We start from the raw sequence: 72,089 nt of genomic DNA, 5'->3' as shown, positions 1-72,089 counted from the left end.
AGTGAAACTTCAGACTGTAAATGCTACTTCTTAAGAAAGGAGAATTTTGTGAGCTTCAGAGGATGCTACAAGCTTGCTTTCCCATCAGCTGAATTGTCTGTGCGACTTGGCTACTACAGGTGGTGTTTCTGTCAGTGTGGGGCATGGATATGGGTGGGATGTGCATCTGCCATATCAACACAATTTGGGGTTATGTTTGACTTGACTTTCTGCTTACATTACTAATGAAATGAACGCTGAGGAACAGTTGAGACATTAAACTATGATCCTGGATACTCTTTTTGTAGTAATAATGTATAGTGCTCTTATGGAGGGCATAGTGCTAGTATCAGTCCTGAGGGGCTTGGTAAAGAAAGGATGCGGCTCTCTGGACCTGAGTTATTTCAACGCTTTTTCCTTTGACTGTTTTTCACTGATAACAAGGCAGCTATTCTGAAATAACATTGAGGATTCAGCTACTCAATTTTTGCTCTAAGGAAAAGCAAAGGAATTTATCAAGTAGCTTAATTTTGATAGAGTACTCTCAACCTATGAACTCCGATACTGACATAATTTCAATGGCATCTCAAGTAATGATGACTGGTAAACACAAAGATCACCTGTAAGTGGGGGAAGTGGCGGAGAGCCGTCACTCTGTGTGTGTTGCTGAGGCTGGTACCATCTTCTGCACTACTACTGATGCTTTGGGAATCTCATTGACTAGTAGGCAAATATACATACAGAAGGTTACTGATTTTTTTTTTTTTTTTTTTTACTGCCTTTCCCCCTCACACTGCTTGCTGAGCTGTAAAATGCTTATCTGAATCTATAAGCAATTAAAATACCTTTGCCCGTGACAGATGAAGTTTTCAAAACCAAGCCACTGCCTAATAGTTCAAGCTGCTGCTATAGTTAATTTGGTTGAAATACGAATCCAAATGTAGGACTACTTGCAGTAGATATCCAGGATAAGGTAGCCCTTTAAGACTTTCATTGTTACTTAGGCATGTAACTAATTTTCATTCAGGTACATGACACTTGTTATCTAGGTCAGCTATGAAATTTACTATCTGTAGAAATTTTTCAACAACTTCTTTTTATCCTAATGTAGAAATAAAAGTCTATATAAACTTATGCAAAGGTGAGCTATGAGATTACTTTTGTGCATATTAATTAAATATTTTCATGGTTATGCCAAACTTGGAAGATTTTGCTTAAATCGGCTTAGTTATTAATCAGTCACTTCAATTTTGTCCTAAGAAATAAGAACAAGTTTTTTAAGGAAAAGCAAATGCCAGGTGTCCCATTAATAATTTTTTTAAAAGAAGGTACTTTTATAATTTGCATGATTAATATTGGTCAGTAATGTCACTGATGAAAAACTAGTTTATTCTGTAGAAATAATTCTGTAAGTGTGAGAGGCCTTAGGATAGAAAACATGAGAAGTATGTTCTTGATAACGGAAGTAGGTAAGGGAGTATGGATATTTTATACTGCTTAGAAGTGGGTCTCAACACTTGGATAAAGTGTATTGAGGAAGGCTAGGAATAGGTTGTTATTCGTAACTTCTTGCTATGGTTGATATGGTAAACAGGAACTGGTAAAGAATGCAAAAAGATAAGTGACACAGCAGTAAACTAAGAAAACTGTTTTGGCTGCTTTTAAAGTGCATGTGACCAGAATAAAATTGTATGTCAGAGCCAAAGGACGAATTACAGTAATAGTTGAGATAAAACAAATTAAAAACCTGAAGGGCAGTTCCTAATTGATAAGAATTAAAGGTTTTATCAAGGAAACAGTTGCAAGATTACTTGTGCGTATGAAAGCAGTATGAACTAAGACTTGAAGGTGGACTACAGGTCTGAGTAATAGGCAGCTTCGTGTGGCTGAGAAGTGTTGGACTCTTAAGTTTGAGTTTATACTGCAATCTGTACATCCAAAAAAGGTTAAGATTGTAGTTTGAAAAGGAGTTATCTCTTGAACAGATAGGAAGAACTGAGTCATCAGTTCAGTGGTGGTTATCTCATCTTCACATGTGTTTTTAAGTGATATACAGAGGGAGAAGACAAAGTGTAAAGGCTAGGGTCTTGTTGAACAGAATAATATTGAGAATTATGCTTGGATTTCTTTTGAGGTCTGTTCCGGTCTATCAAAAGACACGTAACATCTTCAGATGCCTCAGTAGTATCCGATGGAGTCACCTCTCTAAGCAACTTGTCAGCAATAATCTTCCCTACCAATTACATTGGTTTTTGACAGTTCCTCTGAACCAAACCTGAGCCTACAAACCAGATTTTCACGGAACGAGGCAGATCAGACTCTCCAAAACAAGTGGTTTGGCCATCATCTTCAGACTGCCTCCATGTATCTACAGCAGGGTTACTTATCACAAAGTGTTCCTCGGGCTTGTTTTCCTCACAGCTTGCTATTAAGCTGAGGTAGTGCACTGTGCTGTGAATGGATTATGCGGACATGAATGAGAAATGTTTTGAGACCACACGTGAACACTGTAAAAGGCATTACATCTTGTAGCTATATGTATTGGAGACAAAGCATCAGTTCACAAGGTGTTGGGTTCAGTTCAGGAGTAAGGGATGGAAATTAAGATGTTAAAACCCCACCGTTGTCAGTAGTCATCACTGGCTGTTGCCTAAATCTCCCAATTTAAGATAGAAACTTAGAATTATCAGCTGAATTTGTGTCTTTGCTTCAGTGACTGTAGTGGTTACCTCTCTCCTGACCATGCTTGCAGCTCATGTGATAGATGCATAAATTTGTGTCTTGACATGCAAGGTGAGTCCTGCTACAAATTTCAGTTGCTGTATATGAAGTGTTATGTGTTGCTAAACAGAAGTTGATCTAGTAGGCCTGGAACGAGCACCTCATTCTATTAAGGCTTCAGTGGTCTTGCATTCTCTTCTGGAGAATCTGGAGATCTAGTCTCGGTTTTGGAGGTAGTCAAGCATCAAGAGTCTCCTAGCATCTCTGTGGTTAATCAGCTGGTTAAGTATACCACTCATGCTCCTGATAACGTCCTGTGGAATCCTACAGGGTACAGACGCAACAGGATGAAAACAATTTGTAGTCACAAGCTGTTGTGTTGTGACTTATCAGCTCTTCACTGCTAAGAATCAGGTGGAGGAATTTAGAAGAGTGCAAAGTTGTAGGATTCAGATGAACAGTCACGTTTTGACTACAAGATTTCCTCCAGGATGTCCAGATACCACTTGTTTAGGAGAACACCTAACGAAGAGGTAGTTTCTTGTTAAAAGATAAAGATGGAGTTTACTATTTCATGCAAATATGTAAATGGAAAGTATTTTTTTCCAATTGATGTGGTTTCTTTGCATTATCTATTTGTAAATATCTCTTTGAATGCTGTCACTAGCATGTTTCCTCTATGAATATTTCTTCTGAGGTTCTCAAGGGTTTCACATAAGCCAAATTTGTAGCCAGTAGATTGTGTAAGATCCATCTTATACCATGCACTTTCAGGGTAAAAAGCGGATAATGGAGAGTGTTCTGACTTTAGGTCTTGAATCTTCTGTCAGTGGAGTTCTGGTACTTCTGCCTGAAAAAACTTACCTGTCATATCTGTAGAGCTTCTTGTGACCTTTATTGCTCTACTGTTAGTGTCTCTAGTAGTGCAGGAATTAAGAACTTGTTTACTGTCGTCATTGGCAAGTAGTGGGTGTGGGTGCCAGCAATGGCAGCAATTGCCACTGGCAGCTCAGTGCTGGAACGGAGTGAAGTGATGAGTGAGCATCATCTAGGAACTTTGCAGTACTTCATTAACCAACGTGACAAAAGGTTTGATTCTTTCATTGACCTTTTATAGGCAGAGCTGTCTGCAGTGGAGGTGGGGTTTGCTGAGCTTTTAAGTGCTCAGTTTCTCGAAGAAAGTTTACTGTTCACTTAAAGCAGTCTGGTAAGATTTATGGTGTCCTCTCTTCCAGTAAGTGTGTTTCATAGGCTTGTCTCTTGAGGAATCTGTAGTACAGAAATTATATTTAGTGTAGTGCAGGAGACTTATGGTTTCATGACCTAATACCTAGATAATAAAACATAGGAAGTAACAAAAACGTGTCATGGGCACTAGACAGAGTTGCTTATTGGCATGTTAGGGTACAGTTTCCTCAAGAAAGGTTGGCATTATATGTTACTTGGGCACAGAGGGATTTTTTTTTTTAATTGGCTAGTTTGTTTTCCTTGTAACACTAAATCAACCAAAGTGGATTTAGTGGAACTAGAAGTATATCTTCGTGGGTGGTTTTAAACAGACCACTCTACCAGGGTGGTACCACTCTACTCAGTCAGATGCTGTACAAGATAGTTTTGTTTCTCAACATATTTGCTTGTTCTTGCTTCCAGACCTGTTGTTTATGCCTGGATAACCAATAAAATGGGCACAGTAGGGACAGTTCAGTTAAATTCTAGTATCCTGAAATGTGCTGTGATCTCACGACAGGAGAAGTGCCCTATAAGGGCCAAATGGGGAAAAAAAAAAAGAGATGTCATGCAGTCAATCACTGAGACACTTTCTTAGAAAGCTTCTAGCTTGCTTAATTCTTCAAATTCAATAGTGTAATTTCAGCTACCTCTGAGGTAAAGGTAGACAATTTTCCTGACACCTCTTTGTGTTTATGCAGTGAGTGACACATTTGGCATCTCAAATTAGAATGCCTGTGTTAAGAATATATGATTCTGGAAGAAGTTCATTAAATGAATTACTCAGTTCCTGTAGACTTAGTGTTCTGTGGAGATTACTGCTGGCAAGGAAGCTGTTGCCACAGAGCTCCGCAGCGTACTGGCAGATTTGCAGATTGCAGCTCACCTTGGGCACTGGCTTTCATACATACATCCCCACCTTGTTGAAACTATTTTCCCTGCACTGTTTATTTGACTAACCTTAAAATCCTCACTCTAAGGCAGCCTTTTTTCTATGAAGTTTGCTGAGAAACAGTGTTAATGTGTTTTCCAGTTCACCAGTGTGTCTAGCTTAAAGCTGAAAGATCACATTAAGGCTTGCTAATCTAGGTTGTGTTTCAGTTTCTGTAAGATGGTTTCACACGCTGTTTTCCCCTTCAGAACTTTGTGTAATTCAGAATTCTCCTGCATTCGTCTAATTTCCCTTCAAAGTGATTGTGCTATTTTGACTTTATCCCCCTGTGTTAATTAGCCACTATGCAGCAGTATAGTTATATAGGAACCTATCTCTGCTCACCAAGCATATTTTGTATGCAGGGTTACTATGCCTGCAATTTGAGAAACACCGACCTAACAAAAGAAAATGTGGCTTTCTCCTCTTTGAAAAGCTAAGAAAGCTGTATTACATTATTTGAACTCTTAATTATGGAAAGATAACTCTTACGTCTAAGACAGTAAATGCGCTTCTAAGAAGTTTTTGCTTCAAGTGTTATCGATGATGGTTTTCCCAAAAGTTAGGCAGCACTTAGTGGAATTATTTACAAGAAAGGTTAAGTTAAAATATGAATTCCTAAAAGGCATTCTCTGAGTATTTACTAGCAAGGCCTAGTGCTTGTCTTGCTGTCTAGGCTGAAGCACAAGAATAATATTTGAATATGGGAATTTGCCATTACATTGTAAATGCACTCTTCTCCCCCTCAAGATGACAGGCAAGAGATTTATTTACCTGTAAGTGATTTGTGGAAAAGACAAGACATTGGTATTAATTTCTTGTATTAATATATTTCTGTGTTGGGGATAAAGAAAAGTAAGAGACGTTTTACAACGTTCTTGGTATGTTTTGTAACAGAAACAGTAATTTATTGACCTGAAAATAATCTTAGTTTCTATGTAGAAAATAAAGCTTCAAGATTTTTATACAGCAGATTACTTTATAGTTTGTAATGATGTTTTAGGAATCGATTTAACAATTACTTATTTTTTAAGCCCAGTCTTGCTGATTTGCTTTAAAGTCCTGCACATTGACCTCTGTCTTCCCTATCTTGTGTCTCAGCTTTCATCAGGGTCTCCCTGCATTCTCCTGTCACACACACAGTTTGTTTTTAAGCAGGTTTTCTGTCCCAGCAAAAAGGTTTTCTCCCTTTATTTCCTCTTTTCTCTTGTACTTTAAGTGCTTATGAGATCTCCTTTCTCCCTTCAGCCCCTGCATCCGTAATCTGCACAAAGATCTCCAGGTAGAAGTGTGTCGTCTCCTCACCATTCCTCATTCCCTTACCCCCAAACTTCCCAGTTCCACAAGTGCTTTGTTCTTGCTGATGAACTTTGTGTCTCATCAGACATGTAGTCCTACCCGTACCCAATGCTGGGATAGACATGGTTTGTGTTCTTCTAATTTCATGAGTGAAAAGATGAGGAGAGGAGACAGTCTCTGTGCCAGCCAGCTGTTTGCTGCTGCATACATAGAGTGCACTTCAGCCTGAGATATGGCCATTAGACATTTCTCTCCTATTTCATCTTCACATTGTTCATATTGCTCTAGGAGAGAGAACTTTTGGGGATAAGAGAGGGGCAAGCAAAAACAAGAGTGTGATATTCCTCAGGCTTCTTGCACTGCTCCACCCTCCACTGCTGCTCTCCAGTTCATAAGCTGCTATATTAAGAAACTGTATACTGGAAGATACAGCTTCAGCAACTCTACAGGCTCAGATTTGAAACCACAGAATTGCTTAGTCCTGCTTTGAGTGAACTGTAAGTTATTTCCTGCTCCTCTAACCATGTGACAACTCTCCCTGAGCACAGCTAAGATGTGGTCATTCTTTGTAAGTAGACATCTTTTTCCTTTACTCCCCCTCAGTCAGCCAAAGCAAATAGAAACATCACTTGGCTTATGACACTAAATATACACAAAGGCATCCAAATGGGCTCCTTTCTGTAAAACTGTGCTTGATTTTTGTGGTTAACTGAAAAGAGGAAGAAAACTATGAACATCCTGTAGTGGTATGTGTTCTGTGCAATACCACAGGCAAAAGCTTCCTCTTGCGTTTGCAAAGAAGGAAGCAGTAGACTCTAATAAATAAAATGCAGGGCATTTTTTCTTTATTTGCCTTTAGTTTGTAACTAAGAGTATCTCAGGTATGAAATTCATTTTATAACTGGGCACATAGAATTATTAGTGTTTATATTTTTAGTAACCTGGCAATTAAGTTTCAAAAAAATATGGATTCGGGGCTTAATTTTGTGTGATTTTTATATCAACCAGTATTTTTTTAGCCATACAATAGGTGGTGTAATTTCTTAAAGAATGTTAGCCTCTTCGGGCGTGCTGCACTGTTAGCACTGTTTCAATTTGTGTGGAACTTTAAAACTATGCAAGGTTTAAAAGTGTCATTGCAACAGAAAATGCTGATTAGACTTATCTCTAGAACTCAGTGTGATTCATCATACCACTTGCCTATTAAAAAAAAAAAAAAATTATTTTAGTCTTGTCTTTGAGAGATTTGTCCATATCGTTCTCAGGTGCCAGTATTTATATACCCAAGAGACTGTTACTACGTCTGTACCTGCACAGAGTATGCCCTTCCTTGCTCTAGTTCAACCATATACAAGATGCAACATACCTAGTTATGGTTTTATTTGATAGGATGAATGGAGACAGATTTGATGCTAAATGTTTCTTTAGGAGATGTGGATCTTACTTATTCCATGTCATGGTTTTCACTTCATCCTTTTTATGTCATTTAGGTTGTTTCTCAGTGCTTCAGTTTTTTATTGAGACTTTTCCTTAACGGTCTCTTTGAACATTTCTGGCCCTCACTGCCTGTAAGCAACAAATCCTGTCTGTTTCTCTGCCCTCTGTTGATATTGTTTAGGTGAGGGTTTCTTACTGAACCAGTGTTCCTGCTGCTGCTCCAAGCTTCACACTGTGTAACCAAAGGATCTATCCCTCACACTGGCCATACCTGTCTGGACCAATGTATTTCTGACCCTGACAACCAGAACTGACAGGCTCAAAATGTGAGACACCCACCTAGGGTACGTTGAAGCTCAGTGGCAGAAGGATGCATGTTGTCCTTTCTCTCACCTCTGGTCTGTCAGCCAGCTGTGCTAACATTTTGATGCTAACAACCGTAAGTAGGGCAGTAGCATGAACTCAGGCGCTGTTCTGTGACTGTGGATGGTGGTTAATTTGTTGGCATGCTTCCTGGCACAGGTTTGGGTAATTCTAGCCAGTACACGCCCAAATTAGTGATCATGGTTTTGGGAACAGAATGGTGTAAACGCAGTTCCTAATGGATGGTATGGGTGGGGCCATCCTTATCCAATTTGCATTGTGTTGGGAGGAGAGAGGGAGTTGCTGTGTGCAGATGTGCATTCTGCTGTACCACTTGCCATCAGATCTGGAAAGTGCCCCTGGTCCTAGTTACTAATATTTGCACAACCAGTGAAAGTTACAAAGAGACAAAAGCAACTGTTGTACTAGGGATGGGGAGATGGAAGTGAGGGGTCTGTTCCAGCATTGCCAGTAGCATGTACGTCACAGAATAAGGGTCAGCTCTACTGCTGTTCTCATAACTGTCCTCTTTGACATCAAGCCAGAGTCAAACCTGGTTTTCCTGCCAGCAACAAAATTCAATCTTGCCTCTCTGCTCCTAGAAATTGGTTTTGGAAACCTGAGAAAATGCAGCTGACTAGAAGTTTCCAGCAGATGAAAGTGTGCATGTGCGTGTAACAACCTACTGCTGTGGACAAGTTATCAAGTGCATCTGACATGCTGTGAACACAAGCTCGTATGGTTCCTGATCCTCTTCTCCAATTTCAGGAGAAAAATAAAAATTATTTTGCCTCCTGGTAAGGAGATCTGCCAAACTTGTAGCTGTGCTTCTATAGACTGCATTAGGTACAGCAGGGGTGACCTTAAGGGCTGGTTGTATTTCACTTACTCTACTTCTTGATTACAGAGCACTGGCCTGCCAAAAAAATCCATTCTTGTCTAGAGCTTTCTTTTCTGATGAGTAGTTTGTAAGTTTTGTATGTCTTTTCTTAAAAAAAGTTCTGTGCATCTTCAGAGACTCCAAGGATGTGCTGAGGTCTCTTGGAATCTTCCCTGCAGCTGCATTTTGGAGTGTTTTATCAGTTTTCTGTCAGTTCAGATGCAACAATTTGTTTCCCACTTGAGCTCCAGAGACAGTTCTAGGATGTGAAGTAGTGTAACTAATGGTAGTTTAATCATTGCATACTCTCTCTGTTTTGATCTCTCACCATACTCTTTGATTCTGTGTGGGATGTAAAGGTGTGAGTTCAGAAACCTTTTCAGTTCTATCTTCTGCATCCACTACATCTGTTAGTGTTTAGGTGCCTCAATTTGTTAGACACTTACCTGAAGTTTTTATTTTATCATATTGCACCCCCCCCACCTCCAGTATTCTGTGATCTCCTTTTCCCTCTCGAGCCATAGTTTTTTTCCAGTGTCTGCTTTTCTATGTCAGCACTGGCAGGAACTGGACCCCTGGTGATGCTTGGTGCTGTACAAGCGGTTTTCCCACAGCAGATAGCCTTTGTTTCAGAGCAGAAGGGACACAACAATCCATCATGGATTTAGGAGCTGAGTGCTTTTAGTCTTCATTTCAGGATGGCGACTTGCATGTCAACTCTGGCTGTGATAATTGCTCTAGCAATGAAATGACTCAGTACTGATATCCATATCACTGTAAATAACTTCTCCGAGGTTGTCACATATAAACAATATCACTGTATTAGCAAAGGACGTTACGTAGTTGGCTTATTCCAAATAAACAAACCAGCCATAAATATGGATGCCTGCTGTGCATCATCAAGGCTTTTTTTTTTTTCCACTTTGCATGCTTGGGTGCTTCGTTGAAGTCCAGGATGCTCTCCTGGCTTGTCAGAGTAACTTGGTCCTGAAATGAGGTTACTGACAAGTCACTTCTTTGATTCTGGGATTTTTTAGAGGACTGTAGTGTTTGTGTCAGAACTGAAGCTTTTACATGGGGATTGGCAGATTTAGAGACCTTAGTGCCACATCAGCTAATAGAAAACTCTGTAAAAGTTCTGTATCATGCTGCACATCATCTGGTGGATGGCAGAGGCTTTCTTCTGAAGGATACATTTTTGAGTAATAAATTTCCTACAGGACACTTTTATCGGTGAAGTTGGCTAGCCTTTCAATTTATTCAAATTTCAAATCTTATGTAAGTAGTCCTTGTGCCCAAGAGTGAATTCTGGACTATCAAGAAATGAAGATTTATTTTCTTTTCTGTCCAAGCTTGCTCAAGGTCTAGCTGTGGAACTGCACACCCCTATCACCGTCTTCCTGTAGTAAGATTATCAGTGTTTGTACCACAGTGTTAAAGTTTCTGGCAAACAATTTAATTCCTAGATCTTTTGAGGACTTGATTATAGAGACTTTATCCTGATGTTCATATAATTCCCCATGCTGGGCCTCTGGCATTGCTATTATGGAGGTCTCACTCCTGTGATTATTTCTTCCAGGAGACTGAAAGAGATACCATATTTCTATACTCATATAAGGTCTTTTGAGTAGGTTGTAATTTTTCTTGAACTCTTTCTTAACCTAGTAATCAGCTTGTTTTCTCTAAACTGTATACTCCTGGGACTGATACTATCTTTCATATATTCAACATTAAGAGCTTTCTGTGCTAAGACTGACGCTGTTCAGGTGCTCAGAGCAGTTGGTGCAGTTAGTTGATCACAAAGGAAGGGAATATCCATATACAAAAACTGGAAACCCAGTGTCTACTTTGACAAGGGATACCTTTTTTCAGTCATTGGGTTTTACCTTGCATCACTGCCTTTATGGAGGAATATCTCATTTCCAAAGGTGTTACACAGCTGAAAAAATTAATTAGTATGCCATTAATAACTGGGGTTTTTCCTGTTTAAAGGTTACAACCACTATTCATGAACATTTTTGTTCTGTTAGTGGGATGTGACAACATACCTGCTGTCTTTATACTGTCATAAAAGCACTGTAACTTATCATAGCATAAGTGGAGGCTTTCAGAAAGTGACAAACACTTGACCTGACAGTAAGGCTGTTGCCAGTTTTCCCAAGCAGCAAGAATCGGTGACGCTGAGCATGTTCAGCCTCTCTGTCTGCTCCGGAACAGACTCGGAGACCTGCAGAAAAGTACTTCAGAAACTGAAGCATGTAACGCTTCAAATCTGATACTTGATTAAGTTAATGATACTGACTGATTGGACTGCGAGTGCAATACAGATTGATTGTTTTCAGTATTTCATTTTCACAGGGATCAAAAGCAAAACTATTGTCAGATCTCTGTCATTAAAGTTATTATTTTGGCTAAACTTGCTGTATTTCTTTAGTTCTGACAAATGCACCAAAAAAGAGTAAAGGTCAGTTTCAGACCTCATGTTTTTTCTAAATGTTCTTTGAAACAAATATTCTCTGTCTTAAAATTTTTTTAAATATCTTAAACTGCTGTGTTCATGTTAATTTTATTGGCATGACTTCATGGATTTTAAATTCTTGTATTGATCTAATAAATATTGATTTTCTTTATTGTAACCTTGGTTTCTAACACAAGATTTAATGCCACTTCAGTGCTGTTGTAATAGAGTGAAGTAATTTTTATATTATCTGCAAATACAGGCTGGTACATACTTTCAACTTTTCATGTAGCATATTTTTTTATTGCTGCTGAGCAATGTTCACAGGTTATAAACAGGAATGCAGCAATACTAGAGAGTTAATTATCTTCCTTTTTTTTTTTTGTGGGGATGCTGTTGTTTTGATGCATCCGAACATATGAATACTTAATAAGAGATTGAGGACAATATCGCTACCTTTGTTCCTCAATTCTGTCTATGGTTGCTCATTAGAACTGCTGTGTGGAGTTGTGCTACCAGCTCTGCAATAAAGGAAAAAATAAGTATTGTGGGATTTTTTTTTTTTAAGCTGCATGCTGGTGTCTTGACATGGACACCAGAGCATTGAGTGCAGAGGAAAAAATATATCTTGGTGCTGCCACCCTCTTTCTAGAACGTTTTTGTTGTATAAATAAATACTTTATCATTAACTGTAAATGAATAGATTCTTTACAGTTTTTGCTGTTCTGGTTGTGCACAGCAGAGCAGGCACCCTTGTGATAAGTAACATTCTGGCACCTTAGGGAGTTACAGAGGAAGGATTTTGGCTTCAGGGAAGGAGCTTTTCCATTCAGCAGTCCTCTGTGCATTTATTTTGGGTAGTAGATGGTAAGTTCAGAAACAAAACTGTCAACTCTGCTGTTAATACCCGAGTTTCAAAATTGTTCTTCATTTGAACCTTTTTTTTGAAGTCATAGCTAGGTAGAGGTCAGTTGTAGCCCTTTCATTTTTCACCTTGAAAATTGAGTATTGCAAACTCAGCAATTCCCTTCCTTAAGCTTTTCTTTTTTTCATCTAAAACTACACTTTCGTATTACCTTTGTAGTAGATAATCCAAGGGGAAATCGTAACAGAAACACAAATTGTACAGGGGAGCTTGAGCAGGAATTGAGGGTTTGTAATATCTGGCCTGGGAATTCAAACACAAATCTTGAGCTACAGAGCCCGTGCTACAGGATATTGCTGAGGGCAAGCTCTTAATGCAGTTTCTAAGAGGCATAAGTAGGAATGCCAAAACCTAAACTAAACTCTCTCTAGCATTTCTTATTATGTCACCTTAATCCTTCGTAAAAGAACCTAGATGTATGGGGTGATGATTGCCCTTATTGAAGGCTGTGTTAGAGCCAGCATAGAGTCCCTAGTCTTCAAAACTGCTTTTGTCAGGTGATTATCTCATTCCTCTGCTATTGCCAACATCAGATTTATTTTTTTTGGTGTGTGGTCTCCTGATTTTCTCAGTCTTTATGTACTAAGACTTTGGGGGGTTTTGTTGCTCAGGGGTCAGGGTTATCATGGAAGAGACCCCTGAGAAATGCCAGGTAGGTGGGAAATTACTTTGGTTTCGTAAAAAGAATTTTACTCTTGCCATTAAGTTTGGAGGCATGTGCTATTTATTCTTCCATCTTAAGAATCAAGTGTTAAATATGCTGTATAAAAAGTGTGATGATGACTTACAAAAACATTAGTAAGTTTGTTACAAAGAATTTACAGCTGTATTTACCTAAAATGGAAATAGGTGACTTACCTTAAGCATAAGATTTGCATGGAATTGGCCACATAAGATCACTGTTCTGTGACACTGCTTCTAAGCTAATAGAGTTTGTTTGCACATGAGTGAATTTAAGTGGCTTTTGCCCTCTGCAGTGCATCGGTAAATGCAGTGCTTTGGACCTACAACGAAGGAGCCCGTACAGGCAGTGACAGTTGTAACTGTTAGCTGTAATAAATTACTCAAAGGGCATCCCTCATGGTGAAATAATATCTCCATTTCCTTTTCTAAAACAGTGACCAGGCTATCAAGTATTAATTAATCGGAGAATACCAGGTTGGAAGGGACCTCAAGGATCATCTGGTCCAACCTTTCATGGCAAAGGCATAGTCTAGACAAGAAGGCCCAGCACTCTGTTCAGCTGAGTCTTAAAAGTGTCCAATGTTGGGGAATCCACCACTTCCCTAGGGAGATTATCACAATGGCTGATTGTTCTCATTGTGAAAATTTTTCCTCTTATGTCCCCAGGAGTAACTTGTACTCATTACCCCTTGTATTTTCCATGAGACTGCTTGTAAAAAGAGTGTCTCCATCTTCTCTGTAGCCACCCTTTAAATACTGGAACATGGTGATACCACACCTGGTGGATACCTCCCCAGTCCGTTTGGGGAGAAAACTAACACCAGTGATGTGGAAAGTAAGCTGTCTTAACCTTTGCTATTAGCAGAGAAGATAATGTAGACACACACAACTCTCCAAAATAATGGATTTCTGTCTGTAGCAGCATAATACTTTTTTTTTCTTTCTTTATCGGTAGTTCTCAAGGCACTTTACAGAGGTAGAGGCCTGTATCTCTGTATTACAGATGAGGAAACTGAGGCACAGGCAAGAAATAAATGCAAACGTCATGCAACAGGCTATTGCCAGAACTAAATGAAAAATAGTAGTCTCCTACACATTCAGCTGATGCTTTCACTATTAGGTACACTTACACTGAAAGAACTTTTAGTGTTGTATCCCCGAAATGAGCTTCGAATACGCTCAGGGATCATATAAGTACTACATCTTCATGTTATTTTCTCCTGTAGTATATCCACTTTTTAAGACTTATAGCTGGGAATAACATTTTTCATAGCAGATTCAGTTGTTGGTATACCAAAAAAAAAAAAATCTTTATATCTGACAAATTATCTTCATTGTTCTGTTCAAAGCTGAACTGCTGGAGGAGGAATTAAAACGTGCTGTTGCACAGTAAAAGTGTGGGGGGGTTGCATCTCTAAGTAACTTTATGTAAGTGGATTGAGTCTGCTTTGTGCAACAGGACACAAGTTGTGTACACAATTGCAAGACCAGTTGCTGGCTATTATTCAAAGAGGTTTTACTTCTAATAGCCTTTTCTCAAATTTTTTAATATTTTGAAGGGAGTTCTTTGTTTTGTGTTGGCATGAAGTTAATATGTTCTTATAAAAGAGGTTTTTTTCTTCTAAAACAATGTAAGCTGTTTTATTTCAGTGTTCTCAAAGTACCTGAAGTCAAAATTCTGTATTATTTTGTGTTCTCAAGTGTAAAGATCATAAGAAAAGTTCACCTAAACCTTACCTCTGCAAAGCAAACACTCGTATTTTTTTATTTTTATTTTTTTAATTTGGACCTGGAAGTACCAGTAGATGCTAAATAGCATTTTCAGTTGCTCATTAATGGGTATTCTAGAGCTGGGATAATCAAGGAATTCCTGAGGCTTATGTTTCACAGACTTTCTTTAATCAATTTAACTGTTGTTCTGAAGACTTGTGAACATGATGATACATGTAGCATTAAGTAAGTCTGTAGAGAACTACAGTAGATGTATCTCTTTAAAAGAAACCCAAACAAGCCTGATTTGGTTTTTATGGATAGTGAGGGTCTGAATTCTAATACGTTTTCTCAAATCGCTTTCATATGTTCAAAGTGTGTATGAGGATCTGCTTATAAGAAGTAGTATGTAGCATCTGGAAAAATGCCATCTAGAAAATGGAATTGGTTGGTGAAGGCTGAAGAAAGAGGACCTTCGTGCATGAAGGCAATGGGTTGCTGCTAGAAAAGAAAAGAACGTTGAGTCAAAGCAGCTGGTTTCCCTTACAGCTGAATAGGCAGTGGAACAGGACAAAAGAGATTTGAGCTCCAGTTTTATCCCACGGGTTGCTTGAAACTCATAATTCTTGCCTTGAATCTGTATGGCTTGAAACATCAATCTGCAATTTCTGTGCATGACCATGAAACACAGTTTTCAGAACCAATTAATCTACTTATCTGTACAGTGTCCTGTTTGCGTAAGGATCATCCTAGTCTTGGGAGTCTTGGTTAATTTAAAATGTCTCAAAATGGAAAGGTAGACTTCAGCTTTTCATCTAAAAATTCCCTGAGCTTTGAAAAGGAAGACTCTTATATGACTTAATTTTGAGTGTCTTGGGAGCTTGGGGGTGGGAGTGGGAACTGCAAGACAAAATGCCTTTCTTCTGTAGTGAGAGTTTTTGCTCTGTTGCAGTAGGACAGTGGCAAATTTGTAGCCGGCCTGCGCGCAGCACGCTTTCATTTGTTCTGAAAAGTTTCTTCATGTATAACTTTACCAACAGAACCCAAAAAAACCTGTGTTCTGTCATGTGTCTGCTGCTTTCCGGCCAGCCAAGCTGTCAGCAGCTTTAAGCAGCGAGAGGGAGCTGAGTAAGCTACTAATGATGCTGTGCCGGGCAGCAGGAAGTGACAGCGTTCAGCCGGCTCGGCACTGAAAACCCCAGGTTGGGGATGTCATCTGGGAAATGATCTAAGCTGAGAGAGACCGGCTGGCAGTATTATCATCTGGAGCGTGCTTGTGGTTATGGTTATGTCATACCTCTGGAAGGCTGAAGTTTCGCCTGTGTTGTCTGAACTGGGGTTGTAGGATTTAAAAATATCTTTATTCCGTGTCTGATAAAAACATGCCTCTCTCAATTAATCACGTGCTGTTTGATTTGGTTTTATATGCTATGCTGTTTACCCACATCTTAATTGTTGCTCTTGTGTGATCCACGGTTGAGCAACAAGTGTTTGAAAAGGAGTGGGCCAGCTCTAGCTCAACTGGGGCATTCTGGGAGGTACTGGAAATGTTAATGAACTTGCATCTGAAGACACCCAGAAAAAATGTGAGCTGGCTGTAAGTGGCTGACCAAGGATTAGGAGTGAAGGATCACTGTGTTAGGCAACTGCAGACTTAAGTCTGGACGAGCACTTTTATAGTTTGGATTTGTTAAACAAGCAGTCCCTTCGTCCCTTTTTTCTTGTAACATCACTTCGTGATCACTGCTGCTGCCTTCACATCAGTAAAAGATCTTCAGTGGCGATATTGCAGCTGACTTGTGTGCTGATCAGAACAAGGCAGGGAATCTGTTCTTGGGCATTAACATCTTATAAAAGAAATAGTTTTGATCTCTTGATCTCTTAAATGTTTTCATCTATGTGTTGTGTAGGACTGTCTTTTAACTGAAATTAAGATCTTCTGTTTCAGAAATGATAGGAAATACACAAAGTGGCTTTTTGCTATTTCAGAAAAACTTCCTCTCTTCCTTCTCCCTTCAAATAAGAAAAAGGTAACACCTGCAATGGCGTTATTTTTAACATAGCTTAACTAGCTGGAATAAACACCAATTTCTTAGCATCTATGCATAGTGCATTATCAGTTGGCAGTCACAGGAAATTAAAAAAATGAAAAGCAATATTTGAGCTTAAAATTGAACACTGCTGGTGATTATAGCAAATAATTTCACAAGCAGTAGAATTAGTGAGGCCACAGTGTCTTCTGTTGAGTAATTTTTCAGCTTGCACCAAATAAAGCTTTTCTCATGTAACTGCGTATTTACAAAAGGCTCTCTAATGTCAGTTCTGTCAAATAATGTGAAATCTTGCTTTAGTTTTCCTGTCTGTGGAGCAATCAGTCTGTCTTTTGAAAATAATGTCCTGTAAACGGCATTAAAATCGGAAGATTGTTTCCAGCTGTTTAACTTGTTGAAATCTGCCAGCAAACTTCTGAAGTTTCTGTATTTATTCTTTCTATGGGAAACTAGTTTAAAATCCTGTCTGTAGCATCTGAAAGTAACTTTTTTTTTGAATACACAATTGTCTTTAAAAATAAGATTATTAGTAATTCAAATATATTTTTAACAGCTATAATAGCTTTAAAGTTAGAAGAAATACAGTTTACCCAGATTGCAAATAAAGAAGTATCCAAATCCCAAGTGAACGAACACTGTCACATATTGGACTCATTTGTGAAGATTCGGGAGGCAACCTGGTGCAAAGACATAAATTATAAGCCACTCTGAGACTTGCAAAATCTAGCTTATAAAAACTTTTTTTTAACTATAAAAGTGGTTTTATCTACAGAAATGTGCATGTGTGTGCTATCAAGACACACTTTTTTTTTTTTAATACAAGATGCAGTAAGCATAAATAGCCTGATCCACTGTACTTGAGAGGGAAAAAGCTAAAAAGACAGGTATCTATTGTACGTATGTTTCTGTTGTTTGGGGCCATGATCTTTGTGGTCCTTCAGATGAAGATGTCAGGAAGAAGCAAAAGCTGTCTGCCTTTAGTGTCACTAGTCTTTTTTCTGTCCTTGTGCTGTTTCTTCCTATCTGCATTCTTCAACATCAAAAACTGCAAATGCAATTACAAGTTGACACTTGTGAACACTTATTGAGACCTTTAGAATTTGGTGAAGGTGTTGATTTGTGTTCATATTTCTTGCTATTTGGCCTCAATTGCTCCTAAACCATTGTACTAGACACCCATGCTCCAGAGGGCTGGATTACTATCCAGGGATAATATATATTGTAGTATTCTGAACCTGATTAAACTCAAGTTCTCTAAGTTTCTGTGAAAGTGTTAGGAAATATTTTTTGTCTTCTGTAGCAAATGCCTCTGCTACTTATACTGTGGAAATTGTTAGGGACGCATACTTGCGTGTTGTTTATGTGGCCTAATTAGTGGGGGATCATCTGAATAGTGGCAGGCTTATTCAGTTCATTTAAAAACACGGTTGGAGGAGATTGCAGTGCGTGCCTTCTGTAGGATTGCATGGTGATGAGAACATTCACCCTGGAAATGGGTTATCTGTCTTTCCTAGCAGGAAGGGAACACACTGTTCCCACATGGCAGGAGACATCCTCAATGCCAAGAAAATAGCTATCTTTTCTCTTAAAATGGGACCATAGTGCAGAAGTAAATCAAACTGCCAGGAGTGAGCAGAGCTTGGATGTAGAGGCCACCAAAGGCCTACACATGAGAAGGTGAGGAGGTTCCATGGCCTGGTCCCTGCAGCAGGTTTTATGTTTCTGCATTAAGAGCAATGAGATAAAATGCATAGCTGTGTTGAGCGCTGCAGAAATGTTTTTGGAAGCTCCATGTATCTATGACATGAAAGATAAGGTAATTGAAGAAACCCATGAAGGTATTATCACTGTCTAACTCCAGTTTTGTTTGCTTTGAATAACATGAATTTATTAAAGTGTTGATATTTAAATGTGTAATTGCCTAAACATAAGCTTTTTTTTTGAGATAAACTAAGATTTCAAGCAATATTTTTGCTTGATCGGTCAATGCTACATTTTCGAGATTTTTTTATTTCTTTTTTTTCTACAGAATGCTTGCAATCTGGAGAAAGAAATGTCAGCCACTGAGTTCTGTCTAATTGCCTAATTTTCTCTGGGATTAGCCTTGATTTCTTATAGTTAGCCACCCGGCATTCTTGCTTCCGCTTCTTGTCTTTCTCATTCATGACTCTTGATGAGTTTCCATATCTTCTTCCATGACTCAGATAATGCTAGGCTGTTAGAGACTGCCTGCCTTGGTATGGAAGCTTCCTGTCCTTGCTGTGGTCAAGATTAGAGTTACAACTCCCTAAGCATTTTCCTGAACCCTGCTGTCTGAGGAAGACTATTCACACTGTTTCAATGTCAATGAAGAGCTTTATTCTTGAGCAGCCACTCAAACTGCAGGCTGTCTTCCTGGTCTTGTGTCAAAGAAGAAAGGAGCAACCAGCATCACCTGGGCAGACTTCAGCATGTTGGCGTAGCCATAGTAAGGATTGCCACCATAGATCGTCTTGAAAAAATGCCTGCTACAGGTACCTTATCATCAACTGTAGTATTGATGAGGACAACTTTTCCAGATATCTACTTTAAGAAAAAGATAATAGAAATACTGGTTTCTATTCTTACAGGGTTTGGATTGCACACAACTATTCACAACATCTCAGCCCCCTCCCCCCCCCAGAAATCTTAAAGTAGCTAATTGCGTTCACTGTGACCTTCAGGCTGAAAGTCTCCAGACTGACTTCGTGAAGAAGTTGGAGGCATTGTATCAGGATGTTTGTTTGTTTTTTTTTCCAAGAAGTTACTTCTTGGAAACAACTGCTACTACTTATATTCTTACATTACAGGGCAAGGTGTTTTTCCCACCCCAGCTTTATTGGAAAAACTTACACTGCTGTTGTGTCTTCAGTAGTACCATCAACATGTAACAATACTGGAACCATTAGAAGAATACATTAAACTTAGTTGCATTTTTACAAGCACTGAAATGGGAGTGATTAAGCACTGGAACAGGTTCCCCAGAGGTTATTTGCAGCCTTTAAACTTAACTGGACAGGACCTTGAGCAACTTGAACTCTAGGCCTTTAATTACCCTTTCTGTGAGCAGGAGGTTGGACTGGAAGACTTACAGAGGTCACATCCAACCAAAGTTATTTTATGAGTCTTTGATCTTTGCACCACAAGCAGTTGTCAGATGTACGTGAACACCACAAAAACCATCCTGATGGGTCTTCAGCTGCTTTCTGTTCTCATGTACGCTGAGGTGGCTGGACATTCCCTTACGGCCTTAATCTTGCTGCTGCTCTGTTCTAGGTTTTGGCCCACTGTGTTTTAATGTCAGTTATTTTCTGTTATTTCTTAGATTTTTACAATCCATGTCCACCGTAAGCAATCTAATGCAATGTCTCTTTGTTGTAATGAGATGTGCCATTGTCTGTGTTGGCTTGCTTTACTCGTTTTGAGAAACACTGAGTTACAGCAAGTCATTAACTTGACAGGCTACTCCAGCAAACGTTCACACCAGAAGCTGATCAAAGGACACGGCTATCTGCTGCCCAGTTGGAAACTATCAGTGGCTGCTGTGATCACATTCTACAAACGTGCAATGACTAGTTGTGGCTACCTTCTGCAGGCAGAAGGTATTTTCACCAGCCTTTTGTTGACACCACGTATCCTGCAGTTTGCGTGTCCAAGGATGAGACCAGCTCTGCCAGTGAGGCAGCCAGTGAACAGCTGACACCACCAGACTTATTGCTTCATAGCTCATCAGTTTGAGGGCTGTGACAAGTCCCTGGAATCAGTGGCATGTCCTCCAGCTGGAGGTTGACTGTGGAAAAAATAAAGGGAACTGGGTGGGGGGGGGTTGATTCTCATCTCTATGGCCCATCAGTAGTTGCTGGGCTACCTTATTTCTTTCCCCTATGCACTTTTTCCAAATATATAAGTATATAAAAATGACAAAGTCCTCACCAAAATTGTTCAGCAAAGCAGTGGTGCCAACCTCAAAATTCTCCTCCTGAAAATGCAGTAATAACTTTAAGCATTAAGTAACAAATCAACTTACCATATCAGAGAAAATACACTAATTACATTGAGCATTTAGTGGCAGTTCTGTTCAATTCTGTCTGTGAAATAAGTGATGTGACCTCATTTAGAGAAATATTTACATATAATTGTAAAGAACCCATACTTTTAAAGGCAACATTCTTGTCAAGAATTATGTGAGAAGCTGAGCTGGATACATTCATTGGCTTCAAAATAGAAACTGAGTGTTTATTCAGAAAATGTAGTAGAATACTCAAATTATGATATTTCTGTAAATGTTCTCAGATGCTGCAATTCTGCAATTAAAGTATAATTTAATTTTTAAAATTGATTTTTATGTTGCTAGTATTCATAATGAATAGCAGTAAATGAAGCTTATGATTCATATATTTTCACAAGTTTTAAATTTTGCTGATAAGTTTGTACGTTTCCAAAGGCTGTGAATGATTAAATATTTTTACCACCGGTCTTCCAGAAGCTGAATGGCAACGCTGCAGCAACACTGCTCTGGATAATGAAAATGAACAGTGGCTGAAGTAAAAGGAATTGGATATTATTATCCTTGTTCCCCCAAAAGTACACCTGGTATTTTTTCCTGTATTGTCCCTCTAACAAAAAATTATAGTGGAGTAACAGTGGAATTTGTAATTATATGTTTTAACATGGGAAAACCTCATTGCAGTCTGTCAACACTAGGGATTTACACAACACTAATGAGTAAGTTAAAACGTAATTGGACGCTAAGCTTGGTAGGCCTCAAAACAACACCTACTTTAGACTCAGTGAAATTGTTCTCTAACGTGTAAATTAAGCTCTACTTATAGGGCATCCAAATGTACATTAAATCTATTATGATTATAAAGAATGAGGACACACTCTTTTTGTGTAACATTGTTCTGTCTCCTCATGGGGTAGGTGCTGGTTCAAGGTTTTAACACAGTCATCATCGGGTTACAACAGCTACTGGTTTACCCAGATAATCCAGTTGGTGCTTTTGCTGCTAGATACGATAGGAAGTGACACGTAGAGAGCCCTTTCTTGTCACAGACCCCTGTCTTCTATGCCTTGAATTTAAATTGCTTAACTCCTGCCAGGACCCCCAGTTTCTGTGGGTGTTCCTGTTGGGGGAAGGTTAGTGGAGCTGGACTTGTTTTGGAGGGTTGAAGCTTCTTGCACGGACAGTGGGACAGTTGCTGTGGTTGTTTACGATGCCTTCATTTCAAGTGTAGAATGGCCCATCTGTGCTCATTTTTGTTGTCTTATGTCTACAAGGTTATTGGTTTAACAATGTGATGATATTGGACAAATGAGAGTTTAGAACAAAATCTGGCCAGTTGTGCCCAAAATTAAGTCTTTGCCTGTTGCTACATAAGGAGAAGAGTGGCATCTCCTGTACCTACAACTTTATGTCAGCTAGCTGTTTCATTGTGGTTGTATGGCTAATTCAATGGTCCCTTTTTGCTCATCCAGTTATGATTCAATTATTCATATTACTCTGTAGGTTATAGGGAGAAAAGTTTTACTCTACACTTAGTTGTAGAGCACTTGAGGCAACCACAAAGCTTTCTTTTCATCACTCAGTCATGCTTTCACTTTTTCTGTAGGTTACCAGAAAGATTAGTAGTCAGTCTGACATTTTGGGCTACAAAGAGGAACAGAGTTGTATCTTGACTTGCGAAAGTTACATCACAGTTCTTGGGCAAAGGTTATAAAGCTTCCCCAAGGAGTAGCTGTCAGTCTGGCTATATTACTTCAACTCTACTTTAACAAAATTGGAAGTTTTTTCATTTAAAAAAAAAAAAAAAATTCCATGAAACTTATATTAATTTTTTGGTTATTTTAAACCAATTGCAAGAGTGTGACATGGGTGATACTGATATTTAGTAGATAATCTTATAATACAAGATGCAAAACAGTTGACATCTAAAATGCAGGTGTAAGTAGTCAGTATGATGAAAGCAAAGTAATGGTTGTAAAGCAGGTGGGAAAACCTGGTAAGGAGCCCATTACTCAAAATAGATATGGTCCCTCCAGAAGGGCCTTGGAACTGTAACAGATCTATGAAAGCATCTGCTTAATGTTCCACAGTGAAAAAGGAAATAAAACTCTTTGACTTACAGAGAAAGAAATAGAGAACAAAACAGAAAACAGTATTACTGTGACCTTATGCTCAAAAGTATGGATTCATATAGCATAAGTCTCATATCCAATCCAAGAAGGAATGTAGTAGGACTAGGTAAGATCCATGTGAGTGACAAGGCTAATTTAAGTGTAGAATGTTTTTTTTTTTTTTCTTTTAAATTGGTACAAGAATGACTTAAAACTAGTATCACTTCCTAAACAGTAGAGAACACAGGGTGAAGAAGTGTGAAAACGTCTCCAAAAGCATATACAGCGTGGAGAGGCAACTAGGAAATCGTTAACACCATCTCCTAGCATAAGAACACGGAGGGATGGTCAACTGATACTAGCAGGTGGCAAACTTTCAGATGAAAGTAGCTAACTAATCAGCACAGTGCATAAGTGAGCTAAGAAATACAATCCTGTCCAGTGTTGTGATGCCCAGAAGTTCACATGGGTCTGAAGACCAATTAGCTAAATTCACAAAGAAACAATCCAACTGTAGAACACGTATGGTCGCTCAGGGGAGCTTTGAGCTCCATCCTGCCAGTTTCTGGGGGTAAACTCCCATAGTATAATGGTGTACTCATGTATTCTTACCTAGGCATCTGGTGCTGTTGGAGAGCAGATCATGAGCTAGATAGCCTCTGGTCTGTCCCATTACAGAGCCTTTAAGCTTTATGTCCTTATGACTTGGCTACTAACTAAATATTGCTTAAAGGTTCCAATTTTCATTCGCTCATCAGAATCTTAAAGTAGGACACATATATACTAGAAAATATGCCGAGGAACATTCCTAATGACTGAAGCAATCTAGTGTGGAGCAATCTTCATCTCTTATTAAAATATCTCAATTTGAAAACAGGATGATTTCAAGTTGTCAGCTGGGAAGGAGCCTTGCTCATGTGAAATCTCAAATCGTGCCCAAGAATTTTAGGAGTTTGCTAGTTGGCATAGGCTAAAATCATGCCAGAGACCAAGGCTAAAATCATGCCAGAGACCATTGGAACAATTAAGCAATGTAGACAGTTGTGTTCAAGTACTCAGGAGTGTTTCCAGGCACTATGTAATTTACAGTTCTAGCTCCAGTGTTGCATTTGTATCCAGTTTGAAGTACTGAGCAGAAAGAAATTTAGTTGCACATTAAGGCTTCTCTGTGACCGCCATAGTTACTGGTCTGCCTCTTAGAGACAAAGTCTCTTTGCTGATTTTTATGAACAAGAACAAAAAGTTCAGTTCAGTTTTTAAGCTAAGTCTTCCGTAGAAGTGAAAATCTGAAACGTAAAAGTGATGTGGGCTCATTTGAACTTTACTATGTTACCACCTGAGAAATCATCAAAGTTGCTGCCTGGAACAAGGAAAAAAATTGAGATGCTTTGATGAAAGATGAAATGTAGAATTTATGATTTTTACCTTTAAAGTAATAGCTACCTTTTTCTTTTCAGACGATGTCTTCAGCAGTTGTTCAAATATATGCAGCAGATCGCAATGCCATGTGGTCAAAGAAATGCTGTGGTGTAGCTTGCCTTGTAAAGGACAATCCGCAGAGGTCATATTTTATCAGAATATTTGACATTAAGGTAAGCATATTTTTTTTTTCTTCTTCAGACTCCTCAAGCTCGGTTGTATTTATTCTGCATTTTGAATTGAATGACTGTAGGTTGTCGTAGCTACAAACTCATAGAAATTCTCAAGTAAATGGTTATGCTTTAAGTGGTTCAGTTACAGTGCTTATTAATAGACAACTGCAACTTTCTCAGGTATTCTAAGTTTAAATTATTTCATAGATGTCGGCTTTTATGGATGAAATAAATATCAGATACAATTTTCTTACAGCACAGAAGCTGTCATATATGGATCTGACTAGTCAAACTAGTGAAAGTTAGTATAGTGTCACTGATATGGGTAGCTGTCAAAATTCTAGCAGGTGTCACTACTTTGATATTAACAAAATAGATGCTGTATTCTATGCAGGTGGAAACAATCTCTTTGATTAGCGTTGGGGTGTGTGAAAACTGCAGGACAAACAAGTGGGATTTTTTCCCCTCTACAATATATACGTTCATACTGAAGGTCTTTGTCCTGTTATAATATTTCATTCAAGACAGTGGGAACTAAGAGATGAAGTGTCTAAGATGTGTTTTCATTACAAAAATGATGCTAAGAAGCATAAGTCCTACTGACTTGGAGACTTTGGAAAGCTTCCCATTATCTCTACAGCCAGGAACAGCTCGTTATCTGTCAACGCTCAGTGCCTGAAGCCTCTCAGATTTGTTCAGGATTGCCAGTTGGCACTTGCATTTGACTTTGTGATTTGGTCACTTGACTATTAGACTTAGTGAGAAATCTCTTCCTTGGGTGCTGAACTATAACGCCATTCATATGTATTTCTAAAACTTCCTAAAAAGGTGAGATTTTTGTTCCCTGTAAGTTAACTGTTTTCAAGTCAAGCCTGAGATAGTAACAGGAGACTGGAAGTCTCCTTTATTGCTTGTGCTGTTATCACTGTATTTCTGTCACTGGTCGCTATTACTACTCCCAGCATTGCTGTTGAGGATTGTAGAACTTGAAGGATGTTTTATGAAAGCATCCAGGAATTTGAACAGAACATGGTGACCTGATGGAATAGCCTTCCACAGCTCTTCCACAAGCTCCAGTATGTTTTGATTGTGATTGAGCTCATTCGTTGGATTAATAGCAAGGTAGATACTTAACAGCATGCACCTTCCAACTCTTAGTAGGTGCTATTATGAAAGAAGTTAAACTCTGCAATTTGTCCAAATGTCTCAAAATCTTTTTTTCCTTTTCAGGATGGGAAATTATTGTGGGAGCAGGAGCTGTACAATAACTTTGTATATAATAGTCCTAGAGGATATTTTCATACCTTTGCTGGAGATGTGAGTCTCAACGTCTTTGATTACCTATTTTTAAATGCCTTTTGTTTGAACAGTATCTTCTTTTAATATAACTGAGGTTTTTATTTCATTCTGTAAATTATTTGTAAAAGTACATTATCTGTGTTCCTTGAGGCTGTTTAAGCTTATTTGTAAAAGGATTTCTTTTAATCTCAACTAGAAAACTTAATCCATAGGATAGAAGCATAAAATGCAGTTCTCTATTTTCAACTCGCTTTAATGAAATTACATTTTGACTTGCAGATGTTGTTTGTGAAATATCATATATTCTTAAAGCACAATTTTTTCTCTCCCCATTTAGATTCAATGCTACAAGATTTTGCTCAAATTTGTTAGCCATGATCTCTAGAAATTTGATTAGTAGACAGAGATTCTTAAGATAGAATGCTTCGCTAAGACTTAGTTCCAAATTTGTAGTGATGATTTTTTTCTGATTATACCTTCAGAAGGTGTAAGAAGACATTTAAGAAAGCCTTTGAAACATTTTCTTAGTCATGGGTGGGGGAATATTAATGTTTTTCAGACATGTCAAGTTGGTCTTAATTTTGCTAATGAAGAAGAAGCTAAACTATTCCGCAAAACAGTAACAGATTTACTTGGACGACGGCAGAGAAAATCTGGTAAATATTCAAATTAATCTTAAATTCAGGCTTGTTTATGTTGTTCTGGGGGGAGGCAGGAAGCTACTTCTGTGTCTGGAAGCTACTGGAGGCACTACTGCCATATTTATATTTAAAAGTAATTGTGTTATTAAAGCGTGCTTCTTTGTTGTGCAAAAATAACATTTTTCTGAAATAACTTGATGCTCCTTGCTGTAAGTTTCCTTGTAAACTGAGACTACAAGGTTTTGGTGTTTGAAAATATAGATCAGGAGGAAGCAAAAATGGTAAGCTGTCAGTGGGAAAACTAGAAATCTTCCCGTAAGCTGTTTTCACATTTGACTAAACCCTCTTTTAGCTCTGGGTTGTTTATAACCGATTTGTTTAAATTCAGCCCAAGTGGGTTGTAACAAAGATTTTACCATCTGGTATGTTCAGTAGTTCATGTGAATGAATTTTTGGCATTGGTCCAGCATTTAGTAGAGAAATATCTTCTATTCAAAACTAGTGATCTTGACAGCCAAGAAGAGGAGACATAATGTGCCTATACTGTCCTTAGCAGCACAGGACAGCCTGAAGCACTGCATGCTTTTTGCCAGCTGCAAGATGCCTTAGGAAACATGGTCAGTGTTTTAAAGGGAGCTCGGGCTTCCTACAGATCTTGTCTTGGTCCTTTTCCAGGGAGCCCATAAACAGCTTACCTGTCGGACAGCCATGTGTCCATGAAGAATAACGTGATACAGAACATGGGCTGGGAACACAGGGATGTGCTCAGGCTTGCTGTAAGCTGGAGTATTGTGTTTGAGCTACAGGATGTGTTTCTGGAATGGAATTGTAATGCGATGTAGATTGATGTAATGGGAGGAAGCCCTCATATGGGAGTACCATCCGTGCAAGTATTCTTGCGAACCTAAGTGATCTTGGATCACTTAAAATCACTTGGATTTCATTCTGGTATGGTGACTCAGGTGCAGAACATCTGTTCCAGAAGCTTAAATGGCTTCTTTAAGATTCCCTCCACTCAGAATTAGGTTAGGTTCATAGGGTTTTATGAGAAGAGGTGGGGTCATTAAGAAGCAGTGTTAATAATGTTTCTCATACTTGTAATCTTGCATCAGCTCGCACCTCCTCTTCTGAAGTTTCATTCTACTGTTTGTCTAAAACACAGTGCTAACAGTGCACAGACGTGACTTGGAAGGACATAAGCATTATTTGCCATAGCAAACTTTGGTGGTTCAGTCAACCCCCCTGTTCACAGGACAGAGGTTCATCTCTGTCCTTCCACATAGACTTGTGTTGGTTTTTGTTGGGTTTTTTTGTGTGTTTGTTTTTGTTTTTTCCCCACAGGACCACAAAGTTTTTCCTCTTTACTCTGAGTTAATATCTTGGGGTTTATGCTTAAACTCATATTGTAGGATTAGCTTACTCCATGCAATGTCTTTTAACAAGGAAACAACCCCCCTGCCCAAAACACTTACAACTTGAAGGCAACTTAAATAAAAAAAAAACTAAAACAAAAAAACTCCACTTTTTTTTTTCCTTGTTAAGAGCTACAAAACAAGAATTGAAACTAATCATGTGATTCCTTAGTCAAGCCACCAGATGGAGTTCTGTATTTGTCACTGATGCAACTATATCTAATTGTGCTTATAAAATGCTTGGGATTTGCACTTGTCCAAGTCAAGGCTGATTTGCTGCTGTTGTGTGTGATTTCTTATTTATTTATAAATGCTTATATAAAACATTATTTTATATATAATAAAAATTATATATAATCTGTATATTACTTATATTATATATAAAAATAGTGTGTATTCTAATGTGTCTTAACTTCTCAAACATAGGGGTAACAGTTGGGTAGCTTTGATGCTTTTCTGCATTCCAAAATAGGTTTCATTTCATGCAATGGCAATGCCACCTGACATGCTTTCAACTGAAATAAGTACTCCATGTGATCACTTAGCAGCCTGTTATACCATTCAGGGCTCACTAGGAGACTTTTCCAAGAGTCTTATGGAAAGCTTATGGTGTTGGAAGGTAGCAAGAACAGCAGTTCTGGCTCACGAAACTATGTCTTGGTGCTGAGCCTAGTACACAAAATATTGTCTAACAGCTGCAAGAAGAGGCAACAAGAGTATTCTGCTCTTCCTCACTCAGCGTGAAATGCACTCGTGATACAGACAACTCCTGAGTAAGTGCATCTGGAGTCTGAGAGAGGTGACAGTTTGGCTCCAAACAGAGAATGCACAAAAGCTTGCAAACATACAGGATATCTGATAGAGAATAGAATGAGGGAGAAAGGCAGAGAAAGAATTATTGATGTGTCATTGTCTTAATCTTTTAAATATCAGGTTGGTTTTGGTCTAGCTAAATTCTGATTTTATTTATTTATTTTAATTCAAATTCTTAACCTTAGGTTAGGAAGAAGTTACTATGATCAATTACTTTCTCTGGTAGATGTACTTCAATAATCTCTCTGTTTACTTCTTTACCAACGCTGAATAGTTCCCCTGGTAAGCAGGTTTCTCTTCTCAGTACTTGTCAGTGTAGGACATTCTCACTTTGGGTATTCTTGCACGTAGGTACCATTAGTTTTTATTTTTATTATCTTGCCTCAGGAGTGTTAATGTGTGTATACACACACACGTTTCCTCTCCGCATTCTGAGCAGTCAGCTATAAAAGGGCAGCAGAGACTTTGTAGAGCAGAGCCTTGCTCTTAACTGCCTTTCCGAAGTAGGAGGCTTCTTGACTGATGTTTTATGGACTGCTTGTTGTTCATGGGTGGGAGCTCTGTTAGCCCTCTCTGAAGCTGCCTTTTTCCTCCAAAAGCTTTTAGCTCCTGATGCCCTTCCTACTGCACTTCGTAAGCCTTAAGCTGGATATATTTTATATGGAGAGCTGCTTGCTTTTTTTTTTTTTTTGTAATCTTTGGTCACAGCTTTTGGGTTTGCTGCCTGGGAGACAGCAGTAAGCCTTAAGCTGGATTTTTTTTATATGGGGAGCTTCTTTTTTTTTTTTTTTTTTGTAATCTTTGGTCACAGCTTTTGGGTTTGCTGCCTGGGAGACAGCAGCATCTCTGAAGTGCTCAGCTTCCATTGGATTCAAGTCTCAGCAGAGATCATTCTTATTTCCAGGAATACTTACTGAAAGGAGCTGTATTTTTTGGACATAGGCAGCTGGTGAAGTTGATCTGTTTTGGACCAGTAGGCATCTCCATTTTCGAAAAAAGAAGTCAACCACTCTCCAGTCAGATCGTCTGCACTTCAGAACAGGAATTCATATTTTCTAGTCAGCAGTGGGAACCACAGAAAACCAGATCTAGTATCTTTGGGCCACAAAATAATCTTTTATATACCCAGCAGAAATTACAGGAAGTGTTTAAAATGTCTTGCTTTGTTTTCCACTATCTTTTCTCTTGAACTCTTTCTTCTAATGAAAATTGTAATAGATTCCCTTGATTTGGCCTAGGGCCACTTAACACTTGCTATGAATACCTCCTGCTTCTGCCAGCTTCCCATCCTGTGCCAAATGACTTGCAGTCAGTCCTTGCGCCCTCCGTTGCTGTTGCCGAGTTGTTGAATAAAACTCTAATTGTGTTCCAAAAGTTGAGTTTGGGTTGGTTTTTTTTTTTTTTTGGCAACACAACAGTGCTTTCTTAAACTGAATATTCTAGGAAGATAAAGCACAGTATTTGGCCCAAAAATCTGCTTATTTTAATTTTTTTTTATTCGTCTCCCCTCAGACCTGACACCTTTTGCTGTGGCACCCTTGCAGAGGTTCTCTACTTCTATGCCTAAAGCTAACCTGCTGTGAGCTAAGACACAACTGTCTGTCTAAAGAAGGCTTGTTCAGCAAAAGTTGAATCTGAAGGGGTGTTGGTCACCTTCCTCTGAACATTTGGTGACCTTGACAGGTTCTTTGTTCCTACCTGAAGATCAGCTGACTGATAGGAGGCTGTGTGTGTTGCACACTTAGGATTGTGTATTTTTCTTAAATGTCGCGAGGACGAGATCAACAGCATCTGTGGAAGCCCCTTCTCCCTTCTCCTTATGTTTGTGTCTGGAAAAATATAAGAAGTTAGTAGTTTTTCAGGGACTTGCTTAGAAGTGAAATGTCTGTTACAAATTCTTATTACAAAACTCTTGGGGATTCCTGTTAGATTTCAGATATTCCAGATCTGAAAGGGAGGGATGTGCAGCCTTCCTTGTAGAGCCATGTTTTTTTGTGTGGTGAGATGACAAACTGCTTGCCCATGTGGCTACTGCTGCTTAAGAGTGTGTGTGTGTGTAGGTTCACAACTAGTGTAACTGTGTACTAGGGGTTTTGAAGGACAGTTGTCAGGCAGGCAGATATTATTTTTGGTGAGTTGTAGGGCAGGTATATATGGTAGATAGTAATTTGTAGTGAGGGAAGGAGAATTTACTGTTGCAGGCTGAGAGTACTGAGGTGCAAAATGTTTATAGCTAGGTTTTAAATCATCAAGACAAATTCTTCATGGTCTGTGAAACAGTTTGCCATTGTGAATATAATATCAGATTAGTACTAAGGAGATTCTAGCTCTCTTCCCTATTATTCATTTACCTGTTGGATAACATAGGTGAAGTGTCTTGCCCCTGTGTCCTATTTTCTTTGCATAAAACCAAAAATAATTATAATATACTTTAGATTCTGTGGGAGAACAATACTGTATAAAAGTGCTAATTGTATTTCAAATAGAAATGAAGGAATAGTCTCAGTGGAAATCAGAAAGCATAATGTTTCAAAAACCTTTCTTTGATACGTTGTACTAAAACATCTGCTATTTGAATATTTCACCTTATTTTGGAGTTAAAATGTCTGAAACCAACTCAGTAGCTATTTTCTTATGTTCCTACTCAGTTTGCTCACTTGAAATAGGTGCTTATTATCTAAGATTGGGGTTTTATTGTTCTGTAATGCTTTGTTTCAACTGCACAACAAGTAGGCTTTAAGTATATTAATAGATTCTGAAGTTAGAGTTTGAGGTCATTGAAAGCTTCACTACAGACTAAAGTTTAGAATGAATTTTTCTGTAATACCTATGAATAAATAGCTCTTTTTCTCTTTCAACAGAAAAAAGACGAGACCCACCAAATGGTAAGCTTTTTGCATGAATCACTGCATTTTATTTTTTCCTACTGCTGTCACTTACTGTTTGTGTTTAGCTGTGTTTTGGACTTGTTCAGGATAGTCATGTGGTGGCAAAAGCAGTAAACCCTTATTCTGGAGGCCTAGTATATTTGTTTTTTTTCTGTTCTTTGGTATTTGTTTAGTTGTAGCTTTAAAGACTTGTGGCTTAGCTGGCATTTGTAAAGAATGTTCTTGGAGGACCGTGTTTCATTGCAAATAGGACAGAGGCCCTTCAGCTTAAACTGAGAAGAAAACATTACCTTGCATTTGCTGCTTCATCTTGAGAATATGCATTATAGGATCACTATACAGAAATAAATGCTGAAATTAAACGTTAGCCTATTTTTCTAAAGGCAGGCATAATGATGACAGATTCCTTAAAAGATCCATAAAATTGCAATTTCACTGTATCTGGCTGTGTAATATATGACATATGACCAAACAGCTATGTTTGTCAGTATTAAACTTTTTTTTTTTTTTGCAAGAAGGATTATTTGAATCTATTTGCCCCTCAGGAATACATCTCGCTGGCATGAAGATAACAGGTTCCGTAGGAGATCCTCTCATTAAATTGATGGAAGGAGTTAAAACTGTGTATCAATTTAATCCTAAAGTTTTTACCATCTATTTTAAAATCAAGTGAAAAATGCACTGAGGAGGTAGTCTTAAATTTATACTAACCAAGACATCCAGGCATCTCAGTAGGTCACCAACACAGGTAATCCTTAACTAATCCTGAATTATGGGAACTACTGGTATCTTCTCTATCCAAATAAAGCCCACTCCCACCCCCCCTGTGGAATACCATTTCTGTTCCGTAAACGTGTAGTTTTGAGGAAGTTCAGGCAATTGTCAGTTTAGACTAGGCATTTTTAGTATCAAATCCTTTAACTGGGGCTGGGTTGTTTAGTTTTGAAACAGTCGAAGTAATACCATCCATGATTCTTACCAGCTTTTCTGAGCTTTCTGAAGGTTTTGACTGTTCTGCCTCTTGACTGACTTCTGCTCACCTAAACAGTGCATCCCTGATAGCAGTGTCTGCAGAGCAGATGGGAAGAATAACAGCAGTGGTGACTGTGTAGTGCCACCTACCACAAAAAAATTAGCTTTTGTCTCTACTGTAAATGCTACAAGCAATAACACAATTTGTTTGTATAGTTTGTTATCTGCGATTAGAATAAGATATAAGAAAACTGAACCTGTAAAATCTAAGCCTGCAAAAAACTTTTGTGTTTAAAGTAGACCCTATAATTTATCCTATAAGACCTCAGGCAACATTTTTTGAGAAAAATACTTGCATACTAAACTTGCATTCTTTGGTCCTATGCCTTTATCTTGAATATTCTGTAAAAGACATTGATTTGTGCCCAATGTTTCAGGTTTATAATCACTAGTTGAAGCTCTGAGCGTCTCTGCTTTTTAGTGAACTGTTTCCCTGGGACATCCACCTACTCTTTCACAACCTTTTAACCGTTTTTCTTTTCTGATTCTGTCAGATTCTGTAATGCCTGGTTTCTCTGCTGGCAAAGGGTTATGTGTGGTCATGCCCTCTGTAGTCACAGGGAGGAATGGTCAGGTTATAGCCTCAGGTGGTTATACTGTACACAGACTCTGCATTTCAGTATTTAAAGTTCAGACTAGTGCAGATATATACTATCAGCATGAAACTGGAGGGAAGAACCTCCTGTAGGAACAGCTAGTTTTTGTTTTACTCTCTATATGCAGTGAAAATTTTATTGGGGAAAAAAAAATGGAACATCTGCTTTTTGTGTACTTGGTATCAATCCATAATTACCTTTAAAACTGAAAAACAAGAACAGTCACATTTCTGTATTCACGTGATCCATGCTTGAAATACTGTGGGGAATTTTGTTTTAGTGGGGCTTGTTTATCTGGGTTTTCTGCATGTGTTGAAGCTGTGTGGAAAAAGTGCTCTGTCTTTTCGTATGATGTTTGCAGTGGTACGGATTTAAGATTTATATTTTTTTTTGTAGAATTGCAGGATTAAAATCAAATTGGCATTAACAGTTATGTAAAATGTATTAGTCTGTAATTTCCTGGGATTTATGTTCTAGTCATTTGTAATAGCTAGGTCTCTTCATGCAAATAAAGAAGCGTTACTGTGTTTGAACTGACCTCTTAGTAAAGTTCTGGATGAAATAAGGATTTGTCAGAGAATCGGGTTTTGAGGGAATCTTTAAGAACCATGTGGCAGAATTTTGTTTCAGATGTGAACTAGAACAGTTTGCATTTATTGTAGGGCTCTCTGTAGTGTGGGACAGATGCCTAGAGAGGTTCCAAATAAAATACAGAGATTTTCATAGCATTAACGTTTCAGAATGTTCTGTACTACATTTTCTGGAGCACCTTCTGAAGATGTCACAAGTATTGATAACAGTGGATGTTTAAGGCCACTGTACTGTCAGGTACTTCCCCATGATGAGCTCTATATGCCTCTCTCATCCTCATTTATTGAGCTCTCTACACCTGATGGGGAAGGTGCATGTCTTATGATGGGAAAAATTTTACTGGATATAAATATGGCTGTTCTGGAAGAGTGCAGTTCTTCCCAAGGTTATTTTATCCCTCGTGGACATCTAAGGTCTAAAACTGACGGTAAGAAAAAATTTCATCTTTAAAAGTTCACTATGATCTCTGGTATGAATGTTATTAGTATCAAGCAATTAGTATCAGGCTATCAGTTCCTAATTTCAGCTCAGCAGCATATAGTTTCAGTTTGCAAATGGCTGCTGTTTTACATGGTTAAAACCATGTGTGGTTATCTTAGGATTTTACATGCAAGAAGGTATAATTTCAAAGACTGTTAGGAATTGTGAGAAGATTATCAATAACTTCAGTACAGCTTTTGAAACTACAAATATCACTGTAATAGTGAGAAAATCTAATAGATGATTTAAAGTGATAATGAACTCCTACAGTGTTTTTGGTTTTGAATCTAGCGAAATTAAGACTGTGATTTTCAGCTAATTCTGAACATCTGCTGATCTCCACTTGTTAAATTTTGGGTTGATTTGGCAATTAGTGAATCAATGCTAACTTCAGATGTAGCTTTAACAGTACAAATTATTTTGTTTGGCTGCATGGGGTCAGTTTGTTTTTTGGTATTCTCAAAGGACAGTTGTCTAGATCATAACATTTCTAGATCAAAGCACTTCTTCTTAGCAGAAAACACTTTTGAAATTCTTCCTACAGTGGACTTTTAAATCTTGTCCTTTAAGACTCCTACAGGAACGTAGGAGTTGTTATAAGGGTTTTTAGATGAGTTTTGTCTAGCCCAGTGTCGTGTTTCTGTTCTTGTTTCTTATTCTGGCCAGTACTAGGTGCTTCCCACTGAGGAGTTAACATAGCTGACATTTGGATTTATCTGTTGTATTGTCTCCTCCTTTCTGATTTGCACTTTAGACTGTCAAACCTAAAGCTTGTTGGTCTTTTCAGAATGCTTAGGAGACTTTGAATCATCCGTATAAAATGCAGTTACAAAAAAAACAATGTCAAAAATAAGTTCAGACTTATCAAAGCCTTTTTATTTTTTTTATTATTTTTATTGTCTGCCCACTTAGACTGGATGCCTGAGTCTTACTTTAATTGATTTGCCAACCATTGGGTAGGAACTCGCAGCAGAGCGGAGGATGCTTTTTAAACTGGTTCTGGCCAAACTAGCCCTAAATTGACTGCTTAGTTTCTATTTTGGAAGAATGAGATCACTTCTTGCAAATTTCTTTTAATAAGTGTATGTGTGTATATATATATGAAAAATATATAAACTGCTTCTTAGTATTTAAATACTGCTATCACTTATGTCAAGGGTTTTCTTCTGTCAGAACTGAAAAAGCATAAGTATAAAACATGCTAGGTATACTTTTTTGCTTGTGTTACGCAAGCAATATAATAATAAAATGTTAAAATTGGCATATAATTGGTATCATTTGGATGCGTTTTAAATAACAAGGATAGTAATTCAGAATTGTTTATAATGAAGAACAAAGTTTGAGAACAGAATTCATAATGTGGGTGTTTAATTTCTATTTCTGGTACTGTTTTCACTGTTGCTTCTCTTCAAGCTTTGTTTCTTATCTGGGACTTTTGCAAATCTGTCAGAGTAAGAAAAAAGAAATCCTGAATAGATACTGTCCTATAGTTGAAGACAACAGTATGTCCAGAGCAGCTTTATGAAGTTCTTGTGATATTCTACTTCTGTGTGAGATAGCAGAAGGCATTCCTACTTGGGGCTTCTTAAGCAAAGGTTCTCTTTTCGTTAAGACCAGTTTACTGTGCTGCCAGGGTAATCACGTGCTGGGTGTTACTGGTTATGACACTCAATTCTTCATTCTTGTCTAGGCTTATAGACTAGTCTATGCTGAACCTTAATATATCTTTTTCCATGTGTTCTGTGCACTCGAAAGCTCTTTAGTTTAAAATAATTTCTTTGCAAAATTTGCAAAAATCAAATTCTAGTTTAGAAAATGTTTCTGCCATTGCTCTGCCCTGGCAACATGGTTGGGTGTTGGGTTTTTTTTTTTTTTCTTCAGCAAATAACTTAGTTTCTGTTTCTGACATCCAGAACCCAGCCAGATGCATGTGGTACAGAGGAGTATGGCTACACTACAAGTATTTTGCCACTCAAAAAAAAAAAAAAAAAAAAAAAGTTTGTAGATTAAATATGGCTTTGTTGACACACGATAGTAAAAATCCTGTCCCTTACCTTTGCAGGCCCAAATCTACCAATGGCAACTGTCGATATCAAAAATCCAGAAATTACAACTAACAGATTTTACGCTACACAAGTCAACAATATTTCATATACCAAAGAAAAGAAGAAAGGAAAAACTAAAAAGAGAAGATTGACAAAGGCAGATATTGGAACGCCATCTAATTTCCAGTAAGGACTCTTTTGAGTTCGGGTTTTATCTTTGGTGGGGTGTGTTTTTTGGTTGGTTTGGGTTTCTGTGTGTCAGTTACACTTGCTCAAGAGTTCTAAGTGTGACCGTTGTGTGTAACCTGAAGCACAGTGGATGCCAGCTGGAATGCTGCAAGGTTTAAAAGCAAGTTAGTTTATATGGAGGTGAGGGGTTTACTGCAACTCTAAACAAAAAGTAACTTACTATCCTAAAATAGCTGAGAAAACAATTTAGCTGCATAAAAATGTCTTATTGAAGTGGTCAGCTCAGTGCAGACTCATATTTAGCTTCAGCGGTCACCTCTTTAATACTGTTACTCTTACAGCTGTGCCTGCTTAGCTGTGCCTCATCACACAAAATACACAAGTGGGTCCTGACTTGTCATAACAGCAGAAATGACATAGCCCTATTTTTAGCTCTGGCTTTCTGTTTACAAACTTTATTCCTGGTATATAGGCTTGTACCCATATCTTGTGATGAAAATACAGCATGCGTGTATACACCTCTTAGGAGTGGGTTGTTTTTTTTCTAATATTGTTTCTTACCTATCTTCAATCTTTTAGAATAGTCATGATGTATCATTTGAAGCTTACTTTTCGTGAAACTTGAGTTTGGTCAGATTACTGAATTAACTCTTGTTTTCCTGAAATATAATTTGGTATTTTAATCTTCTGCTGTTAAAAATAAGTATGCTTTATTTGCTAAAGCAACAGGAATTTAAAGAGCTTGAGTTAGTTACTGGAAAGATCAGCTTCTGTGAAGTATTAGCAAACCAGTGTGGGGGTTACATGCCAAGTGAGGGTCTTGTTCTTTTGAACCATTATTTTGCATTGCTTCCACTGATGTGCCTTCCCAGAATAAAATTCCATAAAAGTAATGTTGCTATGACCAGTTACAGTAATGTAACTCTGAAAACAATGTTTTACAGTCAATGTGTACAAGTAACTTATTTTATTCTAAAAGATGAAAAAGAAACAAGAAATAATGCTAAAACTGATCCATATAAACTTTAATATCAATAAAGTACACAAAGCTCCAAATCATATGCTCATAACCTCTTAAAAGGGCATCATGAATTGCACAGATATGCAGAGATATATGGGTAAGACTATATTGACTTTACAATTGGATACCATGTATTAGGAAATGAGTGTCAAATGTATGTCAGACAAGCTGAATCCAGAATTCTGTAATCAATAAATCATCCTATATTTTGGTAGTGAAAAGCTTTTAAATATTTAGGCAAAACAGAGGGCTTCCCTTTTTTGCCTTTTCTGTAGCATAATATAATTTTTAAACCAGATTTCTTACTGCCCCTCAAACTCAGTAGTTCGCTAATCATAGTTATGCTGAGACCAAAATTGATCACTGAGCTTCAGTCATCCCATTAAGGAAGAAAGCTTGTGCTGTTGGTGGTACTAACAGACACAAGCAAAAATACAAGGTCTGTTGTGTGAGGCCCTGCATGAGGACAGCAAAGCAGTCAATTTGTCAAGCTTAGTCTAGGTTGTACTGGCTACTAACAGCCCACCTGGTATTTTTAAAACTGTGAATTGGCCTTCCCAAAGACTACATTGTGTTTCTAGGACTGGCCATTGGCAAAAAGAAACCCAAAACATGGAGTGCTGGTAACATGATGGTTCTGTCTTCTGCAGCCAACAGCAGCTGTGTGAAGTAGCTTTGAGGGACACAAACTCTTCTGCCTTTTTAGCATCACATAAAAGAATACTTTAATAGCCACATAAAATGACTATTGGAAGCCTAGGAAGATGGCAACTGAAAACAGTCCTGACTCTTCTGTGAAAGAAGGAAGTGAACAGGAGAAGGTGAGGGGAGATCAAAGAGCGATGGTAGGGAGGAGGAGGTTTTCCAGCTGCATCACACTCAAGACCATGGCAGTGGCTTGAAGTCCAGTTGCTCTATATGGCCAAACTTCATCTCCCTTGGATCTCTGAGCAGTCCTTCCACTACCATCCATATGCACCACGGGGTGGTGTGGAACCTTCATGTTTTGCCACAGACCATAATCTTAGGGGGCAAAATGACTCTTCCACTTGAGCTTTTTGACACAAGACAAAAAGTGGGAGTAAAGAAAGTTTTTACTACTCTCTTCTCAAGTGGGGCACTGAGAAGTAAAAATGCCTTAATGTCTTATAGGCCTGGAGGTGGAACCCGGTAGTAATTTCTAGTTGTCTTGGTTTCCTGTTATTTTAGTTAACAAGGTCCTTTTTATGCTAATTAAATGGACTTTTCTTTTTTTTTTTTAGACACATTGGACATGTTGGTTGGGATCCAAACACAGGGTTTGATGTAAGTAATTTGATAAGTTATCTAAAACACTGAATAATTAAAAGCTTTAGAGGCTTTTTAATGTAAATTGTGAAGATCGGCATTAAGTAAACTTTACTGCACGTCAAAATAGTTAAACTGAGATTTTTATAGTATGATTCAAACAGAGAGATGTTGGAGTAGAAGGGAATAGGAGAGATCCAGGATTGAGGGGAAAACGTGCAAAACTTAATGTTTTTGTGTAAGGTATTTAACTCTCCTAAAATAGTCTTCTCTGACTGAAAAGTCAACCTGGAGAATTGTCCTTCACTTTGCTCTTCCTTTTAACTACATGGTTTGTGGGTTTTTTCCCCCATGCAAATGCTATTTTAAAAATTTCTTCTGTTTCAAGCTATGTAAAAGTAATGTGTCTGTCTTGCAGTTGAACAACTTAGACCCAGAACTGAAAAACCTGTTTGATATGTGTGGAATTTCAGAAGCTCAGCTAAAAGACAAAGAAACTTCAAAGGTCATATATGATTTCATTGAGAAAACAGGAGGTGTGGAAGCTGTTAAAAATGAACTGCGCAGACAAGGTGGGATTCTTTTTATTTCCATATAAAAAATAGCAGGATATTTTTGGCCTTAAGGATTAGTATAGGACCCGTTGATGATGAGCAATTTTTAATTCTTTTCTCTGGACTTCATATCACCACAGTTGTGTTGGATTTCAGAATGTTTCTGTGTACCATACGCTATCTAAAAATGTTCATGCATTGACCCATGAGAGTTCCCTAACGAGTAAGGATCTTTGTCAGTTAAATAATTCCAGTAACACTTAGTGTGACTGTAAAGCTATGCAGTATATCGCACATAGACTTTTCAGACTATGTATGCTATATATTTATTTTGTAATCTCAGTCTTATAAATAAATTAAAATCTTAGCAACATTTCTGTTGTCGGTGACAGTAGTAGCACGTGTCTGACGGGTGTCTGTGTGGTGCCCATTTACCCTGGCAGGGCTGTGTAATGAACCTTGCAAGCAGCTAGAGGCCTGCAAATTTTATATGATTATTTTAAAAAGTACAAAAGGGGGTTTCTAATTTAAAGTAAAAAGTAATAGCTTTTAGCAGGCTTCTGCTGTAAGAAGATTCTCAAATAAGCCATTTCCTGCCTAACCTTTAAATGTAATCTTAGCTGATGCATTATCTAGTGGAACGTAGCAAGTCAGTCTGAAAATTATACTGCCAATGTCAGACTTTCCAAAATTTGCCTAGAACACTTCTCAAGAAAAATAGGATATAAATGCCATTGAAATTATAGCAGTTTGAAACTAGTGAATAAATTGTTCAAGTGACTGCAGAGATGCAAATGCAGGGTACAGTGACTTGTTACATTTATTCCTTAGGTCCCCCGCGGTGGAGCGGTATGTATTTGAGCTGGCATCTGAGCATATGCTTCAAAGTACTTATGCTGCTGTGTGATTTCTTTCCTAGATGAGAAACCTTAGTCCACATCTGTTTGACTGCAATACTAAAAATTATAGTCAAACTTCTTAGCTGATTGCAAGCAAAATTTCAGTTACTTTTTTTTTTTTCTCAGTAAGAAATCTGACAGTTTCTTAATTCTGTGTAAATGTTTACCGAGTTGTTGATCCCAGACAACTGACCATAAAGTTGGATTGAGAAGACTTGCCTTGGAGTCCTATGACTCACTTAAAATACTTTTAAAATGCCTATTTTTCTATTATGTATATGTTAACTTCAAGTTATGGCCATTTGCATGTATGCAATTGAAAGAAAAGCTGCCTCACGTTTAACATGCATGATAATAATCTACCTCTGCTTTTTGAGAGAGGTAGATAAAATATTCCAGTATTTCAGTGGGTTTACCTGCAATTATGTTATTTGATGTGTAGGCTTGACTGCTGTTTGAAGTGTTCTTTCTCAACTGAAACACATTTTTCTGTGTTTTATTGCAAGAATTTCTGTGCTTACATATTCACCCTGCTGGGATGTTGACTGGACAGTTGCAGACACGTTGTTCTGCTCAGACAGAAGTTACTTTCTTGTTTTTCCTGCCCTTTCCCTGGGTTTTTTTTAGTGACAGTACCATCAATAGAAGATTTTGTGTGCTTTTTTGTTGTTGTTGTTAGTAGCCATGTTCAGATTAATATGCATTTATAAAAAAGCTAAATTATTTTTGGTTTGTGTGTACCCTGCGTTGGGGGGAAGGGAGAGGGATGAGGTAATGGTGCTCCCTCCTTATTCCTCCTCCCTTCCTTATTTCGCTCCAGCTGACCGCAGGCAAGCCTTATAGAAACTTCTGAACTCTATTGCCACAGATTGTATGTGGCATATCTTTCTATATATGAAGTTAAACCATACCCCACAGCAAAACTTAAACCTTTTGTTCAAAATCTACAGACTCGGGAGCATGACATCGTTATATATCTTTTTGCTAATACAGAAAAACTGTCCAAAATGCTTCCGAAGTTCTATTTGAAAATACTGGCCTCCAGTGGCCGAAAAGGAAACTACACTCATGTCAGGCAGAAAGTAGTGGAATTGGTTTTTTTTAAATCAAAAATGTTGGCAGTACGGCTCTTGCAAAATATATGAAGTTTGAGAGGAGATTCTCCCCATGTTGTTATTTTGGAGGGATGGAAAGAAACAGAGCAATTTGGGGAACTTAAGATCGTAACTTGCAATTTTCTCTAAGATGAGCAGAGAAGGAGGCACGGAGGTGTTAGTGTCTCCTACTTCCTCAAAATCCCTTTTTTAGGGATGTCCCCTCTATTCCAGTGCAGACAGCCTACTTGATCAGCATGTAACAAGGACGTAATAGAGAGGTAAAGTAGTATCTTCTTGAGTGTAATACCCTTTTAGTTATCAAAGCACATGAAATTAAATGTGAATTTTCTTAGTTACGTGATGGCACCTGGATTATTAAGTAGTTAAGTGCAACAATCACGTAACATAAAGAATCAGAAGCCATTAGATGCTTAATGGAAGAGAAAATTAAACAGTTCTATTTTAAACGCCATTAGCAGGGAAGTACATTTCAAGGCCACTTCATATAGAAATGATCCTGTGTGTTGAGGTTGCCCTGAAGTTGTTTCCTTTCTATGGTCCCTTCCATAAAGATATTGTTGGAACTAATTTTCAATAAAAGAGACTAAGAGTCAGTTTATGCTGCATCATAATGCATTGGTTTTTTGTGTTGTTACTAGAAGATAATGCTTCAAAAAATATTTGTGTTCGTAATTCCCTAAAAAAAAACAACAAATAGATTCCACAAAGTGGAAATTCTGTATTTCACTTTAAGTGTATTTTCTGAAACCCCTTTTTCTTGCCCTCTATCCTAGCTCAACAAAATTTTAGAGGATTCTTAGAGTTTTTTCGGCATTTTGTCATGAGAAATTGAAAGACTAACTTAATACACTTGGATTATGAAAAAAATTGCTGCCATAGGACCAAACCAAAAGGAATGACCATGCTTGGTTTATGACTTTAATTAGTTTTTTTATTTATTGCACTATTGCACTTGCTTCCTACAGTGTTGATTCTTTTCCAAAATACATGAGAGACATTGGGGCTGTATTTGGCTTGGTGTGCATTCGTATAAGCATAGCTTATATTCGGCTCCAGAGCTGGTAAAATTTGCAGAGGCACAGAGATCCTTGCAAAAGGCAAGGCAAAGCCTTTTTTCTTTTTCTGCTAGTCTCCAAAAGACTTACGGGTATTGAGTAGAGTGTAATTGTAAATTGTTCTGTTTTGTTTCAGCCCCACCTCCACCACCACCGTGCAGAGGAGGCCCCCCTCCACCTCCACCACCACCTCCCCATAGCTCGGGTCCTCCTCCTCCCCCTGCTAGGGGACGAGGGGCACCACCTCCACCTCCTTCAAGAGCTCCCACAGCAGCACCTCCTCCCCCACCTCCATCTAGACCTGGTGCCACAGTGCCCCCACCTCCTCCAAACAGGATGTATCCTCCACCACCACCAGTGCATTCGTCCTCTGCACCGTCCGGCCCTCCTCCTCCTCCACCACCACCACCAGCAAGTGGGTCATCTGTTCCTCCACCACCACCTCCTCCGCCGCCCCCTCCTGGTCCTCCTCCACCACCAGGCCTTCCTTCAGAGGGTGATCACCAGCCTCCAGTTCCTGCAGTAAACAAAGCAGCGCTCTTGGATCAAATCAGAGAAGGAGCTCAGTTAAAGAAAGTAGAACAGAACAGTCGACCAGTGTCCTGCTCAGGAAGAGATGCACTGTTAGACCAGATACGACAGGGTATACAGCTAAAATCTGTGAGTTAAAGCTGGTTCTTATCTCTGTCCCCTTGAAACTTGCAAATGGCTGCAGCATTGTGGTGTATTTTGTGGCTCTGTTTTGGGCTGGATCATAACTTCTGGAGTTTTTGACGTGATGCTTCAAATGGTAGTACTGAGAAAATGCTTAGAATGCATATTTGCTATAGAGGAGTACTGGTGCATGGAATTATCCTTGTTTCAAACTGATTTCTCGCTTTTCAGTAAAGTTTTAAGCATAACTCATGCAATGATGATACCACAGTACCGTGGCTGTAAAGACCTTTTGCGAGCACTAAGAAAGATCCTTAATACTTTAGTAAAATCATCCAAGCAACTGTAGGGGATGAGTTCAGCGGTAATGGTAGTGAAAGGCAAACACTAGATAGTTTTATTTTATTGTTTTCTATCTTAAAATGGGCCTGTGCTCTGGAAACATTGAGGCTTGTAAGAAGGTGTCTAGAAAAGTGCAACCTATGAGGGATGCCTCTGCTGTTCCTACTGTAGCTCAGGCTATTACTGTTTCTCCTTGATGTCACTGAATATCTTTAAAAAACTTTTGCCTGTAGGTACTTTTTTTTTTTGGCCACTCTCCTGCATTTGAGGCTTTTGATATAAAAAGTGTGAGGGCATGTTAATATTTATTTGCCATTACAGATATGCAGCATCAAAGTTTATTACTTTCAGAAGGGATTATCAACCCAAAGCAGAGCTGATTAACAAATCCAAACAAGAAAAAATAAATTGGATATATACCAAGAATAAAATAAATAATGATTATGCAACCATACAAATCATGTCTGTACAAACATATTAAGAAGCTTTACTTCAGCTGAGCACTCAATTCATGAAAGTCCAGAGCTGAATTATTTAATCTGAAGTATGGACTAGTTGTGTTGTAGAGCAAAAGCATCATAGAGTTGTTCAGGTTGGAAAAGACCCTTGGGATCATTGAGTCCAACCATCAGCTCTACTCTACAAAGTTCTTCCCTACACCATATCCCCCAACACCACATTTAAAGAGAAGACACCACATCTAGAGAAAAAGTTGACTTTTTTAATAAATAAAAACTTAGCTTGAGCTAAAGAAACAAACAGCAGTTTCACTCTTCCTTCTGACTGAAAATGAACTCAATAATCTTTTAAGGAAGTTTGTCTCAAAATACACAGGTTCTGTTTGCTAATTGCATCTTTCTATCGTGTCCTTTTTTCCAAGGTATCTGATGGTCAGGAGAGTGCACCACCAACACCTGCACCCACCTCAGGAATTGTGGGTGCATTAATGGAAGTTATGCAGAAAAGGAGCAAAGCCATTCATTCTTCAGGTGAGCCTGATGGAATCTTTCTGACCTCACAGTGTCAGGTTTTCAAGACTTAGTACTTCTATTCAATGTAAAATATTGCTGGAAAAAAGCATGGATTTCAGCATATGGTCCAATACAGAATGCTCAAGGCAGATCCCTAGTGATGGGTTGAATGGTTGCTTCGTGCTGCTTTGAGTTACTGGCGTATAGTAGTTTGCGGTAATACTGAATTAAAAATTACCAATCAAGGTTAATATCCCTGTAAAGACTTTTTTTTTTTTTTTTCTGGTACAACTAACTTATTTTTATCCACTAAATGTCTGATGAAATAAGTACTCAAAATATTTTGGAAGGAAGGTTATTAATGCTTTCTGTTTCTAGAAGCCAAAGCTCTTGCAGATTCATGGTCTTAAAACTGTGGCTTCCAGTGTGCTTTGGGTGCCACCTGCTGGATAGCAATCAGATGACTTGTGTAACTGGACTAGTCCCATACTAGTACTGAGTCAACTTCTCACACTTCAGCGCTTGGGGAGAAATAAGGCTGCAAGAGGATTTGCATTTCTCAAATACCAGCAGTTCAGTAGCTGCAGTTGCAGCTGTTTGGTTACATCTCTTTTGTTTGGGCTTTTGTTTTCCTTCCCGAGCTTGTCTTGTACCGAAGTTGTATTTACAGTCTGCAAATCATTTGACCAAGTGCTATATAGTCTATTGATTTGCTGCCCTATGTAGTAATCTCTAATTTTAGTTCTTTACATAAATTATATGGGATTTGTTCAGCCTTGAGAAAAGAAGGCTTAGGGGAGACCTTATCAGCCAGTATTTAGAGGGTGGCTACAGAGAAGTTCGAGACTCCCTTTTTACAAGGAGTCGCATGGAAAAGATGAGGGGTAACGGGTACCAGTTACTCCTGGGGATATTTTGACTGGACACAAGAGGAAAATTTTTCACAGTGAGAACGATCAGCCATTGGAATTATCTCCCCAGGGAAGTAGGGTATTCCCCATCATTGGACTCAGCTGAACAGTGCTCGGTCGTCTTGTCTGGACTGTGCTTTTGCCAAGAAAGGTTGGACCAGATGATCCTTGAGGTTCCTTCCAACCTGGTGTTCTCTGATAAATAGCAGAAGGGTGCTAAGTACAGCATTCACCCAGGGAAGGAGATGTTTTTGCCTAACAAATAAGTAATTTAATTCTAACAGGCTACAATTTTTAAATTATGATACATACTAAAAATACTGGAAGGTTAAATAAAGTTAACAACAAACATTTATGTTGAAGTTGTAACACTTTTGTCATTTCAATTTGGTACATGCAAGTGATTTGCTTTTTTTGTCTTACAGATGAAGATGAGGATGAAGATGATGAAGAAGACTTTGAGGATGATGACGAATGGGATGATTGACCATATATTATTATATATATATATTTTTTAAGGTGAATGATATACTAAACACTACTTTCTGTCTATGGATTCTGTAAAATTATCATGTAAATGTTCTACCAATTTGCTGTATATTTTTGTTGCCTTTTGCTTTTTTATTAATCTGTGCAATACCTCATTTAATCTGTAAAGGTTTGTCATAATCCTCTACAAAGCTACTCCCTGTTAATGTGTGCAAGTTTACACCTGGGTGATCATGTACATGTGAATACTTTCCATTCCATCAATAAGGGAGTCTAAATGTAACATGTGAGATTGACAAAAACCTTAATGTAATTTAGTTATAATGCAAGAAGGAAAACACTATTTTCATACCCTACTTTTTCTGTATCTAAATTTTCTTATTAAAACCTAGTATAGCACTATGTTCTTTAAGTGATGCAGCTCTTAGTTTATTTAGCCCCTTCATTGCAAATGCAATGCTACATGAATGTTGAGGCTGGTTTATACTCTTGCATGGTTTCAAATACATCACAACATTGCAGTTCAAATGTTAGCACTACGCTTTACAGACAACAAAATCAGTACAGAAATGCACAGCTAGTTGTGAAGATGATAACCTTGCCCGAACTGTAGCAACACTGGCTGCTATTGGACAGCAGTAGTGATTAAATCCTTCAATTAGGGAACTCTCTACCTGAAGTTAAACACGGCGGCTTTACATTCTAATAGTGGTAAAGGCATCTTTGATGCAGACAAGATGAGTCTATTTTTTTTTCTTTCCCAGCTCTTACTTTCAGAATGAAGACGCGTAAATTACTGGGGGCTATACTGGAGGCTGGCAATTGCTACAGTTTGATTTATTTTTAAAATCAATTTTATGTGGTTTTCAGGCTAAAGGGCTGTGTCTAATGCTTGCTTCAATAATGTTTAATTACTTTTTAGAATTTGTAGGACATTGGTGTACTAATAAAGTAAACATAAGTGGTATTACTTTGCAGTCTTTGCGTTATGGTACACAACAAATGCTGAAACACCAATCCTACATCCATAAAGTTGGAAAGCCATTAACTCAGAATATACACTTTGAATAAATACTGAACTTCATGGCAATATTCTGTCTTCATATGTTGGCTTTAAGACCAAGGGTTGTGATGAAGATCAAGAACCCACTTAACAAGAATAGTGTTTGAATAAGTGGACGGAAAATGGGATTCTCATTTCACGGCTTGCACATTTATATAAGTTGTACTTCGTAGTGCAGTAAACATTGGCATATCTGCCTATTACAAAATACTAATCTATGCTACGTGGGTATTTAATATCTGCAGCAGTAATTACTGTACTTACTGTAACTTTCAGGTAGAAAATCTTTTTAAAAACCACATTATCTGACACGGAATATTTAGTTAAGTCAGTCATACTTGGAGTGTAGTTAATGCATAGTGTCCTGGGTCTTTGACTGTAGTCAAGCTATCAAATTAAATTTAAGTTATCGGAATTGTATTGACTGAAACCCAGTGTTGACCTGATCTTGACAGGCTGGACCTGCATGATACGGCTTGGATTTCTAACCCAGTTGTAACCTAGTCTTTAGGGGATTAATTTAGTCTTATGAGAAGAAAGGAAAGTTGCTGAATAGTAGTGGGAGAGGTAAGGTTGTAGTTAAATTATTCAGAGGATGCTAACTTCCTTCCAAGAGTAATTTAAGCACATAACTTGAGGAAAAAAAAATTCCAAGTGGTCTCACTTTCTTGCAGTAACTTTTGTATTGCCCTCTGCTGCTAGAAACACTTCCTACTGGCTTTGCTGCTGGAATGGCTTGAGCGTTGGATCAAGTGCAAGTGCAGCCTGGGGTAGCTAGTGGCAGTGGAGTTAAGAACTTGTGTATAAGGAAAATATTTGTATGGCTTTCATATAACTTCTGGCACTGCTCCCTTAATTTTTATTGCATATAGGGCATTTTAAAATTAAGCAGATGAGGCCTAGAGGTTTTCCTAACATGCTACTTACTAGATATGTTTAGCTGTTATGTTCCCACAATTGGAATTTCTGTAATATAGTTAATAATTAAGCGTCACAGTTCATTAATCAAACCTCTGTTCCAGGTTTTGGGAGCTCTGAAGATACCTTATTGAATAAAACTTTGATTTGTAGATACCGGCCAAAGAAAGCTTTTGGTTTTTCTACTACTTTTTCTTCATACAGAAGAAGTACACTCACATTCAGTGGTGTCCTGGTTAATATTTACTTTCCAGTAGTGTTTGTACATGATAAACTTCAGGCCTAAAGACTGCCGTGGCAGCGAAGTTAGTCACAGCTGCATGCTTCAGCACTCCGCCACTCGCCCTGCGAGCAGAAGGTCGCGTTTCATGATAGTGGTGCATTGTTGCTAAACATTGTTATGGAGGCCTCTCTTATATTATATTCTGGTTAAATGACTGTCCAGATAGCCTTAGCGACTAACAAACTAGCATGAGGCTTTTGTATCTCAACACTCTATGTGCATAGACAATATCAGCTAGCCACTTGTACCTATGGAATCCGTAAGAACTTCTCAATCATTCAGTTCTCCATTTATCAAACTGAAATTTTTAGTATGTGAATTTTTGAAATGTACAGTGAATAGGATGTTGCACTGGTGGCAATTCATCATGGAGCATAATAAAATTAATTTGACCCAACCAGCGTAAAACTGTGTGGTTTTTAAGTGCTAATTGTGGCAACGGCTTTTAAAATAGATCTGCATATTGATTACATGCTTGAAAAGTAACTTTGGCCCCCCCGGCCGAGTTCCCGGAGCAGTAAATAGCCACTGTCAAATGGCAGTAGTTTTCATGTCTGTGGAAAGTTGGATTGTGCTGGTGAATAAACACAATGAGGAAGAATGTGACACCCCGTGCCCCTGGCAGGTCCCTTCTCTGGCAAGGGCTGCTGCTGCAGGAGTGCAATAATCCCCCCGCTCAAGGTCAAACAAACCTGGCTTCCTTAATGAACCCTCCAGAAGGGGGACGAAGCAGTTAACTCTTGTCAGTGAAGACTCTAACTTAGGAGGTTTTTACAGATGTAAATCTGTCTCTTGCTCGTTGTAGTGTTTGAGCTCAGGGCCCTTCAGCAGTCAGCTTTCCTCCTCGAAAGCACCGGAGAGTCAGCACTTCAGATTTTTCTCTGGTGTACGCTTTCTTTTGAAGTTTAGTACTTCTCTGATTTCTGGTCTTTAAGTGCGAAGCAAAGTTGGATTTGTTACTTGCAGGGTGTGCTGAGGTGTATAATTATTCCCTCTCCACTTAGTAAAAACGAGCTTAAAACACGCTTTTGAAAGGAGACTTTTCTTTCATTTTTTTTGTTTGATGATGGTTATTTTCCCGAGTGCGATGTATGTAAAGAGGAAACAGGAGGAGAGATCCTTTTGTTTTAAGACTGTTACCAATCCATTGCAACAGCCTCTATCTAATCATTAGAGGAATTCCTGGCCTAATTAAAGTTCCTGAAGCTTAAGTACAGTGATAAGCAGCTTTATTTATAGAAAAGTGAAAATGGTTTAGGGAAGCTTAGGAGATACTAAACCTCTGTCTCCCAAAGGGCGGGTGTCCTTTGACTGGAAGGACTCCTGTTGCTATGGATTTGTTTACTGCCTGGAGTTTTCTTGGGAGTGAGAAGAAGGGAAGGGCAGCATGAACTAGAACGTGAGCTGTGGAGGTTTAGTGTCCATGTTTAAGCCTGACACTTCTCTCTGAAGTAGCATTCCAAAGTTTGAGGATGTTTATACAGTTGTAGAAGACACTTTTTTTTTTTTTTTTTCATTTTAATTACCAAATTGCTATGGCATGTCTGCTATTTTGTGCTTGAAAAAATAAACCAGTAGTTGTTTGAAATCACAGATTTGAAATTAATGCAGATACCTATTGAGAAGTAGAATCATTGCATCAATATGGAAACATAAATAATGAGCTGTTTTCTGCCAAATTTTATTTCATGCTATTTCACAGTATTTGTGGAGTAAGCTGCTAGAATAGTAGTTTATCAGGTATTTAATTTTTTGCTTTATTGTAGTTTTGGGTAATACCTGCAGAACTTACCCATCTATAAACAGCTTTAATACATACCTGGAACTCTGAAGCTTGGTATTTTATATTTCTTGTGGTTTTTATCTATTAGTACTGACAAACATACTTAAGGCCCTTTTGCTAGTGCTCTAAAGAGTTTTTGGAGTCTTTTTGGAGTGAAATTCTTGAGCCATTACTTCATATGTGTGTTTTTTCCCTCCCTGAAGCTTAATCATCTTTTCTGAGTTGTGTTACTCGAGCAGTAGGAATTTTAAACTTGTTACTTGAGGACTAGATGAAGGGGTGTAAGCTTTTCTAAGGGAAGAAAGCTTCAGAGAAGTTTTAAAAAACAGAACAAGTTCAAAACCAGCCCTAGACCCACATTATATTTTTGTATGTGCCAGCTGGGGGGACACAATTCGATCTGGAGTTTAAAGCTTAAGAAATACGATAATGCTTGTATCATGTATCAGAAAGTATTTGCCTAAATGACATGGGCAGGCATGCAAAACCCGGAATCGGCTCTTCTGGATGTTGTTGCCAAAAACCAGGCAACTGCCAGAGCAGTTGGGCTGGACTTGGGGGCCCTGGTTGCTCGGTGGGGCTTTCCCAGGTACACGGGATACAAGATGCACAGGCTGACAGAATGGTGAGAAACCTGCATCCTTTATTTCTTATTTTTTTTTTTTTTTTTACTAGATGCTACTGAAGAATTTTTCTGGTTAGAATAGTCTTTTGGACCAAAACAGTGCTTATTTCATCGTCAAGGGAAGAAATGATCCTCAGCATATGGTCCTTTGTGAGGGTTATGCCTGTCCAACTGTCAGCAGAGAATCCGCTCTTATTTTTAAATTCAAAATGAGGTGGGAAAAGGGGTCTAGGCCCAGTTAACATGAAATATGTTCTCTGTGGTTGGTCTCCTGAGGGTAAGGTGGGGAAGCATGAAAGGCAAGTGGCTGCAGCAGAAATCTGTTTGGTAGTAGCATTGTCTCTCAAGGCCCTACTTGTTCTACCAAGCACTAAGTTCTCATCAGTAATAGCTTTAGTTACTTAACCCTTGGAGAATATATTACTAAATCTTACCTGCTGTGCCCAAGGCAGGTAAGAGGAAGGTTAGTTGTGGAGAGCAAGGGATCCCCTCTGCCATCAGTCTCATTAAACAGTGCTCAGCCCTGCATTTTATGCTTTTGACCACACTACTCGTGGGTTGCCTGGTACAAGAACAAATAGCAAGCTCTTTGTATCAAAGTAGGTGCCAAGAGCAGATGACAGGGAGGATACAGGGCGTGATACTGCTTTGGGGCTTGTTTTTGAAATGGGGATGCTGTGGATTAGTTCTCAGCATCCCATCCAGCTCCTATCAAGGTTCCGTGCTGGCCTTTTCATATGTGAGTCAATACAATTCCTGAGCGAGATGGTACATGGACCTTTTTTCATTTCTTCACCATGTCTATGACTTGCCAAACAGAAATAATACATCTGTAGAAGTATTTCCAGATGACTTTTCCAAAACATGTGTCTGAATGGCATACTGTGGTTTGGAGAGGGACACACCGGTTTTCTTGGCGGGAGGTGTCCCACAGACTCTGTGTTCTTAGAAAAGTATTTGAATGTGGCACGTGACATTGCCAATCTGCTCCTCAGCCAGGCAACCCATCTCCTTGTGGAGAAAGTAGTTCTTAAAAACCTACTGTATATTCCTTATGAATTATCCTGATAGTATTACTCTAATTCTAATGCAAGCTATCAACACAGAATTCTTATCAGACTAGGAAAAAAGGAAAGTTACCAGCAAATGTAAGACCTCAGCCAGCAAGACATCTGGGAAGAGAGCACAGCCCCACTAGCGTTTTTTAGTGGGCAAAATGTAGATAGACACAGACCAAGAGTGTTCAGAGACCCTAAAAAAAATAAAAGATCACAAGCCTGCAGAAGGACCAATAGAGCCCAGTAAAGCAAGATGAAGAAAAGAAAAAACGTATGAAATTGTTCTGTAATGTTTAAAGGATCCCTTTTGTGCTATAACATCCTCTGTGCTGGCCTTACAGGAGCTGGGACGCCCTTCTGACTCCTGCTAAACTGATGTCCCACCTGGATAACTGACGTGTCTCTTTCTCGCAGACACATTATCCCATCTCAGCCCTGACAACCCTCGGCTATTGTGGTCTTCACTACCAATGTCTTATTCCTGCACGGCTCCCCAAACCTCATCATAAAAATGCAGTTAACACAAGTGCCTATAGCCTTCAGCAGCCTGCAGCTGTTGTGTGACACATGAACTATTCCAACGCGAAGAGAAGTTGTGCTGATGTGGATTTTTTGGGGAAAAAATGGTCTTATCTACATACTTAGCTGAAGGATGCTCAGAGATACTTAATGACCAATAGAGAAAGCTTTGTGCTGATTGTTCTAACGAGCAATGTGAGAGATGGGTGGCTCATCAAAGGATAGCTGTAGTCCAAGATGCATTCTTCAAGGAGTCAACCCAACACAGATCACTGCTGGCATAGAAAACAGAAAAATACTGGAATCTTTCCTTGCTGCTGGGCACGTTGCCTGGTTCATCGTGTGTGCTCGCTCTCTGGGCTATGGACCTCAGGAAATCATGCAATCCTTGGGCAGCGACCAGTCAGTATGATCATCACCTTTCCACTATTTTATGTGAGGAATCTGCCTCCTCATCAAGCTGCTCACTCAATCTAGAGGTGATACCTGGATTTGGAATGAGTTTAGAGCAGCATTCTTTGTAGCTCGTGCTGTGGATGCTGGCTGACTTAACCTTCAGCTGCACCGCAGTGCAGAGCACTTAGTGGGACTGTGTATTCTGCCAAGTAGAAATGAATTGTTACAGAATCACAGAATGAGATGGGGTTGGAAGGGACCTCTGGAGATCATCTAGTCCAACCCCCCTGCCAAAGCAGGTTCACCCAGAGCAGGCTGCACAGGAACGCATCCAGGTGGGTTTTGAATGTCTCCAGAGAATGAGACTCCACAATGTCTCTGGGCAGCCTGTCCCAGTGCTCTGCCACCCTCAGAATAAGGAAGTTTTCCTCATGGTCAGGCAGAATTTCCTGTGTTCAAGTTTGTGCCCTTTGCCTCTTGTCCTGTCACCAGGCACCACTGAGGAGAGTCTGGCCCCATCCTCTTGACACCCACCCTTTAGATATTTATAAGCACTGAGAAGGTCCCCTCTCAGTCTTCTCCAGGTTAAACAGACCCAGGTCTCTCAGCCTCAACATCTCAGGGAAGTGCTCCAGTCCCTTGATCACCTTTGTAGCCCTCCACTGGACTCTCCCCAGCAGTTCCCTGTCCTTCTTGAACCAGGGAGCCCAGAACTGGACACAGTACTCCAGATAAGGCCTCACTGGGGCAGAGCAGGGGGGAGGATGACCTCCCTCGACCTGCTGGCCCCAGTCTTTTTGGTGTACCGCAGGAGACCATTTGCCTTCTTGGCCACAAGGGAACATTGCTGGCTCGGTGCTGGCTCAGTGCTGGCACACTGTTAACATGTCACACTGTTACCTGTAAGCATAATGTATCGCTGTTTCCTGAAAGGCTGTCGCTGCAACCCCCTGATTGAAATCAAGTGTGGTGGTAGTTGAAGTTGTTAGTCATGTTCCTTGTGTTTTCACCGTCAGAACAGCCTTTCTGTCAGTCCTGAAATCCTCCAGAAGCGTGATACAGTAAGACTTTCCAATAAAACTAGATTATATGTCTCATTATGTTTTTCCCAAAACCATTTCAGCACTGAGATGTTCCCCCTCTGCATAGACAGAACTAATGCCTTCTGGAAGACAGTAAAAAGTCAAACTCTCTGAATATTTGCATCTTGTCCATTCTTTGCCATAAAACTCATTGAGGTTGTTAGCAGAAGGACAGTGCTTCAGATGGAGCTGCTGCTGTGTGTGGCAGAAGCATCTTGTCTAACCTCAAGCAGATTATCTCTTGGTGCTCTTTTGGAGGTGACTTCAAAGAGCGGTGGCCATCCAGGGAGGACTGTCCCCATGGGGTAGCTCAGCAGCATGTACAGAGACCTGTAGTGAACACTGTGGGGTCATGTCCCCATGCAACAGGCCCCATGGTTTAGAGTTCAAGTGATTTAGCTGTATTCTCACTTGGAGATAGATGATATGTTACCAAGAAATCAGGGTGGGATGTCACCCAAAGTAGGTTCCTACACTTGTCCAGCTCCAGTCACTCTCCAAACTCTGTTTGCTGCCACTGGCTGTAATGAGAGTGTAGATGTCCACTGCACAGGTGGGAATCCGTACTTCAGACACTTAGATGTAGGTGTCTTACCTGAAACCAGATCTCACCCCAGCTTGCCCTGCGCCTCAGTTGCCCATCTGTGTAATGGTGGTAACAGCGTGTCAGAAGTAATGATATAAATACATATAGACCATGGTGCTGCAGCCCAGACATGTGACCCAAGATAGTTTTAAATGCCATTTCACTTGTTAACATTTAGTTATCTCAGTTCTCAGAACGAAAACATTAGGTAAGGCTTCTTTATGCTTTGCAGAATCAGCAGCTGTTTTTCAGCTCAAAAAGAAAAACAAAACCCACCTGAATCCATGAAACAGAGTTAATCTGAGCAGTTTGATTATCTGTGTGTGCAAATACTGGGTCACACTCTAGTGTTGCCTAGTGGTTGCCCGTTACCTTGCACAACTCTAGCTGTGCTTTTGAATTTAACATCTCCTGTGTGACCAGAACGCTGGAAACCCAGCTACAGCATGCAGTTCCCCTTGGATTTAGTTTTAATAAACCACAGAAGTTTTCATAAACCGTGTGAGAGACGTGAGTTATAAAGTTAGAACTTTTTAAAGTTCCAGGGCAGTCGCTAATCCGGTGTTTTGGAAGGGCAGTGTGCTCAACAGGCTCGCAGCACACCCTCCCTCTCACAGCAGCTCCCGTGAGGAGCTCTGCACGGTGATTGACGGTGTCAGAAGCTTAACTGATCCCGAACAGGGAGTCCTGGCCGGGGAGATGCCAGCAGCACTTTCGGGGCAGCAGCAGCTATGTACGGCCCCGTGGTGGGGCCACGCAGCGGCTGCCTGGTCCGTGTGTCAGGCTTCCCTGCTCGCCAGCCACAAGCAGTCACACATCTCTCCCTAAAGGTGCAAAGAACAGTCTTTTCACGGGGGTAAGTCACAAAAAAAATCGCAGGAATTGATGCCCCATCTAAATCCCAGCAGGTCTGCAAGAGAAGGTGCTGCTGCCACGCTCTCAGAAATCTTAGGGGCCTTTGAAGATTTTAAGTATGGGGGGCATTCTGTTTACGGCTTGGATTTACTGCAACTCTGCCTGTGCTGGATCCTGCTGGTTTCATCTTACTGCCTCCTCTGTCTCTATCATCTCAGTTTGAAAGGGGCCATCCTGTTTCCATCAGGGTGCACGATAAAGCTCTGACTTTACTAGAGGAAAGGCAGCCAATAGCTTTGGAGAGCGTGATAATATTTTTGCTGCAGGATGACAGTCACACTCTGTATCCCCCAGCCTCTCGGATCATCATGGGACATGAGCAGAAACTGTGACTGGACATGGCTGAAATCAGATAGATTGATTTCTTTTCCTCTATTAAATGTCTTTTTCACTATTTGCACTTGATAAATACTACAGCCACAGAGTAAAAATATGTCAGCGAGTTCAGCTGAACAATGTGATCTGTGCTTACTTAAAACTGTTGGACTTGCCATTTTGAGATTCCCAACTAAGAATTTATTAATCTTTCTGCATAATTTTTGGTGAACAGCTGCGCTGTCAGCTTAGAGACAGAGAGGTCTTCCAAGAAACACAAGGGCAAATGTAGCTCTTTAAATCTGACCTCCTGTTTTATTACTGTGAGGACAGTTGGGTTCTAATTCAGCAGCATCTATTTTGAAGCATTAATAAGAAAACAGAAACAAAATCTTTGCCTTTTGTGTTGCTAATTTGACTGAAACTGTCACAATGTTTCTGTCCAAGGCAACTTATGAAGATCTTGGCTAAACAGAAACTCATAGACATACCAACCCCAAAGTTTTTCATTTGGTCTAAACATTGGATCTTCTCTGCACATGTGTCAGTGTTTTGTTCAGGACCTCGAAGCGTTTTCCTAACACTAACCAGTTGGGACTGCAAGAGGTTCTGCAAATGCTTCAGGCAATAAAATGTTACTGCTCAAGTTGAAAATGGGGAGGACTCATTTAACCAAGGCTTTTGCAGAAGTTTGTGGTAAAGGTACGTGCTCTACCCATTGCTCTTTATTTCCAGCAGCATTACATTTTATCCAGTCATGAAATCTTTCCACCAAGCTGTATTTAGAACTTCTAAACTGGAGTGAAGTCGTGGTATGGACTCAATCAGTCAAACTATTGGGATGGTCTGGAAATAGGACAGGAGTTCTGCAAGAGCAAAAGCAGTGGTGTGGTGGTATTTAACTAGCAATAGTCTAGTGTCAGAGAAGAACATGTGTTTAATTGCTGTGATACTTCAACTACAGGTTTGGTAAGGAATAGAGCTATTAGTTTGCAGAGAGTGAGTCCCTATAAGGTTAGTTTTCCTAATGGTCATTGAACAGCTCTGGTACCATAGCTACCTGCTGGAGAGACACAGCACGAGGTTGTCTCTGCATTTCATCACTGTTTCCTCTTAAATGTATGCTCTCTCAGAGAAGCTGATGTTCAAAATATAAGGTTACACTGGAGATGGGAGCATCTGAAGCAACCTGCACAGCATGTACGATCAGAGCCCCCAGACCTCTCTCTGGGGCACATGAGGGTTTGGCAGAGTCCATAGGGCAGAAACAAAGACTGGAATGACAGGCCAGAGAAGGGATTTGTCAGGCTACCCGAGATAGTGACCCATTGCACAGAAAGACAGAAGTCTGGGTGAGAATATATCAAGACATCCACAAGCTCATATTACAGTTTTGGCAGTTCTTGCAAGCTGGCAAAACATTTGGCCTTTGTAACGGGGGTAACTGCTTGGTTGTCTGGGGGCTGGAGCTGCATAAAGGACATACCCCTATGGCATTGGAGAAGGCATTTAAAATTAAAATCAGGCTGATTCTGCATGGTGCATTATATTTATCAAATTCTTCTGACAGAGGATTTTTAATACAAGAACAAACTTATTTTCTCTTCTGAGCTGCAAATACATATTTTATATGTGGTGCAGGCAATCATGGAGCTACTTTCCTAATAAAATTTGCAAAAGAGATTTTTAGAATACAGAAAAGGAGCAAATCTATATTAAAGACGCTGTGTGAATTTTTTGCTTTAGAGAAATTAATGCTGAGGAACATTTATTTAGATTCATAGTGGAAGTTTCAGTTTTATCTTTCTTTACCCACCAGAGAAACCTCTCATTTGTATTTATCACATTTCCAGCCATCAGGACAGGACCCCCTACCTGAAACATAATCAGGGGTTTAACAGCCTGCGTGATGTCTGCTAGGAAGTACATTCTTCATTGGTGGTGAGACATAAGATGAAAAGATGCCTTATTCTTTGTTCTGGTTCAGAGCCAGTGGGAAGGGAAAAGTAGCTCAATGGAGCTTCAGACTGTCTTCACGGCTTAGGCCTGGCGTTTCCTTACCTCATGTACTTATACCTCCCATGACATGAGCAATGCCAGACAAGGATTAAAGAGGAAAGAAAGGGCTGCAGGGTGTCTTTTGACATGACAATGATGTGAAGCCCAGCACAGAGACGTGTGAGGAAAGGATTGACATTGATGAGAACACCCTGAGCCCAAGCTGATAACACTTGGGTCACACTGAGTATGTCTCCAAGAGAGCTATTAAACAGACAAATGTCCCAAAGCAGACATGGAAAAAAGCAAACCTTTTCTGTACAAAACACTGAAATGAAGGGCAGGGGCAGCAGGAGAAAACAGAAGTGACGGAGCATGTTTCCTCCATAATTTTGAAAGCTGTAACTGGAGGAATGGGAAGAGACATGGGAAAAAAATAAAAGAAAACCAACCACAGTTAAACTTTTCTTGGTGCTGTGTGATGTGGAAGCCAAGCTGGTGAGAAAGCACTTCAAGTGAGAAGCCTGATCACTGGCAGCATGGTGCCCACTTCCGTCTCAAAGCAAGGTGATCCCTCACACACTGCTTGGTAGAAAAGCAAATAAAAGTCTATAGCATCCTCATATATTCCTCATATATTTTTATGCAGCCTTTCCCCATACTGCAGTGGGAGTCCTGCTCACAAGCAGCTGTGTAGGTGTCATGGAGGAAATTCTGCCACTGGCTATCTCGGTGTTTGCATTTTGAAGCAGAATATCTGGCATAAGAGGCAAGAGATCAGAGCAGAGCTACAGCTTCAACAGCATTTCCAGACTAAATCCCTAATTTCACTTAAAAGCTGACTGTAATAAATTATGCAACTTCTGATCTGCCTTCAGATCATTCCCAGTCAGTTTCAACTAAATCAGACGTGCTGCTTTTAAAGTATAATGTTCTGTATCAGAAATAACATGCCCAAGTCCATGGCTTGCTTTTAAATGCCAGCAATGGCCCTGGAGACCTCCCATGAACTCAGGGCAGCAGGCAGCATCTCTTGCTGGTGGAAAGATTGGAATGAGGTGGGCACATTTGAATCTTCTTTCTCCTTTCCACAGAGACCATTGCAGCCCTCCCAGTCCCAGCAAGAGGACTGAATAGCCCCGCAGAGGTTTTCCATCCCATGGCTTGTTGAAGAACTGAATGGTTTCACCATTTGCCCCAGGAAGAAATGAACTCACCACACTTCTACATGAAGAGCAAATGAGAGAGACAGACACCCTGAATTTGCCCAAGAGATGCATTAACCTTTAATTTCAAATAAGGAAATGCCCTATAAACAAAGCTACAGTAAAATCAAAATTCTCTTGAGACCACCACTCCATTTGGAGGGAGGGCTAAATATTTATCATCTCAAAAAGAGGGTGATTTGGAAAGTGTGTGTTTAAACTTTCATTGAAATATGACAGAGGGAAGTTCAGGTCTTTATTTTGAGTGGTCTTGGGCATGTGATTCCCACCACAACAGCAGCACCTGAAACCCAAGGGCTCAGTCTAGTTCTGTCACTCTGATCAGAAATTCTGCCCTGGAAGTGATGAGTTGGCCCAACCCTTAGAAAAGAACCACTTCTGCACCCATCACCCCATTGCCACTTTATCCCAGGTGGCACTACTAGTGTCAACACAACGATGAGACGGTATTGGAAAACTGACAGGCAAAGCAAGAGATGGGAGAGCAATCCTGGGTCATGCAGATCCCCAAATGGGATAACGACCCCATATTCCCAGTTACTTGCCACCATGTCTCTTCTGGTGGGGACTGTATCTGAGGAGGTGCGGTGCAGCACACGGCAGCGGGGAGAGTTGACTGAGAATAAATCATGCTGTCGGTGGGATCACAGCTGGCTAACTGTGCAATGAGCTATGGGCTCTGTCAGCTTTCAAATGGAGATGGCCATCGGAGGACTCAGTACCTGGTCACCCTGCATTTAATTAAGTGGTAGAATGAGATAGAGTGTTTTGTCATATTAACTTGCTATACAGTCCCTCACAGATGAGGCTGCCCATTGCCACCCTGAAGTAGCCAAACAACAATCCATCTTGAATAGTCCTCCATGTCCAGTGTGGATGGTACTAATGGATTTACTTTCCATCTGAGAAGATGACGAAGCACTAAGACTTTCCAATGGATGTTTGCTCAGGGAGACTAGGAACTCTATCTACTATGTATTTTTAAGGACTGGTTTAATTCTATTTGGTCTTGTCTTGGAGCAAAGGCCCCTCTGGAAGCATTTTCTATAACTAATTTTTATACTCTGCAGGGATAGGAAGCTGACACAACTTGTTCAATGTCCTTGAGGCACACCATGTCTCCTAGCACGGAGCTGGCAGAGCGGGATTAGAGCTCGGGATTTTCTGACACCCAGCTGTGAGCTCAGTTCTCCATGTGACCTGTAGGATTCATCTCAGTGGGAATTTGAGAGCAGGAGCCAGAGGCACGGTGGGGTGATGTGGGCTGCTCAGCTGTGCTGGGCTATCACCATCCACCATTCTGTTGTCACAAAGAGCTTCGGGTATGGATCCAGAACAATTTAAGCCAAGCTAAATCTATGCTGCCTGACGCTGCCCTCCCTCTGTTCCTGGCCAGAGGTTCCCACCACCCCCCCTGCCATCAGTAACATAGCACTGAACCTGTAGTGAGAGGGTTGAGGAACCAAACTAGAAGTGTCTTCCTTTTTGTTGGTTGGTTGGTTGCGTTTGGGGATTTTTATTTTTTTTCTTTTGATGGTGGTTTACCTCCCCAAACTGAGTGGTTGCAGGTTTGGTGCAGGAGAGGAGGCAGCAGACAGGCAGGCATGAAGAGGGAAACAGGGAGTCCAGCAGTGCTCAACTAGGGCTGCAAAACTGTCCTGTGGCTGCTCTGACTGGTGTTGCACCTAAAATCCAACTATGAGGATGTCTGGAGTAATTGGATCTCACTCAAACTGTTTTTGGTATCTCTAAACTACAGCAGAGACTGAAAAGTTTACCTCATGACTGGCTAGCGACATGGTTTAGTGATAGTTTTGTCAGTGTTAGGTTGATGGTTGGACTCGATGATCCAAAAGGTCCCTTCCAACCTGGACAATTCTATGATTCCATGATTCTATGAAGATAAGAATGGCATGGGATGTCAAAGTCGTGTAACAGGGGCTAGTGAGGCACCCAAACCTGTGTGCTAAGCCGGGATGAAAAGCAGGAATATTTGCCCCTTCTGAGTGCTGCCTGTGCAGCCTCACACCTTCTGGGTTGGTGCTGGTGTCTGTCCCACCGGCTCGCAATACGGGCAGGGTTTGCCTGTACCTGCCCGACCCACACAACTTACCTGCCATGGTCGGGGCAGACTTGGTGCAGAGGGAAACGAAGAGCTGGAGCTCGTCGGAAGTGTTCAAGAGGACATGAAACACGAGCACTGTTGCCTTCCAACTTGTTTGTGAAACACGGCAACACGTGCACGTCTCGCTGAGCTGAAGAGCAGTAAGCTGAGACCCGGCGAAAGGAGTGACCCTGCTCTGTGTACACATAAACACTTCCTTCAGGTGCCTGTGGAACTCCCTGCTCTGACTGTAGCTCACTGACAGCCCTCAAGAACATTCATGACTAAGTTAATTAAAAAAAAAAAAAGCAAGCTATAGCTCCCAAAGTTTCTTAGGAAAAGCCCTGTGAAGCAAAGCCCGGGAAATATTTAGCCCTTTATGGGTACATTGACCTAGTGCTCTCAGCAGAAAGGAAGAACGGGGTGCAGAAGGGATGCATTTCTTACCTATGGAACTGAAACTTCAGGTATCGTCCAAGCAAGAAAAATAGTCTGATGGATCGAGGTTATACTTGGTTAGTCTTGTGAAATTGTCTCCTAGGCCTCTCCTGGGAAACAGGCCCAATTTATCCTCCTCAGGGTGCATAAGCACGGCTGACTGTCCTGTCAGCTGCTTATATCCTTATTTCTTAGGTCACTAAATGACAGAAATGGCATGTCTTCCTTTCAGTGGCCTGCTTACACAGCCAAGACAGCAGCAGGATTCCCATCCTTGTGGTTTGCCTCATCTGAATTTATAAAATTTCCTATATGGGGTCATGGGCTGTGCTTCTCTTACTGCTTAGAAATACACTGGCATCCATCGTATTCACTCAGCTATTCAGCCAGTGAAAACATTGCTGTTAGCTTAAATAAAAATAAATAAATTTTGAAAACGCTTCAAATGGGTCTTGATATGAGTGGATCTTAGAGCACACATGAGTCTGTATGAATGTAGCCTTGCAGTGCTGTGAGGCAAATCAGTACTGATATCCCCAAGGCAATTTAGAGTCATAAGCAATATGCCCAAGAGCAGACAAATAGCAGAAGCACAGCCCAGGACACAAACCTCAGTCTTGGCTCTGGGATACATGTTGTGGCTCTTACCAGAAACCCACTAAGAATTTTTACTGTGACAACTTTTTTAAAGAGAAGCCTCCTTCCCTGTGTTACAGTTCTGTAGAAAATAATTCATTTTTGCCACTAAGAAGGCTTTTCAAAATTCGTATTCATTTGAAGCTGAAAAAAGTCAAATGTTACTGATAAAAATAAGTGCACCTGGCAGGCAGGCTGTTGTCCTGCTATCAAGAAGAGCAGATTATTTCCATTTTGCTTTTGGGCTGATCCATCCTTTTCACACAGAACTGTTACATCTGGGTCTGACAACACACCAGCTACCCCATGGACAGTTGGTGATGGTTGCCCTATTTTTCCACCACCTTCACAAAAAGAAAATAAGCCCCTCAGCTGTTGCATGCTACCTGCGGTTTGCTCTTTCACCTCCCAATTTCAGCACAAGGCTGCGTCCACCCTGCAGACCCAAAGCTGCGATGGACCTTCAGCCCATGGTCCCCTTGCAGGACAGCAAGAGGACCTGAGACCTTGGGGCAGCATGGATCTTGGGGAAGCTGTTGGTCCATGCTGGGAGCTACCCTGTCACAGCTAACCCTTACCAGCAGCCCACTTACTTTGTCCCGATTCATACCTTCACATTGCCCACCTGAGCTGTGATGACACCCCTTGCCCATCATCTTCCTCCTTTGTCGCTCCAGGTCTTGGCAGCTCGGGGTGAGGTTGAGGACTGGGAAGCCCAAGTACTTGCCAAGAGGTGGGATGTTGAGATGTCTCCTGTCAGATGATGAAGGTTTTTTCTGAGTAGCAGCTCTTAAACATGAGTCCTCTGTACTTCCAAGAGCAAGAGAACTGTCAGATAAAATTAAATGACCAAAATACTGCAAAAACAACAGTCTGGTTCAGAAACTTCATTTTGAAGTGCCCAACCTGGGACATCATCAGTAGTCTGACATTTTGCATATCTGAAAATAAAAATATCTCATGCTACTTTTATAAAAGTGTCCACTCCAAATCATCAGGTGCTTCTAAAGAGCATCTTCTCAATGACACAGGCACACAATTTAATTCTTTATCTCCCGGTTGCAGGTTTTATCTTTGTGCATAAGACACAATTATCGCTAATCTATTCAAGAACTTAAAATTCAAAATTAAATCATTGAACTGGCAAGTCAAAGTAAACTTGTGTTGTAACTTTTGAGGACTTAACCTAAAAATTAATTCTGTCTTAAGTGCAAGGTTTTTGGAAATGAGAATCTGTCAGACCAAGACAGTGTATGCAGAGTGCTGGGCTTATCAATACGTGAACTAAATTCTGCTCTTTCTTGTAAGTATTTGGTTCCTGTTGGTATCAAGCATAGATGCCATTGGGCCGGCATCTAGTATGAGTTTGGCTTCCGTGCTTCTAAAGTTATGTCTGACTTGCATGGATTTGAAAGCAAAGCATCTTACTACAAGTTGTAAGAGACTTTTACAACTTTCAATACCATTCCTGCTCACAGATCCTGTGGAGTTATCACATCTAAGAGCATTAATATAACAATGGCAGGAGCTTCTGTGTTGCCAGTTTCAGGCTTCTGCTGCTGAGAGCACCACACCATAGTATCCTTTCATAAGCTTCTTGCATTCTTTTAACACTAAGTTGGTGAATTTGCCCATTCCTTTTTTAATGGGAATACTGTTCCAAGAACATTCTTGTTCTAGAAGTTAGGAACTTTCATCTAATTTCAGATCCAAATGCAGTCATGCATCTTCTGTCCTTGGTTTTTTGGTTTGTTTTTTTGGGGGGTTTTTGGGTTTTGTTTTTTTCCCCTACTGCTAACAATGTCCTGTAGCTCTTTCCCCTCTGCAGTATTTATAGAGATGAGCTGAAATCCTTTTGAGCCTTTGTTTGGCTAGACTGATCCCACCACCTGTTCTCATCTCTCTCATAGGACAGCCTCTCCAGTTCCCCAATTATCCTAGCCATTTGCTGCCCCTCTTCCGATTCAAACAATTTTTCCTGGCTGCTAGTTACCAGAATTGTACACACTCTTCCAGACCCTGTTGCATTTGGGCTTGCACCCTGCCATAGTTCTTGGAGCTGCCTCTCCACTTAAATCCAGACATTGTACATACCTTCTTCATGGTCACCTTAAGGTAGTTATGTGTCTTTTTCTAAACAAGCTACAGACAAGTCCTCTCTATTTTGGCTGAGGAGCTTCTCTGCCTAAATCATTACTTTCATATATCTGATGAACTTCCGTGGAAACCATATGAGTGGTGGCATGGAAGCCTTGAATACTCACAGCTTCCCTTCTGTGCTGGGAGGGTTGCACTTGTGTTGTGCTAGTTTATGCAAGCGGGAGGCCTTGGCCATAAGCTCCTGCTCCCTTCCACCTTGCAGCCTTCCAGGCCCCAGGACGTCCATCCTTCCACTGTGCCATGGTGGGACTGTGCTGCACCAGCTCCTTTGGTGCATGCAGCACAGATTCGTCCCACAGAAATGGATGTGGTTTTGCCTAGAAGGAGACTCACTGGTGACCTGCCCTGTTTGGTAGGAAGGAAGCACTTCTGCAGAGCTGGGGCAGATGGACGGAGCAGGCTGTTGGACCAGCATCTCTACCCCCAGAGAAATTCACCACCTGCAGAGCAACACGGGTCACCGTCCAGAACTTCCAATGGGGGACTCAGCAGGAGGGCAGGAAACTTTCAGAAGACATGGAAATAATCTCTCTTGGACTTTTACAAGCCTCTCTTCTTTCTATAAGCTCAGACACTTCCCCAGGTGGTGAATCACAAACTAAAGGGCCAAAGACTGGGACTGCAGGTAACAGTCAAGCTCTGATATTTTGTAGCTCAGCTCTTCCACACCTTGTTACATGGCAGGGATGCTCACATGGTTATATGTTATGGAGAAGGGCCAAAGCATGAAGCTGCAGTGGAGGCAGTGCCTCCTTGTTGGACTCTTCAGTGCTTGGGGTTTTGCAGGGTGGCACAGACTCTGACCACCACACAAGGCTGCAGCTGTTGCCTGGTGTACCTGGGTGGCAGATCTTTGCTGCAGCAGCACCTCAGTGGCACATGAGAGGATTTGGTGTCAGTTTCAAGCACAGTGTGAAGCTTGTGTGGTCTGTACAGTACTCAGCCCTCCCCAGCCCGAAATTGAGGGAACACTCATGGGAGAGATTTGGCTCAGTGTGAAAACAAGGGGCAGGTTTTGCTTTTTTTCTTCCTTGGAAAGCTACAATATTTCTGCTTTTCAACGGTCTGGTCATTTTTGCAACTGATGAGGAGAGAAATAATAATCTAAGGACATAAAAGTTTATCTCCTAAAGACTTTGTAACCCATTGTCCTCTCCTGTCCTTTTACCTCTTCAGTGACAGCAAGCACTTGGTTATCCTTCGCAGCTCTTTTATTGCTGACCAATTCATCCTGGCAGATTTTCGGTGTGTTTTGTTTCTTTAATTGGTCCTTGAAAGAAAGTGGAAGGCCACCCACTGCAGAGAGCCCTGTGAGTCCAAAGGAGGAGCACACCTGTGTCCTGGTGCTCCCTTGTTCAGAGACCGCTTCCAGCTCTGATGGGAGCAGAGCGCTGGATGTGCAGGAGTTGGCCCAGGGGCCACATTCCTTACAGGTCACACAAGAGGCAGTCAGGCCTTCAAAAGAGGTGATTTGCCTTTCTGTGACTCAAGGAAAGGGCATGGAAAGTGAACTGAGCTTTCACAGAACACAGAACCTGTCCCCAGAGGAAGTGCCCACTTGTGAGGTGTTTGTTTCCTGGGCAGGAACATGGCTTGGCACCTCTTGGCTCCTGCTAAACCATCTTCCAGTCTGGGAAGGTGGCACAGTACCTCCCAGAGAGGTTTCGTGTGCTGGTCAGATAGTGCTTGCTTGCCTATTTGAAATGAAAATAGTTTGCTCCTTGGAAGCATCTGTGAGGGAGCTTGGTGCTGTTGGCGGTGGAGCTGACACCCACATGAGGAGGGCAGGGGGCTGCGTTTCCCTTCAGCGGCACATCAACACATTAACAAAGTGTTTTGGGGTTCTGCCTTGTGATTTGCAAATAGGAGAGAGGCCTTGAAATGCCTCCAAGTGAAACTGCTGTGAAATTTATATAGGCAGAAGGTAATTACCCAGATTAGACTTTGGCCAAGGCACAGGACTGACACTTCTAGAGGGAACGTGCCACAGCAGCTTAAATAACCACACGTGGCTGCCGCTTCCGTGACTTTACATTTTAGCTGAACTACTATTCTCCATCGTCAGAGTGGGCCTTACACCAGGGAGGGGACCCTGAGGTGACTGATGAGCCACCTGTCAGCAACTGCAGTCAGCAGCTCCGGACGAGCCTGCGCAAGGGCTGTGCCCATCACCCTCCCCTTCTAGAAAAGAGTAACTCCAGCAGCTCCTACTGACCTGAAACATGAATCTTACCTTTTTTTTTCCCTTTTTCTAGGTTTTCTTCTTCTTATGCATTCTTCTCTTCTCTTCTCTTCTCTTCTCTTCTCTTCTCTTCTCTTCTCTTCTCTTCTCTTCTCTTCTCTTCTCTTCTCTTCTCTTCTCTTCCACTCTCTCTCTGCCACTTTTCAGTATTCATTTTCTTCTATATCATCTTTTTCTGTATCAGTTTTCAACTCCCATACAGAGAGTTTCCTAACTTCTCTCTCCCTCTTTCTTTAAAGGTTTCGTTTTCTAAAACATTTTCTTGTTTTCCTCCAAATCCTCTCCATTGGCCTTTCCCTGTGTTCTCTCCCTATCTTTTGTTCTCCTTTGCAACTGCCCAGCCACTTCAGGCATCTGATTAAACATTTTGCTGTTTGTCATCCTTCACAAAGCTGCTGGGAACAAGGTCTGGGGTCACGGGTCTCCTCCTGGCTGTTGTCTGCATTCCAGCATTGCTTCCATCCTCAGAAGACCCCAAGCTCCAGCTTCCGTTTGGTAGTGGGAGATTGACCATAGGTTGATTTTTATGCCATGGGAGCCTATGCAATTATAAAGGCAGCTAAAAACTAATTGTACATACCATATTTCCTGTGATACTGCATCTAGAAATACTTATGAGTTGCTGTGATCCTGAGGCAAGAGGGAAAATGTTGGAAAGTGTTTCAGTTAGTTCTAAATTGCTTTTGATATGTTCTAGTCAATAAATAGAAAAGCAAAAATGTATCTTTACTGTTTGTAACACTCTTGACAATAACGGATCCCCTCTCCATTATACTTCATTTCCCTTCAGTAATTTACTATTTCTAGATACAAGTTTACTCATATTTTTCCAGTGCTACTGCAATGTTGGGTGACCATAAACGTGGTTTTATGTAAAAGAAATATCTATTTTGTTGAAACAAGAACACTAATTAATGTTTAGTAGTGTTTCTAAATATATGTAATAAAACCATAGAATGGTTTGGATTGGAAGGTCAGAGAAGCTGATGTTCAAAATATAAGGTTACACTGGAGATGGGAGCATCTGAAGCAACCTGCACAGCATGTACGATCAGAGCCCCCAGACCTCTCTCTGGGGCACATGAGGGTTTGGCAGAGTCCATAGGGCAGAAACAAAGACTGGAATGACAGGCCAGAGAAGGGATTTGTCAGGCTACCCGAGATAGTGACCCATTGCACAGAAAGACAGAAGTCTGGGTGAGAATATATCAAGACATCCACAAGCTCATATTACAGTTTTGGCAGTTCTTGCAAGCTGGCAAAACATTTGGCCTTTGTAACGGGGGTAACTGCTTGGTTGTCTGGGGGCTGGAGCTGCATAAAGGACATACCCCTATGGCATTGGAGAAGGCATTTAAAATTAAAATCAGGCTGATTCTGCATGGTGCATTATATTTATCAAATTCTTCTGACAGAGGATTTTTAATACAAGAACAAACTTATTTTCTCTTCTGAGCTGCAAATACATATTTTATATGTGGTGCAGGCAATCATGGAGCTACTTTCCTAATAAAATTTGCAAAAGAGATTTTTAGAATACAGAAAAGGAGCAAATCTATATTAAAGACGCTGTGTGAATTTTTTGCTTTAGAGAAATTAATGCTGAGGAACATTTATTTAGATTCATAGTGGAAGTTTCAGTTTTATCTTTCTTTACCCACCAGAGAAACCTCTCATTTGTATTTATCACATTTCCAGCCATCAGGACAGGACCCCCTACCTGAAACATAATCAGGGGTTTAACAGCCTGCGTGATGTCTGCTAGGAAGTACATTCTTCATTGGTGGTGAGACATAAGATGAAAAGATGCCTTATTCTTTGTTCTGGTTCAGAGCCAGTGGGAAGGGAAAAGTAGCTCAATGGAGCTTCAGACTGTCTTCACGGCTTAGGCCTGGCGTTTCCTTACCTCATGTACTTATACCTCCCATGACATGAGCAATGCCAGACAAGGATTAAAGAGGAAAGAAAGGGCTGCAGGGTGTCTTTTGACATGACAATGATGTGAAGCCCAGCACAGAGACGTGTGAGGAAAGGATTGACATTGATGAGAACACCCTGAGCCCAAGCTGATAACACTTGGGTCACACTGAGTATGTCTCCAAGAGAGCTATTAAACAGACAAATGTCCCAAAGCAGACATGGAAAAAAGCAAACCTTTTCTGTACAAAACACTGAAATGAAGGGCAGGGGCAGCAGGAGAAAACAGAAGTGACGGAGCATGTTTCCTCCATAATTTTGAAAGCTGTAACTGGAGGAATGGGAAGAGACATGGGAAAAAAATAAAAGAAAACCAACCACAGTTAAACTTTTCTTGGTGCTGTGTGATGTGGAAGCCAAGCTGGTGAGAAAGCACTTCAAGTGAGAAGCCTGATCACTGGCAGCATGGTGCCCACTTCCGTCTCAAAGCAAGGTGATCCCTCACACACTGCTTGGTAGAAAAGCAAATAAAAGTCTATAGCATCCTCATATATTCCTCATATATTTTTATGCAGCCTTTCCCCATACTGCAGTGGGAGTCCTGCTCACAAGCAGCTGTGTAGGTGTCATGGAGGAAATTCTGCCACTGGCTATCTCGGTGTTTGCATTTTGAAGCAGAATATCTGGCATAAGAGGCAAGAGATCAGAGCAGAGCTACAGCTTCAACAGCATTTCCAGACTAAATCCCTAATTTCACTTAAAAGCTGACTGTAATAAATTATGCAACTTCTGATCTGCCTTCAGATCATTCCCAGTCAGTTTCAACTAAATCAGACGTGCTGCTTTTAAAGTATAATGTTCTGTATCAGAAATAACATGCCCAAGTCCATGGCTTGCTTTTAAATGCCAGCAATGGCCCTGGAGACCTCCCATGAACTCAGGGCAGCAGGCAGCATCTCTTGCTGGTGGAAAGATTGGAATGAGGTGGGCACATTTGAATCTTCTTTCTCCTTTCCACAGAGACCATTGCAGCCCTCCCAGTCCCAGCAAGAGGACTGAATAGCCCCGCAGAGGTTTTCCATCCCATGGCTTGTTGAAGAACTGAATGGTTTCACCATTTGCCCCAGGAAGAAATGAACTCACCACACTTCTACATGAAGAGCAAATGAGAGAGACAGACACCCTGAATTTGCCCAAGAGATGCATTAACCTTTAATTTCAAATAAGGAAATGCCCTATAAACAAAGCTACAGTAAAATCAAAATTCTCTTGAGACCACCACTCCATTTGGAGGGAGGGCTAAATATTTATCATCTCAAAAAGAGGGTGATTTGGAAAGTGTGTGTTTAAACTTTCATTGAAATATGACAGAGGGAAGTTCAGGTCTTTATTTTGAGTGGTCTTGGGCATGTGATTCCCACCACAACAGCAGCACCTGAAACCCAAGGGCTCAGTCTAGTTCTGTCACTCTGATCAGAAATTCTGCCCTGGAAGTGATGAGTTGGCCCAACCCTTAGAAAAGAACCACTTCTGCACCCATCACCCCATTGCCACTTTATCCCAGGTGGCACTACTAGTGTCAACACAACGATGAGACGGTATTGGAAAACTGACAGGCAAAGCAAGAGATGGGAGAGCAATCCTGGGTCATGCAGATCCCCAAATGGGATAACGACCCCATATTCCCAGTTACTTGCCACCATGTCTCTTCTGGTGGGGACTGTATCTGAGGAGGTGCGGTGCAGCACACGGCAGCGGGGAGAGTTGACTGAGAATAAATCATGCTGTCGGTGGGATCACAGCTGGCTAACTGTGCAATGAGCTATGGGCTCTGTCAGCTTTCAAATGGAGATGGCCATCGGAGGACTCAGTACCTGGTCACCCTGCATTTAATTAAGTGGTAGAATGAGATAGAGTGTTTTGTCATATTAACTTGCTATACAGTCCCTCACAGATGAGGCTGCCCATTGCCACCCTGAAGTAGCCAAACAACAATCCATCTTGAATAGTCCTCCATGTCCAGTGTGGATGGTACTAATGGATTTACTTTCCATCTGAGAAGATGACGAAGCACTAAGACTTTCCAATGGATGTTTGCTCAGGGAGACTAGGAACTCTATCTACTATGTATTTTTAAGGACTGGTTTAATTCTATTTGGTCTTGTCTTGGAGCAAAGGCCCCTCTGGAAGCATTTTCTATAACTAATTTTTATACTCTGCAGGGATAGGAAGCTGACACAACTTGTTCAATGTCCTTGAGGCACACCATGTCTCCTAGCACGGAGCTGGCAGAGCGGGATTAGAGCTCGGGATTTTCTGACACCCAGCTGTGAGCTCAGTTCTCCATGTGACCTGTAGGATTCATCTCAGTGGGAATTTGAGAGCAGGAGCCAGAGGCACGGTGGGGTGATGTGGGCTGCTCAGCTGTGCTGGGCTATCACCATCCACCATTCTGTTGTCACAAAGAGCTTCGGGTATGGATCCAGAACAATTTAAGCCAAGCTAAATCTATGCTGCCTGACGCTGCCCTCCCTCTGTTCCTGGCCAGAGGTTCCCACCACCCCCCCTGCCATCAGTAACATAGCACTGAACCTGTAGTGAGAGGGTTGAGGAACCAAACTAGAAGTGTCTTCCTTTTTGTTGGTTGGTTGGTTGCGTTTGGGGATTTTTATTTTTTTTCTTTTGATGGTGGTTTACCTCCCCAAACTGAGTGGTTGCAGGTTTGGTGCAGGAGAGGAGGCAGCAGACAGGCAGGCATGAAGAGGGAAACAGGGAGTCCAGCAGTGCTCAACTAGGGCTGCAAAACTGTCCTGTGGCTGCTCTGACTGGTGTTGCACCTAAAATCCAACTATGAGGATGTCTGGAGTAATTGGATCTCACTCAAACTGTTTTTGGTATCTCTAAACTACAGCAGAGACTGAAAAGTTTACCTCATGACTGGCTAGCGACATGGTTTAGTGATAGTTTTGTCAGTGTTAGGTTGATGGTTGGACTCGATGATCCAAAAGGTCCCTTCCAACCTGGACAATTCTATGATTCCATGATTCTATGAAGATAAGAATGGCATGGGATGTCAAAGTCGTGTAACAGGGGCTAGTGAGGCACCCAAACCTGTGTGCTAAGCCGGGATGAAAAGCAGGAATATTTGCCCCTTCTGAGTGCTGCCTGTGCAGCCTCACACCTTCTGGGTTGGTGCTGGTGTCTGTCCCACCGGCTCGCAATACGGGCAGGGTTTGCCTGTACCTGCCCGACCCACACAACTTACCTGCCATGGTCGGGGCAGACTTGGTGCAGAGGGAAACGAAGAGCTGGAGCTCGTCGGAAGTGTTCAAGAGGACATGAAACACGAGCACTGTTGCCTTCCAACTTGTTTGTGAAACACGGCAACACGTGCACGTCTCGCTGAGCTGAAGAGCAGTAAGCTGAGACCCGGCGAAAGGAGTGACCCTGCTCTGTGTACACATAAACACTTCCTTCAGGTGCCTGTGGAACTCCCTGCTCTGACTGTAGCTCACTGACAGCCCTCAAGAACATTCATGACTAAGTTAATTAAAAAAAAAAAAAGCAAGCTATAGCTCCCAAAGTTTCTTAGGAAAAGCCCTGTGAAGCAAAGCCCGGGAAATATTTAGCCCTTTATGGGTACATTGACCTAGTGCTCTCAGCAGAAAGGAAGAACGGGGTGCAGAAGGGATGCATTTCTTACCTATGGAACTGAAACTTCAGGTATCGTCCAAGCAAGAAAAATAGTCTGATGGATCGAGGTTATACTTGGTTAGTCTTGTGAAATTGTCTCCTAGGCCTCTCCTGGGAAACAGGCCCAATTTATCCTCCTCAGGGTGCATAAGCACGGCTGACTGTCCTGTCAGCTGCTTATATCCTTATTTCTTAGGTCACTAAATGACAGAAATGGCATGTCTTCCTTTCAGTGGCCTGCTTACACAGCCAAGACAGCAGCAGGATTCCCATCCTTGTGGTTTGCCTCATCTGAATTTATAAAATTTCCTATATGGGGTCATGGGCTGTGCTTCTCTTACTGCTTAGAAATACACTGGCATCCATCGTATTCACTCAGCTATTCAGCCAGTGAAAACATTGCTGTTAGCTTAAATAAAAATAAATAAATTTTGAAAACGCTTCAAATGGGTC

The 72,089-nt window shown here is 40.4% G+C and overlaps 1 protein-coding gene across 1 annotated transcript; it reads left to right on the top strand.

The window, feature by feature from the left end:
- The first annotated feature begins 24,262 nt into the window (after positions 1 to 24,262).
- On the top strand, positions 24,263 to 48,340 carry WASL (Wiskott-Aldrich syndrome-like). Its single transcript, XM_014964082.1, has 10 exons — positions 24,263 to 24,392; positions 25,623 to 25,709; positions 26,251 to 26,347; positions 31,419 to 31,442; positions 36,207 to 36,375; positions 38,662 to 38,704; positions 39,105 to 39,258; positions 42,449 to 42,972; positions 44,189 to 44,297; positions 45,616 to 48,340. Exons 1-10 carry the CDS (start codon positions 24,306 to 24,308, stop codon positions 45,675 to 45,677), a joined length of 1,356 nt encoding a protein of 451 aa, XP_014819568.1. The 5' UTR covers positions 24,263 to 24,305; the 3' UTR covers positions 45,678 to 48,340.
- Positions 48,341 to 72,089: the final 23,749 nt, after the last annotated feature.

The sequence above is a fragment of the Calidris pugnax genome, unplaced genomic scaffold, assembly GCF_001431845.1.
Source record: "Calidris pugnax isolate Ruff unplaced genomic scaffold, ASM143184v1 scaffold44, whole genome shotgun sequence".
Lineage (NCBI taxonomy): Eukaryota > Metazoa > Chordata > Aves > Charadriiformes > Scolopacidae > Calidris > Calidris pugnax.
Note: the sequence above shows the minus strand (reverse complement) of the source record. Positions and strands in the feature narration are given on the sequence as shown.

Bases quoted from the DNA above. Each gene is read 5' to 3' on its own strand.
- WASL (XM_014964082.1), top strand. From the start codon at position 24,306: ATGTGGTCAAAGAAATGCTGTGGTGTAGCTTGCCTTGTAAAGGACAAT. The intron at 26,348-31,418 runs GTAAATATTCAA...CTCTTTCAACAG, and splicing joins ACGACGGCAGAGAAAATCTG to AAAAAAGACGAGACCCACCA. The intron at 31,443-36,206 runs GTAAGCTTTTTG...TTACCTTTGCAG, and splicing joins AAGACGAGACCCACCAAATG to GCCCAAATCTACCAATGGCA.